This window comes from Beta vulgaris, chromosome 5 (genome assembly GCF_026745355.1).
Source record: "Beta vulgaris subsp. vulgaris cultivar EL10 chromosome 5, EL10.2, whole genome shotgun sequence".
Lineage (NCBI taxonomy): Eukaryota > Viridiplantae > Streptophyta > Magnoliopsida > Caryophyllales > Amaranthaceae > Beta > Beta vulgaris.
Window position 1 is genome coordinate 18,697,361 of NC_079206.1, and position 72,089 is coordinate 18,769,449.

Sequence of the window (72,089 nt, forward strand, 5' to 3'; positions counted from 1 at the left end):
AGCTCAGTTCTGTTTGGTTTAGTTCAGTTCAGCTGTTTTATGAGTATGCTCAAGAGAACATGCCCTAAGAGTAGGACAATTGTAGAGTTCTCTCAAAAAATCACGAAAGAAAATGAAAAGAGTAGCATTTTGTTTTCTTTATAACTATAAGGGCATCGTTGAGTTCTAATTCATAAGCCAAAATATGAATTTTGTTTCCAATATCACATCCAAAACATAAATAAACTTAGTAATACCATAATGCATTTCAAAGATGCCAATCTAACCAATAATTCGAATGAAATTAAAATAGTTGTTTCATGGTTTATTGTTTTATATTCTATATTATGTACGATTTTCTAAGTGTTGTTTATTTATTTAAAGTTTTAATGTGCTTTTTTTCTTGAGTTAGTTTTAATATGCTACAAATCATCCGAACTGGTAATGTTTTATTTGCTAAATTAATTCTTAAGGATAGCTAACAATTCCTATTAATACTTAATAATAGAACAGGTAACTGAAGTTTTCCATTAAAATTTGTTAAGAGTTTTCAATAAAAAAAGATAGTTAAGAGGAATTTTCTGTCAAAAGTTAAATTGTACATGTAGATGGAGATTTTCTACTTGCATGTCTCAAAATTGAGGTTAATATTTTTGAAGTAGATATTTTACAGTGACAAATTCATTTTTTCTTGTTAAACTTATGACATTGTGAGGATAGTTCATTCTTTTTTTTTTGGCAATTCAAAGTTGTTATTGATAACCAAAAAAATGGAGGTACAACCTAAAGTGAAAAGAGCAACAAACTGCCTCCAGCCACCAAACTCACAATCAACTAGATCAACAGCAGCCTAGACCTATCATTCTCATTACAATTACAGGCAACTTTGAAAATTACTTCCTTGATGACAGCATGGGGCGGGACTCAGAATAGAATCCTTAAAATGCTTACTATTTCGCTGAAGCCAAATAGCATACAAACTTTCAGTATAAAGCATCACAAACAACTTGTCTTTACTTCTCTTACTCCTGGCCTTCTGAACAACCCTCCTCAGTTCACCATCTGCAGTATTAACAGGAGATGACTCAATGTATTGTAGAACTGCATTCCAGATAGACTTACTATATTCACATTCAAAAAAATAAGTGTTGCACACTTTCTTCTTGAACACCACACAGTTTACATAGGGTGTTACAATCTCTTTTCCACTTGATGATTCTATTTGTAGTTGCCAACCTATTTAGTAGAGCCATCCATAAAATGAATTTACTTTTAGGAGTAGCTTGATTATTACAGATGAGTCTTCTCCAACTGACTCTATCAAACCCCTCTTGCAGATGATTGTAGGCTTTTTTAATACTGAATTTCTGAGTATTGCTCACTTCCTCCCAACCACCACTATCCATCGGCAATATCAATGGCACCTCTTTTAACATAGTATGCATGAACCCAACACACCCACAACTTATCTTGCTTAAAAGATAAAGCCCAAAGTTGCTTCAGTAATGCTGCTTTATTCCATAGTACCATGTTGATTATATTTAAGCCCCCTGTAGTCTTAGGCTGTTGGATAAAAGACCAAGCAACTGGAGCTTTTTTTGCTTTTAACCCCCCAATCCACAAGAATTTTCTATAGATGTTCTCCACTGCTTTAATCAGCTTCTTTGGAAGAGGAAAAATTTGCCCCCAGTAATTTTGCATGCTGCCAAGTATTGTTTCCACCAATTGAAGCCTACCAACATATGACAGTAGATGCGTCATCCAACCTTGGGCTCTAGATGTAATCTTGTCAATCAGTGGTTTACACTGAGAGAAGGAAAGTTTTTTTGCTGCCAATGGTACTCCTAAATATTTGAAAGGAAGTAGACCTATAGGCATATGGATCCCTTCAGCAAGCTGAGTAGCCACATCCTGATGTATCCCTGAGAAATAGATACAACTCTTCTCATTGCTAGCTTCAAGGCCATAGGCCCTTGAGAACTTATGAAAAGCTTCCATAATCTTCTCTAATGAACTATGATCTGCTCTAGTAAACATGAGCAGATCATCAGCAAACATTAGATGAGTTAGGCCAATCCTTTCACACTTTGGATGAAAGTTAAAGTCAGGGTTTTTACTCATATCACCCAAACATCTACTTAAGAATTCCATACTCATGGCAAAAAGAAAAGGGGACAAAGGTCGCATTGCCTTAGACCGTTCATAGCATCAAAAGGTTTGGCAGGAATCCCATTCAAAAGGATAGAATAAGATACAGACTTCACATAAGCCATAATCCAGTGGGTAAACCTTTCAGGAAACCCTAGTTCCTTAAGCATACTCTTCAAAAACACCCATTCTACTGAATCATAAGCTTTCTTGATGTCAACTTTGATAACACATCTAGGAGACATGTGACTCCTATTATACCCTCTTATGAGCTCAGTTGCCAATAAGATATTATCCACAATTTATATTCCTGGGATAAAACCTGTTTGAGAGCAACTCACAACTGTGGTAATAACCTTCTGGAGCCTATGAGTCAATATTTTAGAAATCAATTTGTAGAGATAGAGCAGCAGGCAATAGGCCTATAATCTTTTGCATACAAAGCATTATCCATCTTAGGAATCAGTGTAATATCAGTACAATTAACTGGTTTATGAAGGTAGGCTTGGTCAAAAAACTCTAGCACAACAGCATAAACATCTTCCTTAATTACATTCCAAGATTTCTTGAAAAACACTCCATTGAACCCATCCAAGCCAGGGGTCTTTGCATCATCAATGGAAGCAAGAGCTGTATCAATATCTTCAGTAGTAATTTCCTGCATTAGTAAGCAACAATCTTCAGGTTTCAGTCTAGGCCCCTCTCTCACAACCCTTAGATCAATGCCCTCCAGCTGCTCAGCTCTTGAGCCAAGAAGGTTGTTATAAAATCTTGTAATTTCCTCCTGAATCTCAGATGCATCAGTCAACCTCTCACCCTGATCATTATGAAGCACTGCAATCTTATTTCTTGCAGTTCTCACCTTAACTGCAGTGAAGAAAAACTTGGAGTTGGAGTCCCCCAAGGTAAGCCAACTAATCCTTGCTTTTTGATGCAAGATGCTCTCTTCAATTCCAGACCACTTCCTAAGCTGGTTTAGGATCAACTTTTCCTCCTGCTGTGTTTCAGCTGCATATTCCATCTCAGGCAAAGCTTGCATAGCAGCCATCTTTTTCCTTAATTCTTCCACTTTGAAGTGAGCCTTAGAAAAGCTTTTAGAGTGAAAACTTTTCAAAGTTGCCTTGACAGCTTTCAGTTTAACCCAAACACTTTTCATTTTATGAGCACTAGAAATAGAATTCTAGGCTTCTTGGACTACTTCAATAAAACCTTCTTGATCTGCTGGAAAATTCATGAATTTAAAAGGTTTACCTCTTTGGCTTTAACCACCCCCAGTATCAAATAGAAGAGGAGTGTGATTAGAAACACTAGGATCAAGGTAGTGAATCACAACATCAGAGTAGTGATTAATCCAATCACTATTAACAATTGCCCTGTCAATTCTACTAGAAACCCTCTCCAGCCCTACACCTTTATTATTCCAAGAGTAGAAATGCCCACAAGAAGGAGCTTCCATGAGCTGGTTATCCATCAGAAAATTATTGAACTCTATAGTTTCTGCTTTTGAAATATCCACTCCATTCATTCTATCCACAACATTACATACAGCATTAAAATCCCCATCATAATACAAGGCCGAGTCTGACCAACAACAAATCTTGTCATTTCAGTCCAAAGACTCTTCCTAGCAGCAAATGAGTGAAGTCCATAAACTGTAACCATATGAAACATGAACATTCCATCTCCATCTTGCACCTCAACAATAACCACCTGCTCTGAAACAGATTGAATTATAACTTTAGCTTCTCCTACTAACCACCCTAACCAGATTCTCCCTTTATTCAAGTGATCATAATTACAAATCCATTGCCACTCCTTGCCAAATTTTCTCTGAATTTTAAAGCTGTTGTGAGCTCTAACTCTAGTTTCCAGCAAGGCACAAATAGTCACTTTATGAGACCTTAGGAAATACTGAATTTCCTTCAACTTCAGGGGATCATTCATGCCCCTGACATTCCATGTAGTAACAATCATTAAGATAGATAGGGGATAGGTCCCCTAGCGCCCCCAGGTAACCCTGAGCCAAATTGCAGCTGTAACCCACTCTGCATCACAATCTTACCTTTATCTTTATGCTTTTTAGTAACCATCTTCCACACCCCCTCTTCTGGATCTTTTTCTTGTACAGTACTAGGAGTAGAAGTAGGGGTAACTACATCACCAATAACTGCATTTGCCTCCTCAATCCTTATAGGAACACTAGACCCAACTTCTTCATGAGTAGGTATACTAGGGATAACATCAGTAGTAACTGGATCTTGCACCTGTTGAGATTTTTGCTTTACCACCCATCTCTGCACAATCTTATCAGGAATTTTAACCTGGTCTTGAGTTACACAGTTATGTCCCACCTTCTGGCATTTCTTACAGAAAGGAGGAAGCCAGTCAAACATCACCTTCTGCTTAAAGACAACACCATAGGGATCCTCTACTTCAATTTTCTTATGAATATCTTGCGTCACATCTATCTCAATTAGGACTCTAGCAAAAGACACTCTCAAACACTTGCTTGTACAATCATCAGCATACAATGGAATCCCCAAGACACTTCCTATCTTACTAAGAGAATCCTCTCCCCAGCAATTGAGAGGAAGGTTAGGAAACTTCACCCATATAGGTATCACTTTCAGAATTTCTTTATGGAAATTAAAATTTGCACTCCAAGGTTTAACAATCATAGGTTTCCTAAAGAACAAATGAGACCCAGAATATGAAATATTGTCTCTCTCCTCCCCGGTGTTTAGTTTAATAAGAAAGAAACCTTCCTCATGTTTATAGATCATTGGCTCCTCCACTAGACTCCAGTTAGCAGCAACATATTGATTAATAGCTGTCAAAGTGGGGTTCTGCCCTACCACATACACCACAATTGCATTCTGCCATCATTCCCCCATTTTTTCTACTTCAACTTTATCAAGCTTTGCAACAAGACTACCATTGATAATGGAAGGGGCAACAAATTTCAATCCTATACCATTTTCAGAAATGCGAGTGGAAGCTGTAAATCCCTTCCATTTTTGCTTAGCAGCTTCCTGATGCTTCGATTGATCTTCTCATGGTCCTTCAACACCGGGTTCCAGCTCCACCGGAGTTATCTCTGCCACCTCTCTTGTTACTGTTCCATTGGACTCCTTCTCTTTCACGTTCAAAAGTTAAGATTTTTCCTGTTGCTCTTCTGTTCTAGCCTCTCCCGGAGTCGACGAGCTACTCGCCGGCCAGAAGATTTCTTTTTCCGGCCCATAACCGACACCGACGTACAATAGCCTTATCACCTTATCGTACGCCAAGGAGGTTTTAGGGGTTTAAGGTTAGGATAGTTCATTCCTAGTATATCATTTATTATAAATATAGATTATTATGAAGCCACTTTTTTTTATTTAAATATGTACTCATGCACTACATGAGTTTTAAGTATTTTGAATATGTGCAACCATCAAATATTTGAAAATAACCCTGAAAAACGAAAGAAAATAAATTTACCTATGATAATTCCTTTTGAAACTTTTTCACCCATATGGTTATAAATCTATTTGTAATAAACTTTTATCACGAGAACTCGAATGTTACCACTAATATAGTGTACAACGAAATATTTCAAAATGTGAAATCAATACTCATAATATTTATCTACTTACTGTTTCATTTATCTTCGTTGTTTTATTTTAGACTAGCATTTTTTGCATGCGATGCGTGCTTGGATTTTTTTTCAAAATAGAAACTCAATTTTTTTCGACGTATGTAAAAGTCAAAATTTGAACATTAGAGATACAAAGTATAATTGTTTTTATTTACAAAATTTAATTGGTTTGTCTCTGTACTTAAGTCTCTCACCAGTCTTTTTTTTTTTTACTTTTCAAGGTCAAAATTCTATGAACAAAATAGAAATTTTATTGAATTTATTCTGATTTCTAATATTATAATTTTTTAGTTGATTTTGAATTAAGTACACTACTTCATATATTGTGAAGAAAGTGGACACTTGGATTTCAAGTCAAATTTTTGTGAGTATGTATTGACGTTGTAGTGTATTGGTTGTAGTTTGAAAGTTAATCTTTTGGTTTTTATAAAGTTTCATCATTTGAGTGATTTGTGTAATGTAAATTTTACAAATCTATGATTTTAGTTGACTTGTGAGTGATTGTTATAATTTTATTTCTAGTATTTTTATTTGAATCTCCCTTTGGTTTGCAAGTGGATTTGTAATTTAGAAAGGAAAAGGGATAAAATATATAGTCTCTTCACTCGGGAACCATAGCTCCCCCTTCCCTTATATAATAGAGATATGTTGTACTTTAATTCTTGAATGATATTTTACATAAACCTTTTTACCTTGATAATTAATCGCTATAATATAATAAAAAGAGATAGGTCCAAATATATGTAAGAGTTTCATTATATATAGGAAACACTATGAAAAAGTAAATAATTTTTTTCCTCGTCTAACTTCTAAATTATAATTTCACTACAAATACACCTCAGTTTTTTTTTCCTTGTCTAACTTCTAAATTTTGTTTGCACACATTGGTATTTAAAAATTTCCATCATTTCAAATTTGGTCCTTTTCTAAATTTTAACACTTTTAGCTTCAATTATATTTGAAATGAAATTTTGATTTTTTCATACACAATTTGATATTGGAATTTTTTTTTAGAAAAACAAAAATCGTTACTTTTTGCAAATTAATTTAGTTTTTTTTTTCTGAAAATGGATTTTTGCAAAAAGTTTGATATTGTTTTGTTTTTCAAAATTTATTTCTGAACATGGATTTTTTGCAAAAGTTTTGGGCAAAAATTTAAATATTGGCATTTTTTTTAGAAAAAACTAAATTTGTTTTATATGAAAATGAATTAAATTTAAGTCTGATTGTATAAAAGCCCTTTTGAACTCATTATTGTTTATTTCAACTAATGTGAAATAATTTGGAAGTTTGCAAAATTATGCCGATGGATGAATGTGTGATATCACCGTCAAAATCTTATGTTTTTCTCAAATTTCTGTTTATAGGTAACTTTTGTGAGTATTTGTAAGTAAATTTTTGTAGTAAATATTTTTTTATGTATTGATGTTCTAGATTATTAGTTTTACTTTGTATGTTAATTTTAAGTTTTAATAAAGTTTTTTGATTATTTGAATGATTTGCAACATTATTTTCTTATTGTATGAGTGATTTGTAAAGTTTCTTCTTTTAAGTGATTTGTGAGTGATTTGTGAGTGAGTGTTGTAAATTAATTTTCGGTAGTTTTTTTTTGAGTCTCGAATTCTCGATTTTAATTTTGAGATTCTTTTTGTAATTTAGAAAGGGAAGAGGGGCAAAATAGTCGATTCAAAAGAGGACACCATAGCTCCCCCCTTCCCTCATATAATAGAGATGAATTGATCTTTTCTTTGATTTGATGAAAAAAAATTCTATGTTCGTGTATCAAGAGTTACAAGCAAAAATGGTTTGAAGATTTTAATATGTGATAAAGAGCGTGAGAACTCAAATATTACCACACATGTAGTGTATAAAGAAGTATTTCATAATGTGTAATAAGTATTATGAAATCTTTTAACAATTCGACTTGCGTGGACCCGGTTCACACTAAAAATAGTGTGGACCAGGCCCAGACACGTGACCCGTTAAACAGTACTAACATACACTATATCACTTTAATTTACACTATATCACTTTAACATATACTATATCACTTTAACATACACTATATCATTATAACATACACTATATCACTTTAACATACACTATATCACTGTAACATACACTATATCATTTTAATATACACTATATTATTTTAACACACACTAAATCACTTTAACATACACTATATCACTTTAACATACACTATATCACTGTAACATACACTATATCATTTTAACACACACTAAATCACTTTAACATACACTATATCACTTTAACACACACTATATCACTTTAACATACACTATATCACTGTAACATACACTATATCATTTTAACATACACTATATCATATCAATATACACTATCATAAACTCACGTGATATGGATCGGGTGCACACTAATTAGTGTGCACCGGGTTCATATTAGTTTTTTTAATCTTTTAATTTATGTGCTTAGTTTATCTTTCAATGTGTTCATATAGTCACTCACAATTGTTTTACCACCCACTTTGTTGCAATTTATATGATAACTTCGTTTTTTACAATTATGTGGGACTTAATTTGTTTTATTTATGTCACATTCATACTATTTAAACTTTTTTTTTAAATAAATGCACACAATTAATATTCCGTGTATTTTTGCACAAGTTTTAAACTAGTTACACTATATTCGAGGGTTAAACCTTATTCCATGTAATGAAACAATTCCCCATATTTGATTTTTTGATGGCTACATAGCCCTACTTTGAAACTGAAACAAGGATCATTAGTAGTAAAATTATTGCTATAGCACATTAGTACTAAACCATCTCAGTTGATAGTCTTAGTAAAGCAAATATATATTTCTATATAAAGAACCATTATCCTGAAGTTCTCCTCACTTTATTCATCTTGTTTACTTCCATTTTTAGCAATTAATCACATTGCCTATTTAACATTCACAATACTAACAACAATTATAGCCACTGTTCTTCAAGAGAGAACCAATTCAAAACGCAAAAGCAACTATCCTCTTTCCGCCTAAAATCTCTCACCTTTCCTTTTACTAACCCCCAAATCAAACCCTCGACAAATTTTTTAACCATTCTTCTTCTCTCTCCTCAAATTTAGGGTTCCAGATTTTTCCACCAGATCCGCCATTACTGTCTTCTTCATCTTCTTCGTCGTTCTCCTTTCTTCTTTTCGATAATTTATCTCTCTTCACATTGCATCTGCATGACTTTTATCCTAACTCAACCTCCATCGCCGGCGCAAAATCAAGGTCAATTTCTGGAGCACATTAAAATTGTACAATGTCTGCGAAACCGTCGCGCTCCAATTCTGTTTCTATAAGCAGATCGGAGCTTTCCAAGGTTACGCCGGTACTTTTTCTCTCTCCTTTTTTTCTGCTCATCTTCTGCTTTTTTGTTGATTTTTATTAGAATTTGAAATATTTTTCTGAAATTTTTTGTTTTTTGATGTCGTTGTTGTTCAGGTGTTAGAGCCTGCGAACATGAGCGTGGTACCGAAGGAGATTATTTCGGTTATCGATTCGTTGAAGCAGCAAGTAGAAGCTCAACGCCATGTTTATATTCAGGTGCATTTGTAGAGCATATACTAGGATTTTGAATTCTATTGTTTATCTTGTGTTTTGAAGACTGTGATTTAAGACACTCTGCCGAAGTTGTAAAAAAGGAGGAAAAAGAATTGTTTTACTATGGTTGCATTGCGTCACGTTGAAGGTTGGTTGTATTGGAATAACATTTATGAAACGGTACAATGTGATGAAGTTTTTGCTGTTTGCCATATATAATTGTCACATAGAGGTGGCACCTTTGAATAGCTATGCAGGTTGTTTTAAACATATGGGGTGGTTTGAAACCCCTTTGTTATATGTGAAGGATTATTTTGCTCACTGTTTTATGTTTGTTAATCAGAACATAATGGAAGAAAACAGGCAAAAGTTGTCTAGGGTGACTTTAGCAAAGGAAAGAAGAAATATCACGGTTACTGACACAGAAAAAAGTACTGCTTTACTGGTTAAGAGGCAGAATGATGCGATCAATATGCAAAATGGCATCGAAGGAGGTAAAAAGGGTGAAGATGGCAGTGGCTCACAAGAACACGCAGCAGTTCTTCTGGGGGCGTCTATCCCTATTAAGAATACAGTTCGAGCCATTAGACTCCCTGAAGTGAAGAGACTGCCACCTTATACTACATGGATGTTTTTGGACAGGTTTGTTAAGGTTGACATGTACTTTAAGGAATTTGTTCCTCTTATACCCTTGATTATTTTTGCATATGACGAGGGCTGGATTAAAGATTTTTTATGCTGCATCAACTTAAGTTTTCCCTCAAAGATATTGTAGCTATCACAGCATATTTCGATTTCTTTGTGGTGTTTTGTCTAGGTTTACTATCCAATGTTCTGTGGCTTGTTTCTTACTTCTATACTATATCTGGGAGAATATAGGGTTAGGGACTAGACAAGAGTGTGATGTTAGTTTGGTGAAAAAGCTAGAGTGCTTACATCAATGAGGAAGCTAAGTTATGTGACGAAGAAGCCAAAGGTGAAACTTTGAATTTTTTTTTGGGTTTTTAAAAGTAAAGGAGGAAGATACCTCGAAGAAGATGGAGATATTACACATGGTGGCTTGTTAAGCATTCAAAGGTGTATGCTATAAGGAGAAATGATATATGGAGAATCTTAAGGAATTAATTGTTGGTGAATAGGAATTAGTGCTAGAAGATGAAGGTTATGTAGGATAAAGAGGGGGATACAACTCATGTTTATATTGTTGTACCAATGTTAAGGAGTTAGAAGGTCATTACTTTACTAATGGAGCATTGTTTTAACCTTAAAAAGATTTAGATAAGTTTCAATCATGTTTATAAGTTTCAATTAGGTCTAATTGGGTTTAACAGGTTGCAATGAGGTTTAATAACTTTCAAGAAGGGGTAAAGAGTTCTTGTAAAGGATAATGATTGATATGGTAGCAATTAAAAGTTGATATATACTAAGTAATGTATAATGATAGGTGAAGCATGAAAACGACTCTGAGCCAATGTTTCGCTGTTATGAAAATGAAAAATGCCAAAAAAAGACCAAAGCGTTTCCAGATCGCGTTTATCTCAACTTATCATAATACTTCACCCAAATTCGAAGGATTAGGTCCAATGAGGTTATAAGTCGGATAAGTTCTGATAATGTTTTAGTACAAATTAGGTGAAGAAATGCATCCTTAATGAAGTTTTTTAGTCACCCTATGATGGGAGGTCTAGACTAAAATTATACTTCTCATGTGTACAGTAATTGATTGGGGTGGCTATTTAACTGGAGTTTAGGGAAGTAGTTTTTTGTGTTTAAGATGGGATTAAGTGTTAGAATCCTTTTTCCAAGGAGTTGTTCGAATGCTATGAAATAAGGAGGTATTTGAATATGGGATTTTGAGAAAAAGTATAGATTTCAATCTGATTCAGTTGGTTCGGGAAGATTGTACGAGTAGGAGAACTCTTATGTGGAGGTTCTTTGAGTGGCTGACTTTTCAGGTGCTTTTCTAGTGCTTGATCCTCTTTTGCTAATGAGGGCAACCAAGAGTTGGTTTAAGGCATGCGAGGGTGTTATGTGTGCTTGGATAGTTGTGGTCCTTGTTCTTAGTTACGAGGTTCTGAATGGGTATTGGTAGTAGACATTAGTAAGGTATACAAGTTGAAAAGGTGGTAGTTTTTCATTTGTGGTTTGGCTTGAACTCTTTATGTAATTGTCTTCTTCAAATTGATCATTGTAAATTAGATCATTGCAAATCTTAACTTGTACTATCCAAATTCAGCTAGATTCTTTAATGGGCTATGTTGTTTAGTTTTCTTATTATTTTCCTAGGTGCCTTCATATTCTACATTCCTTCTAATTTGGGATCCAATGAGAAGGTTTCTAAGAGGTTAAATGGATGAAAAGTGGAATGACGATGTGAAAAATTATTAAATTTAGAATGGAGTGTTGAATATTGGTTAGAGACAAGGTATTTTATAGTTTGTCTACATAAATCTTTTGTGTTAATTGTTATGGCAACTCTCATTAATTTTGCTGGGAGGTACAGAGTGTAGGTTAGATCCCATGTTCTAGTAATGAATATAGTTAAAGTTTGTTTTTGGCTTTCCAACAATAATTGTCGTTGGCACTGAGTGGTTTAGAACAACAATAATGCCAAAATTCTATTCCTGAAAGATGGGGCCAACCCCTATGTTACTCAGATCTTTATTTTACATTGAGCATTTTTGTGGGATTTTCAACATTTCTACACTTCATAGTGAGCCAAAATCATGGAAATGTTAATTAAATAGATGAGTTGGACACATAGACTTGTGTTCGTCATAGGCCCTTGGAGTTTGAGTAACATTGGGGCCAAGCCAGCCAACTAGCCAACCAACTGCATGAACTAAGAAATTCTTATCTTTTGAGGCCACCTTCAAATATTATCTTCCTCTATTTTATTCTTTTCAGTGCTATATGATTTTGTAAACCCCTTTTGTTCATATTCTTTTCATTCCGTATTCCGTTCTATCCGAGTCGCTTTGGTCTCCTTTGACTTCTTTGAAGATTTATCAATGCATTGTCTAGTTGAATTTGAGATAGTCGATTCTTCCTTATCTCCTTTCTGCTATAAAGATCAGTGGAAGGTACTTTAAGTACTTAAAGGTGCCTCATTACCATCTAATGCTACTACCTTCTAATTTGATCTCCTCTTAGTACTAAATTGTCACTCTGTTCACTTAATTTTGCTCCAACATAGTTCAAACCCTAGGGATTCTAACTTTGTCTCCGTAACTGATACCAGGTAACTCTAACTTGGCCTTAACCCAACTATAGTCTTGAGATCCTACATAGATTTTTTGGTTTTCAAAATTCAAGGAGTATTTGGTATGATACCAAGGTGAAAGGAAAACTAGTATACTACCCACATGTTATACATTATTTCAGATGTGAGCTGTCGTGAAAAGCATCTTTTGACATTGGAATGAAACGATAACAAAGTCTTAGACCGTGTAAAGGAGACAATATAGTCCATGAGAAATTAAGTTATGAAGTTGGATCATTGAGACTGAGGTGGATGGTTGTAACACTGCTCAGTTGAGAGGTTGCTGTAGTGAAACTGATGTTCAATGATGCTATTAAGATATTTAATGTTCAGAGGATGTTGCTTTCGTAAATCATGGTCTGCAGCTGAATGTTAGTTATCTATGCATCTAGTTATTGAAATTTTGGACTATTTGTTTTAGAAGAGCCAGAGCAATGTAGCTCTTGGAATTAGTCAGTGGAGCACTCGGGTTATTCAATTTCAGGAGGATTTTGCAATTTGCATCATATAATGTAAACAGTGCAGAAGGCGAGGGACATAGGATACTTTCTGTCTGTTGATTAGAAAGCAGGATTTTGAAGGATTCTAAAATATGAGTGCGATGCAAAGTCCCAGTGCACGTTGTTTATGCTAGACTACTTTTTCTTATTGTCTTTTGGGTTTACTATTAACCTTTCAGTATATTTCCCTGCATTGCCCCTTGCGAAGATTCATCTTATGCGTCTAGTGTGAGGCTGAAAATAACTTTATATCTATTTCATGTAACATACATCGTAAACAGATCACTGGTGTAGTGATTTTTTTTTGAATAAAGTGTTCTGTTAGATTATTAGCTGATTCATTACAGATGACAGAGTATCCATCTGGATGTTCTGCTGCTGCACCACCGTGTATTATATATTTAATGAGAGTTGAAAATTTGGAATGTTGGGGACTTGTTTTATAGTGCAAGCTTTGTTCAACTTGCAAATTTGCAACATAGATGAGCAGCAACTATCTCTTATGATTGGATTTTTGCCTATGCTCACTCTAGTAGCCTAGTAGGTCGTTTACTACACAGGAGTTTTTGAGTTGCAGGGTGTTGTATGGAATGGTCTACCCTTTTTTTTTTTGTCAGTGTTTACCTCCATTTATCATGGCGTGCGTTGGGGATTTTGATTGTGCTTTTAATTTTGGGCAGAAACCAAAGGATGACGGAAGACCAATCTGTGTTAGGTCGAAGGAGAATTTATTATGATCCAACTGGTGGGGAAGCTTTAATATGCAGTGACAGTGAAGAAGAAGTAATTGAGGAAGAAGAAGACAAGAAGGAATTTGTTCGATCAGAAGATCACATCTTGCGGTTGGTATAGGCAGCCCTTTCCAGTGCTTGATTGCTTGCAGATTTGACTCATGTGTTTCTCATATATTTCTTTGATGTGCACGTACTGCTCCTTTCTTTACACCCTTCTTTTATCTATATATTCTCATGATTATATGAGCAATTGACGTCCATTTTTTTCCCTGTTGCTGGACTTTTTCCCCTGCCCTTTTGTACCCTGTTCTACTTTCGATGTATGTTGACATATTTGTTTTGCTGTATGGCATTTTTTTAATCTCATTTGCCAATTTTGCTCTGCACGTGTTTTCGAAAAGCATCCTCCGGACCAGAAAGCATCTTCACTAGATTTTCTTCAAAAATAAGAACGCTCATATTATGATTGTGATTTCTGTTATCTCCACATGTAGCTTATGTGCATATAGCACTGTTGAAAGAAGTACGACTACGGCACTGTCAACTCCACTTTCCTATTGAACTGTGAAGAGATCTTGAGGAGGGATACTCAAAGCATATGTTCAAGCTTTTGAATGGCTGTTAAGTATCTGGGAGATCCTCAAGTAACTAGATATAGGCAACTAATGGCTAAATGTTGAGGTGTCATAACTAAGTGCTCGACATTTGTATCTAATGTCAGGACTCTGTGTAATTGAGTCCCTCCTTTTTGATTTTATGAAGCCTCATCATGGAAATATCTGATCGAATTGTCAGTTTAATCCATACCTGCACCTGCCTCCAGCTGAAGAATATAGGTTGTCTTATGTATTATATTCCGCAATTTAAGGCGAAATGTTATCACATCATGAGCATTAAAAATTTCCTATTCTTATGTAATTTTATGAATGATTATATAAGAAAGTGATATATTTTTAACATAAATGGACATAATATTAAAGTATACAATTGGTTTCACTAATATATGTGGTGATTGTTATCACTTGTGTAACTTACTAATAAAGTTTGCTGATTCACTATTGTGATCTTGCTAATACTGGTCTCAATCTTGCTACTTGTCTGTTACCAGAAATACAGTGCAGCAAGTTGGTTTATCAGATGCTGTTTTGGATTTACTGGGACAGTGCTTTTCCAAGAAACCTACTGACATCAAGGTATATATTTAAGGAAGGCACCTTTGTTTTGCTTATTCTCAAAAGATTGATCTTTGTGTATTTTGCCTTTACTGTTATTGTTACATGCTATTGGATAAACTGGTCAGAGTGTGAACTTCGGTCCAGCTGTTTCCCATTCTTTCTGTGCTTGCCTTACAGAGAAATGAAACACCGTCAAACATCTTATACAGGCAAGATATGAAGCTCTTTGTGAGGAAGAGAAGGCTAAGACAGGTCTAGGGAATGGGGATACTGTAGAGACTTCAGAGTATTCAAACCCATATATTGATAAAGATCTGGAAGGAGCTTTGGATTCATTTGACAACTTATTCTGTCGCCGGTGTTACGTAACTATTCTTCTTTAGCCTTCATGAACTTTTTATTGAGTGCTTCTCATTTTTGGTTTTTTTTTTTTTGAGAGTGGGTGCTTTGCTTCTTAATCTAACCTTTTGTTGTTGATTCTCCATATTGGCAGGTTTTTGATTGTAGATTGCATGGATGTTCACAGGACCTTATTTTTCCTGTACGTTCCTAGTGTATAGTCCAAAATCTTTTTTTATTTTTATTTTTTATGGGCTCATGCATCTGCTTTTCTTTATTTTCAATTTGGTAGACTGAAAAACAACACCCGTGGAATTCTCCGGAGGAGGCGAATGTACCTTGTGGGCCGCTTTGCCATCGATCGGTATGCTTATTTTCTGGGTGTAAAAAATTGCGGGGAATTTGGGCAAAAGTTATCATCTTTAGCAAAGTAGTCTCTAAAGCTGAATTCATGGATTGATCTATTCCTCTAGGCTCCCAAGTGTGAAGGTGATTCAGCAGCCATCTCCCAAAAATGTGATGGTTTCAAAGCAAAGCCCAGCCCTTCGTCCAATGATACTTCTATTGAGGTGTCACCAAGGAATAAATTTACTGGATCTTCTAACAAGCGGAAGGGAAAATCCACTCCAAGTGAAAGTGCCTCTTCAAATGCTAGAAATGCATCGGACAGTAGTGATTCAGATGAAAGACTTGCTCAAGATAAGAACTCTATTGACCAATCTTCTATCCAGCCAGAGACTAAGTCGATTGGGAAATCTGGAACTCGCAAAAATAAGTACAAGCGAGCTGCTGAAAGGATACTTGTTGCAATGCAGAAGAGGCATAAGATGTTGGCCCACGATGCTGATTCAGTTAATGCTGGTTCTACGTTGTCTAGCGATATGAAGCTTCGATCTCGGACACGGAAGGAGGATGAAGTGGCAAGTTCTTCTTCAAAGAAGAAAGGAACCTTAAGTACAGATGAAAGGTCAAGGACGGGAATTCCTGCTTTGGGCAGTTCCAAGTCTTTAAACGCTCCTAGTGATGTTTTGAATATAGGATCTAATGATCAATCGACAGTTAATTTGGATGACGTGTCAAGGAAAGAAGAAATTGTAGATGAAAGCCCTGGAAAAGTTGAAGTGAATATTGATAAATCTTGGAAGGCTCTTGAAAAAGCGCTTTATGAGAAGGGTTTGGAGATATTCGGTAGGAACAGGTGATTTTCATATCTATCTTGTTGAACATATATTTTGCATTGACTAATGTGCTTTGATTTTATCAATATATTGCATGGACTTGGCTACGAGTATGCAAAATGGGTACAGGTTCAGCAATCGACCCTTTTCCCGACAAACTTATATATTATTGTTTAAAAAGCATTGAGCGATTGTGAATGAGCCGTGTTTGAGGCATGAGTGTTAACATACATGCCTTTTCGTGAAATGAAGACTCCATGTGAATTTAATGTTTTTCTTTGGGGCAAGTGAACTGATGGAGATACTATTAAGTATTAACTACTTCCTCCGTTTCTTTTTACTCGCTACACTTTCCATTATGGGAAGTTTCACATTACTTGCTACACTTCTTTTTTGGGCAATAAACTCTCTCTATCTCTCTCCTCTCACATGGGCCCCTTTTCTTTTTACTCTCTACCTCTCTCCTCTCCAAAAATTGCCTAGGAGTCCGTGAAATAAGAAGTGTAGCGAGTAAAAAGAAACGGAGGAAGTAGTAAACTTGGATGTACGTTTATACATATTTCCTTTGTTTTTTTACTTGCAAGTTTCCCAATTTAGGAAGTTGCATATTACTTACAACATTGACATTTTTGGCAATATATTCTCTCTTTCTCTCTCCTAACACAAAGTGGTGCACGTGCCCGCTTGCGAATGCGTGTGTGTGTACTCTGTGTGTGTGCTTGCTTGTGTGAGTGTGTGTGACACCACACAAATATTAGTCACAATGAACTCATTTATATGTGCATATGTATGTGTTTTTGTGTAAGTGTGTAATAATCTCACATCTTTTATCTTTGTTTCGGTATGCCTTAGAAAATCAACTTTCATACTCTCTCCATCTTGCCATACTTGATCCATTTTGTTTGTCATGCAGTTTATGAAAGGATGTTGTATAACTTTTATTGGGCTAAGAAATTGATGGTGGGATGAAAGTAAGGACTTAGTTAATATTATATTTATATTGTTTTATGGGAATGAGTGGGATTTTGGTTGGAAATTATACTCCCTCCATTTCTAAATGTTAATCCTCGTTTCTTTAGTGGGATGTTTCTTAAAGTTATTCCTGTTGGGAATATAACAACTAAAAGTACGATAGAAGTATCAAAAGTAAGAGAGAAGTACCATAAATAAGATAGAAGTTCCAAAGGAGAGAAGTCAAAAGAGTAAGAAAGAGATTACAAAGCGTGTTTTCCTTTGTTTCTTTCTAAATTCCCTCTAGGTTCAAGTTAAAGAAACGGCGGGAGTATATGATTAAGCAGATCCATCTTATTCAAGGAAATGAGTAAAGTATTGTGAGACAACCTAAAAAGATGAGTACATAAGTATTGCAAAGATGGAGGGAGTATAAAAAGTATTATTTGTCAAAAGAAAAAGAAGCTGAACGAGATGAGTATATACAGTATTGCAAGATGGAGGGACTATAAAAAGTATTATTGGTCAAACGAAAAAGAAGCTGAACCGCTAAAACAGATGGAGTAGATTGTAAATATTAGGGATTTTTTTTATCCCAAAAAATATTCAAGTTTTTGTGAGAAACTACATTATAAAAAAATTGTTGTCTCAAACTACCTTAATTTCACCATTTTGTTGTTGACACCAACATTATGTCAGTTTTCGGCGTTGAATCTTTATTTTTTTTATAGTTTTTTTAATGTTACGTAATATCACTTGACCTCTTCAACCCTTTTTTCATTTTCCCACCCTATTTTCTCCATTTCTCTGTGTCTGTCTCTAATATATATGTTGAGACTTTGTACCACCAATCCACCATCACATTCCTCTTATACTACTTAAACGAAAATTGAAACAATCACCCTTTGAGTCTCCTTGAATCTCAAGCAATTTTCACAAAGGTAATTTTGCTTTCTTCCACAATTCTGAACTGAAAAAAAGTCGACGCCGAAAACTGGCATTAGGTAGCTGTCAACAACAAAATGGTAAAAGTAAGGTAGTTTGAGACAACAAATTTTTTATAAAGTAGTTTCTCGCAAAAACTTGAAAGTTAAAGGTAGTTTGGGACAAAAAATCCTAATTACTAATTAGCTTTTCCAGTCATTTTTCTGTTGTAAAGAATAAAGTTCTGATTTGTGAATGGAATTGTATTGATGACCTGTTTTGAGCCTAGAAATATGATAGGGCTTTAATTATTGCTCTTAGATTAGATTTATCAAGAGTTGCTACGCTGTTGGTGATTTCAACATACGGGCTGCTTATCTAGTTTACCGTAGTATTTTATTCCACGGTATTGGGCATTAGTTCCATAAGAATGCTATTTACGAGTTTATATCTATTATGATGACAACACAAGGAGCCGTGCCATGTTGTGTATATTGATGTGCATTGTTCAAGTCTCTACGTGTTGCATGGAATTAAAACTCGGCTGTTTCATTACGTAAAGGCGGTTCTATAATGGATTTGGAAGTTACCGTTTCGAGAAATTCCGTTATCGAACACAACGACGAAATTTACGTCGTCCATTACGTAACGGTGACTCGCCGCGTTAGAGCTTTCTTTTTTCTGCTATGTCCATTCTTTTGACATATATTGATGAAAGAAGACGCAAAAAATAGTAAGAGAAGCAACATGTACGCACTCAAGAAGGGAGAATATTAGTGGGGTTACTTAAGTTTGGATGTATATGAGTTGTTTCATATATTATGATGATAAAATACTACTTAAATTATGAATTGCAAGGTCCCTAGTATGTGAATTTTTCGAAAAATTCAAGCTGTGTTAGCTGCGATCCGTTCCATACATCCGATATAAGCCGCTTCCGCGATAACGCAATCGTTACTGCGATGGCGACTGCATCCGTGATTCTTTTCTATGACATGTTGCTCCCCTTGCAGTTGCTTGATTGCTCGAAACCTTTTGAATGGATTGAAGACTTGCTCAGAGGTCTATAACTACATGACTCACTTGAATAGTAAGCTATCAATTGAAGGTCGTGATGATGGGACAAACCTTGAATGCAATGACCCTATGGTTAGTCAACGATTTTTGGTCTTGATGATGTTGAATGTAATTTTCTGCGACTTATATTTTCTATTGTTTGGTGCATACAATGCAATTCAGGGTAATGAAGTCAGGAGAAGATCAAGATATGTTAGGAGGAGAGGCAGAGTTCGTCGTTTGAAGTATACTTGGAAGTCCACTGGTTATCATTCCATCAGGAAGCGAATTTCAGAGAGGAAAGATCAACCTTGTCGACAGTATAATCCTTGTGGGTGTGAATCTGCTTGTGGAAAGCAGTGTTCATGTCTTTTAAATGGCACATGCTGTGAAAAATATTGCGGGTGAGTTTTCTAATTGGTGTAGTGCAAAATTTTGCAACTAACAGAGTGATCAATCCTCTGCCTAGCTTTTATAATTGAACTTCTGAATATTGTGGCATAACATCATATTGATGTCATTGCTCACCAACTGCTACTAATCTTTCTTCTTATAGGTGTCCTAAGAGCTGCAAAAACAGATTCCGGGGCTGCCACTGTGCTAAAAGTCAATGCAGAAGCCGTCAATGTCCATGTTTCGCAGCAGATAGGGAATGTGATCCAGATGTCTGTCGTAATTGTTGGGTGAGGTGAGCTCATGTATTTTAGTGCCCTGCACTTTATTTTAGTGCCCTGCACTTTATCATATGAAGTAATATTGTAAATGCAGCATAGCTATTGTGTTTAAGAGTCCCTTAGAGTAGTCAAGAGTAGCAAAAATATAAGAGCATCTTGTACAAATTCGATGGTTGGCCGTAGAAGTTGTTGAAATGAGACAAAAAAGACTTGTGTTAAAAGAACGCTGAGGGGTGCTAATTCTGTGAAAGCAGGGCTTAGGGTATAAAAATAATCAACCCCCTAATAATTTACAAGTCTCCCAAATAAAAACTTTGCCTCCGTCCACTGAATCAAGCATTTAATCGGTAGAAGTTGATAGGACTTGAAGAATGCAGAATTCATAACTAGTTTGACTCTTTAGCACTAGTAGAATGATGTGTAACCGGACCTTCTTGGGGCCTTGCCTTTTCAAATACAGCTGGTAAAGAAAAGGATATCTAGAGACTTAGCCTTTGCTCTCTTTACCTGACATAAGGTGACCTGATTTGGTCTAGTCTTAATTTTTTTGGTCTCACTAACCTTTCACCATGCTTTGATGCTAATTTGTGTGAAAATAATTGTCATAGGGGATCTTTTTAGATACTCCCTCCGTTTCATTTGAATCTGCACACTTACACTTTTCACGCATGCCAATGTAAAATTTTGAGGATATATATCTTTAGTTTTGTATTTGTAAAAATTATAAAAAGTACATATTAATAAAATAAATGTTATGATGAGTCTAACAAGATCCCACATGACTATATATGAATCACAAATGATGGTCAAAGTGAAATTTGTGAATAGTGTAAAATATCAAAGTGTAACAATTAAAATGAAACGGAGGGAGTACATTTTAGTGTGTATTTTATAAAAAATCTAATTTTCATAAATTTAACTAGTACTTTTCAATAGTTTTGGTAATAAGTAAATGCAATTAAGAATGTTTGGTGCAGTGTTGTTTGATGTGATCTGATTCTAAAAAGAACAAGTAATAAGTTTTTGAAACAAGGTGAAGAGAACATAGCTTTAGCAATTGAGTATAGAAAACCCAAACGTGACAAGGAAGACATGCAACTTCACAACAAAAGAAACTAGCTGAAGAATGCATATGCAGAACTTTTCTGACTAGGATTAGCAGATTTCTTTATGTTCGGACCTATATTGATGGGTAATGAAACCGAAGTCTCTGCTATTTGATCAAGAGGGATCTGAAGTGTTATCGGTATCAAAGATGGCAAATGATAAGTTGTTTAGGGTCCAATTTTGCTGAGTTTTAGCTGGACAATGGAAATTTTATTTGAACTTAAAAAAGTAAAAGAACAAAGCCATTTTAGGTCTAAAGATTTCCAAAATCTGCTTTCATTTTAATTATTATAGAATAAGATCATATAATGACTAGTAATTGTAGAGCTGTGTATTAACGAACAATAATGTAGCATTAGCTCATTTATATAAACCCTATAAGTATTAATTGTGTGTGCTTGACAAAAGTTCTCTGAAGTCATTGATTGATGATGTTAGCTTGACAATAGGGCAAAATAAACTCTGAAAGTTGTGGGTTGAGTCATAGTTCCATGCTATTTACTTTTAGAAAAGTATTTGCTGTTCATAAATGTGCCACCCTTAGTTTTGAAAAGCGTGCCTAGGCGCTAGGCGAGTACGTGCGCAAGCCAAAACGCTTCCGACAAGCCATGCGAAGTGCGACACAACAGGCACGCCTTGCCTCAGGCCGCCTTTGCTAAGGCGCAAGGCGCACCGCCTGGGTCGCTTGGTTAAGAAGCGAGAGAAATAGGAATATGAGTTCAAAACATGAAAAAAAAACCACAATTTTCAAATTTACCTCTTTTCGTAAGACATGCATTCGAGCAAAAACCCTTACTTAAAGTGGTACAATTAATACGAGACTTCTAGATAAGGCATTGCAATTAAAAGTGAAAGGGGGAAGTAAGACAAAAAGGATTATTGTTTCGGGTTGATATTTTGTCACATATACAAGTCGTAGCTTAATGGTCTGATAATGACTTATAAAGTGAAGGTTAACTTTTTACAATCATTTTTCTTCATTTTATGAGCAACAATAAATTATTGTAAGACATGCCATGTCACCTTTGACATGTTAGCATTAGAGAGGAAGAAGGGCATGGCATGCTATGAGATTGAAGTTTATTGTACAAGGCATTTGTTAGGCTAATAAATGGAGTTAAGAACTCGTGACTTCCATGGTGAAAGACACAAATTTTGAAACTCTGAGGCGGAGTAAAAATAAGGACCTATCAAAATTTGTAGTTGAATTTATATTTTGCTAACTCATTTTGAAGATATTCAAATAAAGTGCTGCCTGAGGTTAGTCTGAAGAAACAAGTGAAAGAATGATACCTACGTAGATGATAAGCTTGAGAAGGGGATGTTAGTGTTGCTTGACTTAATGACATATCTTTGTTAGGATAAATTGCTTTACAAGTCCTTGTTAACAATTTTCCGACTCTTTGTTTTTTCTTTGCAGTTGTGGTGATGGTACACTTGGTGTCCCAAATCAAAGAGGGGACAATTATGGATGTAGAAATATGAAGCTTTTGCTCAAGCAACAACAGCGGGTAAATAGAAATTTGAATTCTTATTTTATTTTGTTTTCTTAATGTTGAAGGTTGCGGTTTTAGTCAGTAAAATTAGCTTAGTAGATAGTTTAAAGCAGGAAAAATACTTGGAAAATGAAGAACCTAGTCTAAAGTTTAACTATTGAATAATGATAGTTAAAAACAATGTTACTCCGACACCTTCATTTACCTCAAAAACGGAGTGTCCGGCACGACACTTTACTTTTATACTTCATTTTAAACTAAAAAGCTTTTTCTACAAAATAGTCGAGTTGGACACTTGGATACTCGTATCCGAGTAGACACTCAATCTGTGTATGAGTAACATAGGTTAAAAATAAGAGCACAAAGGTTTTAATACAAGTCAAATAAATGTGAAGTGTTCAAAAAATATGTGGTTAAACTTGTCGAAGTGTATATTGAAGTTAAATTCCTTGTTTGTATGAATAAGTAGATAGTGACATTTGACCTTACACGAATGATTGCGGTGAATTTGAAACAAAGACCATGTTTGACTAACTAATTGTATTAGCTTTTTGTATACTAGTGTTTAGTAAATAGTTGATAGCTGATCTTATATCACCAAAAAGATCCTCCCACTAGCTTTTCAAAAAAATTAATGTTTGGAGCCTACATAGCTAGGAATGGGCATGGACTGCTATGAATTTACATAGCTTGGTGGCCAAAACAGTGAGATTAAGGGATGAAGAACAAGGTTTAAGAAGAAAACAATAAGATACGACTTCTATAATGCTAATCTAGGTGATTAATCACCAATTACAGCCTTGCTAATCTTTCGAGAGGAATGACACTCTCCCAAGCTAAAACCACTAATCACTCTCCACAAAATTCAACATCCTTTTCTCTCTCGAATTATCCCTATATATAAAGTAATTTCCTTAGCACAATTACCTAGCTTATTCCCCAAGCTAACTAATGAAGATTATATCTACATCACCTTTCTCCCTAATATAGATTCATAGCATGGACCGAGGACCTACCCGACCCATTTTTGAGGGTGTGGGTATACAATTTTAAGACCCATTGGGTCTGGGTCGGATCTGGATCTGGTAGATTCAAACCCAGATCCGCCCCACAAACCCATTTTCTTTTACATATATATATATATATATATATAATTTGGGTCGGATCTGGATCTGGTGATTCAAACCCAGATCCGCCCCACAAACCCATTTTCTTTTACATATATATATATATATATATATATATATATATATATATATATATATATATATATATATATAATTTGGGTTTGGGTTTGGACCCTCTCCAGATCCAACCCATGCCCATCCCTATACATAGCTCTTCCAAACACCAATTTAGTCCAAATTTTCTATTTTATCAAATAGGGCCAGGCCCACAATCATGAGAAGGAAGTTTGAATATTTTGAGTACGCTGTAAGTTTGCTGGCTAGTGTTCAGAAATTACCCGGTGAGATATTCTAAAATATAAGCTGGCTTCTAATTTCAGCCAGTTGAAATGCCTTTCCTCTAGAGTCTTTGGAATTTGTTGCTTTGTCTTTTAAGTAAATCTGCTAACCCGACCCGAGATTCAATTTACTTGTAAATGACCCAAAGTTGAACTAAATAATGAGTTCTAAATTATTTGTCTTTCAGACTACAATTGGTGTTCCATTAAAGATTTCCTTATTGTTGTCTTATGCATAAGTGCATAACAGATGAGTTGCCCACGACTCCATTTTCAGTTGCTTATAATTTTATAAATGCATCTGGTAACAATTGTTGAATTTTAATTGGCTGATCCAGAAGCTATAACCTGCTGAGTTTCTTGTATTGCTTTTCTGAACTATGATAATGACATTGCATGACTGGCTATCCGTTTATGCTGATGTTAACAAAATTTCTTGATTCATAACTTGGCCTCCCTCTGCCACGAGAAAGAGAAGTTCCATGCAACTGACCCAGTGATTTTGCTGCTGCTTTTTTATTATCTCATGATTTGCTTTATGACAGTATGATGTTTTATTTTTCTTTGTACAGGTTTTACTTGGTAGGTCTGACGTGTCTGGTTGGGGAGCATTTCTTAAGGTAACAATTCTTATTGTCACTAATGCTTGCCTTTTCTGATTCCTGCATAAGGTTTATATTTTATTTTTGTTTTCAGAATAGTGTTGGAAAACATGAATACCTAGGGGAGTACACTGGGGAGTTAATCTCACATCGGGAAGCTGATAAGCGCGGAAAGATATATGATCGTGAAAATTCTTCATTTCTGTTCAATCTAAATGATCAGGTCTGATGATTGAATATTAGTTCATTGCAGATATAGACATATATATTGGCATGTGATATCTTTATGACATTTGTGCTTTGTATATGTGTAGTTTGTCCTTGATGCTTATCGGAAAGGGGATAAGCTGAAATTTGCAAATCATTCTCCTGATCCGAATTGCTATGCCAAGGTAATTTTATGGTGTCAAAGAGTAATAAGATTTTAACTGTTTTGTTGCTTGAGATAGCTGAACGTTGCCTCTGTCGTGTTGCAATGTCCACTAGTAGGGGTGTAATCTAGATGGACTGGAACCAAATACAACCTTAATTTCATCTGGATTCGAGAATTTGAGTCAATATCCAGTCCAAACTTTAGAAAATCACATTTGAAGCGGATTTTTACGAATCTGAATGGAATTCAATCCAATCCAAGTGCAATCAAAATGGGGTTCTTAGAAATATAGCTCTAAAATCTGGCAGTACATTTATTTTGGTAAGAAAAATTGCAGCATGTAGTAGCAAAATGAAAGTTCAGCTGTATACAACCTCCTATGTTACCTGGACTCGGCTAGGAGTGTCGGGTATGGGTACGGATCCGAGTGTTTGATACGACACTTCCAAAAAATAGGACACGGGGACTCTATCTGGATTCTGGACACGGGTACGGGTATGGCGAAATTAATATTTTATAATTTACAATTTAATAATTAATCCGGTAATTTAGATTTTATAATTGTATGTTTGTAATATACTAATATAATTAAGGTTTTTGATTAAAAAGAATAGCAACCTAGCCATAGGCTATGAAGAACAAAAATGATTTTTAAAAAAAAGAACACAAGAAGGAAAAATAAAAAAGAAAAAGAGTCACGTGAAAACATAATAGAAGGAGAAGGAAAAAGAAAAGAAAAAAGCAAAGGAAAAGAAAAAAGAAAAGGAAAAGAAAAAGTGTCATGTGGACTCATAAAGGAAAAAAAAGAAAAGAAAAAAAAAGATGAGGAGGTTACTAGACGAGAAGATCGAAGAGAGAGAAGAAGAGGAGAAGTGAAGAAAGATGAAACATACTGGTGAGTTCGAAGCTCCGGTCGATGAGTCGAGGTGAGTTATCCTCTTTTCCTCGTTTTCTCTTCTCTTCTCTTCTTTTTCTCTTCACATTCGAATTCTGGGGTTTGAACATCTAGGGTTTTGCGCCGCTGTGTCCGACTAAAAGTTGCCGGATCTGACACATATTTCGTTTGACAAATTTTGCCGACTCCGAGTAACAACAACCTCCATCCTAAAGTAGCTGGTTGACTTTGTGTCCCGCATTCAGCCACCCACTTTTTTCTCTATATTTTTTTCACTTCCCTTCAATTTTTGTGCCAAAAGTGAATGTATAAACTAAGTGGGACGGTGGGAGTAACTCTATTACAATATAGAGCATATCATATATGGTTTTTTCACCAAATTCCCCTTGGTGATTTTTTTACAACAAATACCCTTCACTTTTCAAAGTTCACCATATACCTCCGAGTTTATACATATACATCATAATACTCTTATGACTAACAAAAGTCCTAACTATGTTAGTCGTTAATCCTTCAGTGTGTTCTTTAACCATAAATGACCCTGATTCTTCCCCCCCTTTCCCTTCTCCTTCCCTTTGTTCTCTTTCGTGGCAGCAACCTTCTCTTCCCTTAAGGTATGTTCCCTTATCAAATGTTTCACTTGAATCAAATTAGCCCCTCAACCCCCCGGCATATCCTCCCCCTCTTACCCTCATTGGAATCATCTTCATCAGTTTATATCAATTGAAAAAAATTCAATTTCAACAAGATTGGAAAAGCTGGTTTCTCTTTCTTCTCCGAAGTGACCCATTCTCCATTTTACTTTCCAAGTTAGATTTCTTAATGAAACTCCAATTTCTGTAGATCTGGACTTTGGGAGTCGATTTTAACCAAACTCCAATTTCTTCCCCTCGTGTTCGGGTCTCTCGTGACCACCACCAAAGAACCGCCCAAATTCGCCGGAAAAAACAAGTAGCCACTGCCTAAAATTTACACAAAACCTACATTAGAGGATCATGAACATCTTCATTTGATACCTTCTTTTGTTGATGTAATCATTGAAAACCCAATGTTATTTTCTCTCTCCTCTATTGGTTCCCCATATTTTCTCTCTCCTCTGCATTTTGCTCTAGGGCCCAGCTGACCGTCGCTTCTGCTGCGGCACCTTGGCCACCATCAACCACCTTGGTTACTGGTGCTGCTGCCTCACGCAAATAAGGGTTAATACCTAACAGAGTTAGTCTTCTGTTAGTCATCTCCGTTAGTCATAAGGGTATTATGATGTATATGTATAAAACTTAGAGGTATATGGTGAATTCTGAAAACTGTTTAGGGTATTTGGTGGAAAAACCGTATTGTATATATATGTATATCTATATATATATATATATGTATCCAAACGTTAGTCATAAGGGTATTATGAATTTATGATGTGTATATGTATGATTTCGGACTCTTTGCACAGATGATGCAACTAGATTCATCATTAACCCCCTATAGACTATCGAGTACAAGTTAGCAGATATTCTTAATCTTCCAAGTGTGGCAACCAACAAATAAAGGCATGCTTAGAAATATTCCACCTATTCTAAGATCACCTGCGCCAAGGTACTTTGGGATAAGTATCAACTATTTATAGCTACTATCTACATACTAAGGCTCTTTAAGATTGGCCATCTTAAGAGTGAGCTCGATACCTGGCTACCAGGGGTTTTTATAGCACAAATAGACCATTGATACCAGCTAGTAGAAAGAGGTGGAGCTTCTTATACGGCAATGAGGTTGTGAAATCCTGATCCACATTAAATTTCTCATAGATGACAGAATCAATCTCGTGGAGCCATCCTATTCACTTTGGAGGTACAACTTTGGAGGGACTAGGGAGTGTCTCCTGTTTTCCCTTATTGTACCTGATGTATTGGACACTTTCCCAGCTTGGAACTTTAATTCTGTCAACATCTGTTCTATATGTACCCATGTTTCTTTTCTTCTTCATTCAGCTGAATGTAGGCCACATTTAATTGATAGTTTGATGCGGTAACAGGTTATTATGGTAGCTGGAGATCATCGGGTGGGGATATTTGCCAAGGAACGAATGAATGCAGGGGAAGAGCTGTTCTATGATTACCGTTATGAGCCTGATCGAGCTCCAGCTTGGGCTCGGAAACCTGAGGAATCTGGATCCAAGAAAGATGCTGCAGGCCCTTCCAGCGGTCGTGCAAAGAAGCTTGCTTAATTATATTATAAATCTGGCTGTAATCAAGAATTGATATTTTGTCATTCTTTACAGGTTGAGCATCATTCATATCAGCGGTGAAATCCTAACCACTGACGACCCAATGAAGGGATTTTTTGGATTCATTTCACACTCTAACTCAACTGTATCTACATACATTGAAATAGGATACTGATTTCTCCTGCCCTGATATTAATTCAACATCAATATTTATTGGACATCTGATTCTTATTGAATCGATGCAAGGCAAAAAAGTCAATTCTTGTATAGTTTGTAACTTTGTATTACAGGCAATATATAGTAATCCTATTTCCATTTTTCTTGTCACATAGCCTGTTGTTTCTTTATAATCAAAGCGTTGAAATAGCTAACTTTCTCCTATTTAAAGCGTAATAGTAGTGTTACTCTGATCATTATTAATTTTTGCCATTGCTGAGTGCAAAGTAAAATAACACAAGCAAAGGAGAAACCGAGAATTTACCAAGTTTGCTTGAAAATTATTTGGGTTTGCCCTTGTGTTATTTAAAATTCTATGTAGTATCTTTACTATTTTTTTTCTCTCTGTTGTACCCTCATACTTTTTAAAGTTATCTCTATGGTACCCTCCCGTTAAGTCAACGTTAAGTTGACTGTTAGTTTTGTTAAACCCTAACAAATGGTGGGAATTTTTCCCACCAAAACACGCTGCAACAGTTTCGTCTTCTTTAAATCACTCGCATCTCTTTTCTCTTTCCGTCCTCTCTCTTTCAAATTAGCATCTCTTCTTCCCCTCTTCCATTACTGAAAATGTCAAGTTCTTATTCTTCTAAGTCCTATAATGGTTGCGAATTGGAATTCATAAGTCCTAGATGCAACTGTTGTCCTGCAAAAAACTACAAAGCTACATATATCTGGGTCCCAAGAGAATCTGCGAAAGGCCTATTTCAAATGTGAATACTGTCAATTCTTCTTGTGGCTGACCAACAACAATGTTGTTGTGAGAGGAGAGACACTTGAGAAGCTGTTGATGTGTGGTGGTGATGAACATAGTGTAATGCTTGAAGAGGAAGGTTTGTTGGAGATGAAGCACAAAATTAATGATTTGAAGGAGAAGGTTGAAGGACTTCTCAAATATTTGAAGGAGATGGTTAAAATAGGGTTGTTTGTGTATGTTTTTCTGCTTGTTATTGTGAAATTAGGGTGAAATTGTTAGTAAAAATGTAATGAGATAGGAATATCATACTGTGTAGTTGTTGGACAAAGGATGAAACTTAGTGTTTTTGTAATTGCACTTTTGTTGTAATGTTGAACTTTTGGTGAATTAATAAAAATTGATTTTGCATAATCTGAATTTGCTCTCCTTAACAATCTAGAACCATATCTGAAGTAAACTACAAAAGTTAGGTGCATAATTCATGTAATTCAAAGAGTTTTACAATGAGTGCAAATCGAACAAGCACCAATATACCCTATAAATAGTGCAATTTTCCAGAGTACCCAAAAAACTGAACAAAAGTTAGAGTCAATTGTATCTTAGGCTCAATTGTTCACAAAGAAAACACCAACTTCTGTTCATTATCTTCAATGAAGGGCCATTATGTTCATAATCTTCTGCCTTTTAGCACTAATTCTTCCAGTACCTCTTGTGAAGGTTGGCTAGAAGATGACTGATGTTGCTGAGGAGGGTTGGCAGTTGTGGTAGGTTGGCTAGATGATGCAAAGTCAACTTATCTTCTTGTTGGTTGCTCTAAGTCTGTGCGTGACTGATTGATCATCAAATCAATGAGTTTACAGTCAACTTCTACTTGGTTGCTCTAACTTTGTCTTCTTTTTGAGGGCTGGCTGCTGCCATCAGGTCTAGGTTGCACCCCACCTCCTTGCTGCTCCCTTAGCTCCCTTAGTTCCCTAGCTGTAGCTCCACCTTTGCAAGTCTTCAAGTTATGGCCAAAGTCCTTGCATTTCTTGCATTGTACAGTGGTGCTTCTCTTCCCTTTCTTCTGTTCTCCCTCCTTTCTTCTCCTCTTCCTAGATGGTCTACCAATTCCTCTTTTCATGATTGGTGCAATAAGTGTTGGTTGACCCAAATCTGGCCACTGCTCATAATCAGGGATTGGTGAAATGTTGCCATTATAAGCTGCTTTATACCTAAATACACTTAATCAATCTGAGACATAGTCTAGTGGGTCTTTAGCAGCATCCAATATGGCTTAAATTTCATGCTTACATGGAATACCCCTGACTTGCCACCTTCCACAAGCACACTCTCTCCTATTTAGTGACCTCCCATCATGCACCTCATACTCCCCCCTCCCAGATGGATAGGCTTGACAAGTCCTTGACTCTTTTGTCAAATATCTCACCCTCTCTATGATGTTAGGACATATACCTGATTCTGCCCATTATTGAGATATGTGTTGTCTAGTGGCATGCCTTACCATTGCAATCCTTCTCACACTTGTCACAATGAAAACCTAAGTAGTTTAGTGTTTAGATAATAAGGCATCGTACATTAGTCAAGATAGTCTAAATGCATATTAAGGAGGGTAGTTTTGTGTTTACCCTCTAATAATGTGAGGATAGGATTATACCTATCTGCACCTATTGTGGAGTTAAAACTCTCCACAAAATTATTTTTCACTTCATCATTGCATAAAGTAGGATCAAACTTCCATTTGGTCCATCTGCCAAGTGGACCCACATCTTTACACCACTTAACTGCTCCTAGTCCAGCCACTTTTTGAATTTTTTGCAAAGCTTTCTTGATTGAGTATTGAGAACATGACTTGACAACTGACAAAAGAGCTTATGCATCAAGATCCCTGGATAATCAGTCTTGAAATTTTTGCACAAGTGTCTTGCACAATATCTTCTAGGGACCTTTGGCCATACTTGATCTAAGCTAGGATCAATGCCCTACATACACATTAATGTAACATAAAGTTAAAAAAATTGGAATACATAATAAGTATAAAAACATTGTACAATGGAGGGAGCAGGGTTACCTTTTGTATATCTGACATAATGGTCTAGTTTGACCTTCCACTTGCAGTCAAGGTTGCCTTCAAATGATGGAAGAACCAACTCCATGATGTCTTGTTCTCAGAATCTACCATAACAACAGCTACAGGAAATATCTCATTGTTTCCATCCAATGAGACAACAAACAACAAGATCCCTCCAAAATTCCCTTTAAGATGGGTGCCATCAATCAACCAAACCCCTACAACCATTTATAAGGCCTTTAAACTGAGCATGAAAGCTAATGAAAATGCACCTGAACTGTAGAGGCTTTTCTGGCCTCTGTAATGCTGCCCAAGTACAAAAGGCAACTGAGTTTGGGTTGTTCATCTTAAGCAACTCACAGTAGGTTGGTAGATTTGTGTAGGAATCATTATGACCCCCTTGGATGATTCTTATTGCCTTATCTTTCATTTTGTAAAGTGTGGAAGTTGCAATTCTCACACCATATCTATCCCAAACAAACTCATTCATAGTTTCCCTCTAATGTCCATATTTGCTCTAATATCCTCCAATAATTTTCTAGCAGCTCATTCACAGTTCACCATAGGATTAATTACTAAATTTAAATCACCATTATGCTTTTGCTTCATGGTTTTGATTGCTCAAGTATATCCATTTGCTAGCCTAGCAGTATGGATTCTCCACCCACACCTTTCATTAGCATAAATTGCTGTATACCTAAGCTCCTTTGACCTAATAACAACTAAGGCAAAACCTTCTTGTACACAACAGTCTCTCAAGGTGTCTTTGAAGTGCTCCTTATCCACAAAAAGCATCCATGGTTTTAGAAAAATCTTCCCCATCTCAACATCCTCATATATAACACCATTTTTGTACATCTTACCGAAATATCCTCCTTCTTCAGCATTCCAATCTGAGTTCCTAAATGCTGCCTCCCACCCACCATCAACAAAATTCTGGTGCAATAGCTCATTAACATCCTCTTCCACTAAAAAATCATCACCATCAACTTCTTGATCAGTCCCACCCTCTTCATCATTCACACCTGGCACCCACTCTTCTTCACTCTCACTACCACCCTCACCACTAACATTTGGTCCCTCCAAAGCAACAAGTGTGCTCCTACATCCCCTAGTCCTAGCTACTTTAACATTAACATCAACATTGGCACTAGTGGAGGCAGATTTAGGAACCCAAATACCCTTTTTCTTAGCCGTGGTCCTAGTCATCTTTTTCCCATGAGGAAAGGCTCTAATAGTCTTGAGTTGTGTGCTTTCCTCTACAATGTTGGAAGGTGGTAGGTTGGGCTCATTTCAGTCCTGGGTCAATGGGGAATTAGGTTCATTTTGGTCCTGGGTCCGTGGGAATTAGGTTCATTTTGGTACTAGGTCAGTGGGGGGTTCAGGTTCATTTGGGGCTGGGATGATGGTGGGAAATTTACAGTAATTTGGGCCTGGGAGGATGGTGGACTGAGGTAAATTTGGGGCTAGGAGGATGGGTGCGAGTTTAGGTGAATTTGTGGCTGGGAGAATGGTTGGGAGTTTAGGTGAATTTGGGTCTGTGAGGATGGTGAACTATATAATATTATTTCAGGGAATATTGGGCTTCTCCTTAATGTAGGACTTGTAATTAGGGGGAGTTGGATTTGTTGGACAAAATCAGGTTGGGTCAATTGAGGTGAGTTTGGGCTTGACTAATCATTAATAGTAAAGGCTAGGTCTGGGTTAAGTGTAGTTGTCTTAGGTTCAGTTATGTTGCTTGTGCCTTTTTTTTTCCTTCCAAGTCTCAAGTTTGGGCCAAAAGGTCTTTGATAGGCCACCTAATGGCTTGCCTAGGATTTGGACTATTTAGGTTTGGGTTGGCTCTCAGACTTAACCCTATGTGCTAACTTTCATATGAAATTGGGTTCATCTAAACTATCAACCCATACATCAATTTTTTTGCTGCCTAACACCCCAAACATTGTCATCATGCTGCCATCATCAACAAGTTCAACAAGTGTACCCATTTTTATACTTAAGCATAAGGTATGAGGAAAGCTCAAAATCGTTCTTCTCAAACAATTCATACACATCATTCAAAATATCTATTAACAAACATAAATCCAGATCATCAATCCCTAATTCTACTACATTTCCTATGTAATGAATTCTCAAAATTCTCTCAGCTATTTTCTACAACATTACACAACAACACACATGCAAAGCTCATTTTCAGTTTCTAAGATAAACAAACAAACCCTAAACACAACACTATAGCAAATGATCACATATAAAAGAGAAAGATGAAAGTTTAAGCTTCAAAATTACCTAATAGTTGAGAATTACACTAGCGCAACAATTGATTATCCTTCTCCCTTCTTTTCCTTTCTTCAGTTAGGCACAACAATTTCTTCTTCAGTAGATGAAATCTTTCCTTGCTTTATCCAAGTCTGTAATTTTTTATTCACTTAAATGCACAAATTCTGTGGAAAAAAATTGGTTTTGGAATCAAAGGATGGATTTTGGTTTTTGATGCGTGTTTAGGAAGATGAATAGACTGATAAGTAGGAGTAGTTAGGAGATATGTTAATAAGGTTTAAACTAGAAACGAAATGTTGGTGGCCCTAACGTATTTCATAATGCCGTTTTTAAAACATTAAAACAAAGGGTACCATAGAGATAACTTACAAAATTATGAGGGTACAACAGAGAGAAAAAAAGAAGTGAGAGTATATCGTAGAATTTTAAATAACATAAGGGTACACCATAGAAAAACCCAAATTATATTCACATTTTGTCTGAATTTTGAAACATAGAGTTGCGCATTCTTTGGGTTATAGCAAACTAGCAATGGTTTTAGAATGTAGCAATCACATAAAAATTGTTTATGAAATAAAGGCCAATTAAGTGTACTTACCAATCAAGTAAGCTTGACTTAGTGGTAAAGGTTTGGTCTCATGACTTTTAAGGTCGTTTATATTACCTAATGGTGAAAAAAAAATTTACTTATGGTAGACCTTTTCAATTTACCTTGTATTTTCAGTCAATGTAATTGGAGCTTTTAACTTTATAAGAAGCTCATTACCCATGAGGTTTAAACTTTATAATGCTCTTATCGTCAGGCCTTACTGTTTACACTTCAAATAATATTTTGTTCTTCATTGCATCCTTGAGATCAGGAAGACATATATGTATCTTACGATGTTCGCCCCACCACTATGGTTTTCTGTCATACATTCCACAGACATGAATTGCAAGCAATAAATATTGTTTTCAAGAATCAAGATTGACCTAATTGGTTCCCTCATTTTCTATGTAACATACTCGTATTCATACTTCCAGGTCACGTATTCATACTCGCACTCGATAAGATACATATCATATAAGGGTACTCGTATCCATCCCTAAAATTTCAATATCTTACCATTTTCCTTCCCGTTACACAAATACGAACCTGTGTACCGTCTCTGTGCAACCTAGCTGCTTCCGTTGTGATAAGGATTTGATTCTTGCTCTTGTAAAGTGGGATCCCAATTCCTGCTCCCCAACTTGTGTATGTGATTTTATCTTACCTTTTAAAAAACCAAGCATTGATTTTGGCCGATAATCGCAACCTTTCTGGGCCAAGATTCAAATTTATTATTTGTAAAAATGTTCTTTCCCAAGTTGCTAGCCTCTTGAGGTGTTCAAACAACCATATAGAAGTAGACACATACGTTGCATGACTTGGTCAAAATTAATATTAATATATAAACTAGTTACTAGCGTCTAGATAAGATAAAGTTAAAAGGTGTAGAAGTTCTATAGTGCTAGTTGGAAATTTGAAGCGAGTGAATCAAGAGAAAAAGAGGGAGCATCAAAGTTGGTGCAAGAGATAGCCCATAATGAAGAAGAAGTCCTTAAAAGATATATCCTTAAAAATGAAATAATTCCTCCAGCAATTGATGCCTCCTCCAATATGTGGGAGGATACTTTGTTGATTGATTTTTCTCTTCTTTCCAACAATTCTTGAGCAGCTCAAAGTGAACTTGCCAATCTTCATTCTGATCTCAAGCATTGGGGTTGCTTTTAGTTTCTTATTCTTGAATCTTTTCCATCAAGTTTAATCTCAGTGTGCACATATGACTTCATGAATCAATGAAAAAACTATAAACACATTTATTTTGTTAATTGATTAAAAAGCATCAGTAAGGAGGTAACCAATCAATATTTTCAGTACTGCCACTAGACCACGGGACCCGCCACCTGATTACGCCATAAGCTACCACCGTTCGCGCTCGGATACATGCCCACTCGATCCCCACAAGTTACAGGGCCAACCACCTGGCCACGAACCATCTACCAGACCATGCTCTACTGGACAACATGCCCACTCGCTCTGACCACGAGTTACAGGGCAACCACTACCAGTCTCAGGTCAACCTTCGTTCAATACAGCTGAACACCATCAGGAGGAATTTCGATACAAGGGCCCACCAGATCACCAAATTTGAGGACACACGAGGGACTCCCACACATACTCTACGACAGCCTCCCGCCCCGTACCGAAAGGCCCGACTTTGATACCATTTGTTGGGCCACCGACGCATGCTCATACACACACTAGTACAATATTGTCCGCTTTGGGCCCAACCTGCACGAATTTGTTTTTGGGCAACTTTCAAAAGGCGCCTTGTACTAGTGTATTGAGCACCACTATATGAATAGCTCCTACATTTGCTATTCTTTCCATGTGGGACTTTGGGATGAACATTCCTAACAGAAGATTTCTTAATGGATATGGCGATGCTGCAATTATAGCTGGGGACAAGTCTCTTAATTGGAATGATAGACTGTTTCTTACAGTTTACCCTGAAGATCAACGCAAGCTCCAAGTTTGGCCTAAAAAGCTGTAAAAATTCAGGTACATTTTCTCAACCAACCATATTATGGATGTAATTATGTTTACTGATTGTTATTGAAGTTTTTTGATTAGAATTGATTGGCATAAATATACTTCATTTCATCAATGAATATGGAGTGCTAATATTTTGTTATTCATGACCAAATTAAAATTAGAGAGATTTTACATGAATACTCTTTGAGTTTGAGAATTATGTTAAAAGTGATTCTTAAAGCCATGGCACGATCTCTAGAATTGAAGGAAGATAGTTTCTTGAATGAGCATGGTGAACGAGGATCCATAGACACAAGATTCAGAATCTATCCACGTTGTTTGCATCCTGATCAAGTTTATGGTGTTCATCCACATTCGGATAGATCAACTATCACACTGCTATTACCGGACAAAATGTGCTAGAGTGCTTACATATCCAGAAAGATGATCAGTTGTTCAAGGTTCTGGTCATTCCTGGAGCTTTATTTATTAATCTTGGTGATTTTACGGAGGTAAATCAACTTATTAACTGAGTAAGACAACATCGATGCGCATTAGCCAAAACAACAAAATAATGCACCTTTAATCAAGCATCCAACGTTGTGGATTTAACACTTCAACATCCCTGGAAATTTAGAACAAACTTATAGGCCTCTTGTATCAATTAGTCTATCTTCTGCTCAACCTTTTTTCACTTATTTCAAGAAAAAAATTTGTTCAGAATTAAGCTAATTAGATCAAGACTAGTAAATTCAGATAAGTTAAGTTTAGAGCATATAAGTTCACATAAGTTAACCGAGGCCAAATAAATGGATACCCAAATGCAATAAGCTTATACAAGTTCAAACATGTCATTATGATATGATAATGATGCAATTCCCTTAATTATCTGGTTACCAATGTTCACATAACCTGATGCAATTCTACTGAAGATATGAGAATCAGGAATTGATAAAGCAGAGAAAATCCAATTGGAAGAAAGAAAGGAATTCTTAAGGATTATATCAATTATAAATGATGAGTTATTAATTGTTAGAGAGAGAAAGTAGAGCAACATAATAGGAGATTTGTTTTAATATTGCTGAATACCCTTTCCTTACAATGTTTCTGTCTATATATGGAACTTTCCTGCTGACAACACTGCTGTCATAGCTTAATTAAAAAAAAGGAAATTATACTAATTGACAAAATGTAAATAATAGAATGTAACTGGATGTCAGAGAATATGCAGAGCACGTGATGATTGCATGATGCTTAGCCCACATTTTTCCTCTATTTACTTTGCAGCAGCCAACTCACCCTCTTCCAGTATTAGATTATAATTCATGAATGTTATCCTTGCCTTCAATATGTTGATGCTTGCATCATTGCCTCCTTCTTGAGTTGATCCTTGACCCCAAGGATAAAAAGTAGGATAGTTCTACTCTATTAGAGTGACATCTACCCACGTAGCATCTTCTGGAGAGGAGTTAGACCAGTGAACCAACCATTGAACTATGGCATGGTTACCCTTTCTGATGCTTCTTTTATCAATGACTACTGTAGGGTGCCTGGTAAGATTCATGGTAGGGATATGGAGAGAAGAGGGATCAACATAGGTAGGTGGAGGTCCATGATGTTTCTTTAACTGTGAGACATGGAAAGTGGGGTGTATTTTTGAGAAGCTAGGGAGTTGTAATGTGTAGGCTACCTCACCAATTCTCCTAATTATCATATAGGGCCCATAGTAATTTGCTCTCAGCTTCTGGTTGAGTCTGTGTACCAAGGAGTGTTGATGGTAAGGTTGTAATTTGAGGTAGACCCAGTCTCCCACTTGGAAAACCCTTTCACTTCTATGTTTGTCTGTTTGTTGCTTCATTATATTTATTGCCTTAGCAAGGTGTTCTTTCAGGAGAGTAATGGTAGCTTCCCTCTTCTGTAGACTTCTGTCAACACTCTCTACTGTAGTAGATCCAGGTAAGTATGGGATATGGTGAGGATGTGGTTGGCCATAGAGTACTTCATAATAAGGAGTAGTATGAGAGGCTGAATGATAGGTAGTGTTATACCAGAATTCTGCTCCATCGGGCCCATTCATATGGTGTATCACAACACATACAGCTTAGGTAGGATTCAAGGCATGCACCTATTTAAAACTTTAGACTGCCCATATGTTTGAGGATAATAGGCAGTTGATAGTTTATGCTGCACTCCTTGCAGTTTCATCAACTCCATCCAAAAGTGGCTAATAAAGACTTTGTCACGATTTAAAACGATGGATTTTGGGAACCCATGAAGCTTATAGATGAAGTCCATATAGTCCTAAGCTACTTTAATGGCAGTGAAAGGATGCGAGAGAGGAATAAAATGGGACTATTTACTTAGTCTATCAATGACCACCAGTATGACAATCTTGCCCATAGCATTAGGGAGGCCTTCTATAAAATCCATAGTAACTTCTTTCCACACCCTCTCAGGAATTGGAAGGGGTTTATCTTTGACAAGTCAAACAACGCCTAATATGATGTATAACATTCTGTTTCATTCCCGACGAGTCGAATAAACTTTTTATTCTTCTTAAAGTTGCTTCAATCCCAGAATGCCCTCCCACTTGGAGTTGTGCAACCACTCCATTATCTTCACCTTTAAGGCGATGTTATTCCCAATCACCAGCTTCCCTTTCTTCCTTAGTCGCTCTCCTTCCCAAGTATAGTGAGGGTGCAAATCAGAGTCAGGGTGTAGTTTTGAGATAAGCTTCTGTAGGTTGGGGTCTTCCTTCCAAACTTCTTGAATCTCTTCTAAGAATGATGAGTGGAGTGTAGATACCATCATAGCCATCACCTCAGCTCCAGAGATTCTAGATAAGGCGTCAACAACTTTATTCTCACTCCCACAATTGTATTCAATAGTGTAATCCATACCTGCCAACTTTGCCATCCATTTCTGTTGGAATGGAGTAACAATCTTGTGCTCTAGCAAGTATTTCAAGCTTTGCTGATCAGTTCTTATAATGAACGATAGTAACATGAGATAATGCTGCCACTTCTTCAATGCATATACTACAACCAGTAGTTCCCTTTCATAGGCTGGTTGGTGAAGATTTCTGTCTGAAAGTGCCTTATCAATGCAATAGGATGGCCTTCTTGCATCAATACAACTCCAATTCCTGTCCCAGAAGCATCAGTCTCAATGATAAAAGGCTTAAGGAAGTTAGGAAGAGCCAAAACAGGAGGGGAATACATGATTTGCTTGAGTTTTTCAAAGGCTCTAGTAGCTTCTTCACTCCATGAAAAAGCATCTTTTCTCAGCAAGTTAGTGAGGGGTCTGCATTTCTTCCCATAGTCTTTCACAAACCTCCTGTAATATCCAGTCAAGCCTAGAAAACCCCTTAGTTGCTTCAGATTTTTTAGTTGAGGCCATGACAAAACAACTTGAATCTTATCTTCTTCCGTTCTCACACCTTCTTTAGAGATGACATGCCCAATATAGTTGATTCTAGTAGAACCAAATGAGTATTTCTTGGCATTAGCATGTAAAGCAGGCCCTCACAACCTCTAGAGTCATCTGCATATGGTTAATATGTTCTGATACCAATGTTCACATAACTTGATACAATCCCACTAAAGAGATGAGAATCAGGAATTGATAAACCAGAGAAAATCCAACTGGAAGAAATAAAGGAATTCTCAAGGATTATATCAATTATAAATGATGAGCTATCAATTATTAGAGAGAGAAAGTAGAGCAACAAAATAGGAGATCTATTTTGATATTTCTGAATACCCTTTCTTTACAATGTATTTATATAGACCTTTCCTGGTGACAACAATGCTGTCACAACTTATTTAATAAAGAAGGAAAATATACTAATTGACAGAATGTAAATAATATAAGGTAACTGAATGTTAGAGAATATCTAGAGCACGTGATGATTGCGTGATGATTAGCCCACATTCTTCCTTTGTTGACTTTTTCATTTCCAGCTCCTTACATCCCCCCTTGACTTCTTGTGCAAGCTCAGAAGCCAGCTCACCCTCTTCCAGTATCAGCTTATAATTCATGAATATTCTCCTTGCCTTCAATATGTTAATGCTTGCATCAGATAAGTTATGTGAAAATCAACTGAATAGTTCGCATTCTTAGTTGGTATTACATCTAATGTAAAATCATTAAGTATGTAATAATAAAAAAAAAAGACGCTGATAAGTCATATTTATGTATAGTTTTTAGGTACATTTAGGTTGCATTTTAGAGCATTTAGTTTCATATTTAGGTTCATTATTGCATTATATTCTTAAGTTATGTTTTTCTACTCCTATTCGGTATGTTTTCTTGTTTTTGATGAATTTCAGGATTGAGAACGTATTTGGAGTATGATTAGCTAAGCTTAGGATTAGAGCACTTGGAAAAAGCTACAATGAATAAGGATCGTATGGATATGTCATAGTACGAGTTTGAGCAAAACGAAGCGGAAAATCATTAGAAGAAATGTGAAAAAGAGTCACGTCTCTACTCTTCTGATCATAATTTTGATGTGCTTCTTTAAATCGAGTAATTCCAGCATATTTGGAAACTAGACTTGAAGAGTTTCCAACGATAGGTGGCACGCCCGAGGAGACTTTAGTCAAGGAGTTATGCCTTTCGGAAGATTGCACTGTTTTGCTGGAATTGCCACGCGTACGCGCGGATCACTAATCCGCCTATTAATGATTTATTTAAGACTTTCCTTATCTTGTAAATTACTTTCCTAGTCATATTAGGTTGAATATTATTTAGATAGGTTTTCATTCTTTTTCTCTCTCTCCTCCCTTTCACATGATTTTATTATTTTTCTAGGTTTTAGTTTTTCTCTCCTCTTTTTCTCTCTAGTTTTTGGTTGTAAACCCTAGTTTTTATTCTTCTTCATTGATTCATGATTTCTTTTAGTTTCTTTCATTGATTTCTTTGATTATGCTTTTGCTTGTAGATTTATATTTCGTTATTTATTTCATGATAGAGTAGTTTTTATTTCTAGGGTTTGGGAATTCATGTTATATATATGATTATTGATTGATATTTATTCTGGTTTGATTAGTTATTGATTTCTCTAATTGATTAGTGTTTTATTGTTAATCTTGCAACTGATCAATTGTTTGATTAAATATTGCTAATATGAGTCATAGATCGAGAGATAGTACTCTTTAGAGGCTTACCTACAATTAGCAAATCTGATTATGTTGAGCGACGTACTAGCATATGTTGATTGAAGCGTTAATGCCTGACCAAGGATTAACCTGTGCTCTAGTATCTGATTGATTGAACTATTGATGATATTTTGATAGATTATAGTTATAAACATGGTGAACCATTACCCTAGATCCTTTTTAGTTTGATTTTCTAGTTTATTAGTTTGAACTTTAATTCAATATTTCTGATCTTGTTTAGTTTCTCCATAATTAGAACTAGATTAAAACGACCATCTCTCTGTGGATTCGACCCTACTTACCCTACTACATTGTTAGAAGGTTTTGCAGGAATTATTTTTGACGGGTGTACGACAACCTATCAAATTTTGGCGCCGTTGCCGGGGAGACGGTATAGTTTTATTTAGTTTTTATTGTTGGTGAATTAAACTGTTATATATATTTTTCTTTCTTTCTTTTTGTGAATTTTTTTCTTTTGTTGTTTTCCTCTTTTTTTTTAGTGTGTTGTTATGGAGTCGTATAATTATAGTTCAGATGGGGATGTTTTTTCTAATTATCAAGGGCAATATGATTATTCTGGGTATTATAATGCGAATGATTATGTTTATGATGCATCATATGATTGTCAAAATTTACAAAATCTGTGCATGAATTCTTATGAATATTCTCATTACCCTAATGAGTCTTATGTGCCTGATTATACCCAATGTTATCAACCTGAAGAGAATAATTATTTTCAACCTGAAACATCAGAGCGTCAGGAACTTTTTATATGATGAAAGAGTATATTGCTAAACAACATGAAGATTTAAATGAATTAGCTCATGATTACCAAAACATAGCGAAATCTATTGAATTTCTTGTTGTGCAGCAATCTACTAACCAACAGGTGATACTTGATGATACTGATATTAGTGTTGAGAATTATAATTCAGAAGAGAAAGGCATTGATTTGACTCACGATAATTTGGTAGAAGGTAAGGGTGTAATTGGTGGAGTTGGTAGTTTGTGTCTCTATGTTGAACGAATCCATAGTTAGAGTGAAGTGTCTGACACTTTTTCGATAAACTTTTCATCTGCATATGAGTCTAAAGTTGAGAGTGAAATAGTGCATGAGTCTTTGTCGGTTCCATCTGATACTGTTTTTGAGTCTCATGTTCCATTCTCTCAAAAACTTGACATTATTCCTTCATCTCCCATATTATATCCTCCATCGTTCCTTCTTTCTCCCCTTTTGAATGATATATTTAGTTTCTTTTTCTTCTTTTGAGTCATGTAAACAGACTAACAATTTTTCTTTTACTTTTTCTTGTAAATATAATTTTCCTTTGATTTTTTCTTTTTGTAGTTTTAATTTTTTTAGTACTAATTTTTTTCATTTTTCCTTTTCACTCTTATATAATATGCTCTGAGATGTCTGCATGAACATATGATAAGCTTCTTAGAGCATTGAACTATTATGAGTGATCTGCTAGTCTTCAACGGTCATGCAAGACCTTAAATTTGCGTTTCTCGGGAGCCAACCCGAGCATTAACTTATTTTCTCTCTTCTTTTCTTTACTTTTTATTATGATTTTTGTCTTTGTTTCTTTCTTTTTGAGTGTGTTTACTCACTTTGGTGTTTTTTTTATGTGTTTATTGTAGGTGTACAGAGATTAAGCAAAAGAAATCAGAAAAAATTGGAAAAAAAAAAAATTCAGAAAAACAAAACATCTGCCCAGCCTGCTGGTTGGTCGGCGTTCGCTGGCTAGCTGGTTACTATTGGGTTATTCAAAAAAAAAAAAAAAAATAAAGAACGAACGAAGAAGAAAGCGACTGGAATTCGCCCACGCCGTTCTTGTTTCTCAGGCACCATCTCCCAATCCCTTCCTCCCGCGCCACCCACCGGTGACCTGCTTTGGAGCCCAACACCGTCACCTTTCTTTTAACGGACCATAACCATCAAGCACCGGCACCATCACCACCCCCCACGCACTCCTTGATTTTCGCACGCAACAGCAGGCCGCCCCACCAAGTCCATCCTTGCACCAATTTTCTGCTGCGTTACCTTTCCTGTTCACCGGCGCCGCCAACCATCACCATAGGCACCGAAATTCTTTGCAGGCGCCTGTACACGCACCACCCTCCGCTCTCTGTTTTTTTTTCCGCCTCGTGCCATACCGCCGCACCACCACCATACCTTCCCTGCGCCGCATCACCAGCAACCCACTGGCACCCCACATTCGTCTTCTCTTCACGTATACCACCCCCTCGCGTCTCCCGCGCGTACAACAACACCCTATCTCCGCGCAGCATCGCCGGCAATCTCCCCCGTCCTCTTTAACTCCCACATACAACAACCTCAAACCCTCCTCACAACCACTCACCGCCACGCCTAGTCCCACTGCGCATCCCACCCCCCTTTACCTCCAGCCTTCTCTCTCTTCTCGTTTTCTTTCTTTTCTTGTTTCTTTTCTTTTTATTTTATTTTACTTTTTATTATTATTCTTTCCCCTAAACCCCTAATTCTAATTTTTCTTTTTATCCTTTTGATTAACTATTGTTCTCGAATTTTGTCAAGTAGGCACCAAATTGGTTTCAAGTTCTGCTTCGTGAAGCATGATGATACGATTTTTGAGCATATTTGACTCTTCTCCCCAATTAATTGGGTAGTAAGCATCTATTCTCACTTGACATGTTATTAATGTATTTCGACTTTTTGCTTGGATTTTTATTTTGTTGCCATCTTATTGAGATTCTTTTGTACCCATTGATTGGGACGATTGGATTGCTATGACTTTTGTGGTTTTTGTGGTGTTGTGGCTTTTGGTGGGCGACTTTGGTGATACCGGGGTTGCTTCTGGTTCCTTCTCTAATTTGGTTTTCGCAGTGAGGACACTGCAGATTCTAGCTTGGGGGAGGAATATTCTATCCTTTATTTGCTTCTTAGTGTAGATTTTATTGCTTTCGTAGGATGTTGCACGGTTTGTACTACTTATTAGGAGTGGGAGTTTATGTGTAACCAAAAAAATTGTACTGTTTTCTTAGTTGCATTAGCATATTTCATCTCATATTAGCTTTCACATCATTTTAGTTGCATCTATGGGACTACTGCTAAACTTTTTGAGAGCCTTGTTGATATTTTACTACATTTGTTAAGTGTCACTCATCTTGTTCATGATACTTAATAGCATGATTGTTTCGCAACTGTTTTTTGTGGTAAGATGATTGATCTCTCTCTGACTCGATTTAACATTACTATGCAGACACCCTAGCCTAAGTGAGCTTTTGTGCCTATAAACTGACGTATCTGTATCAGTTCTGTTCTTTCATGTGTGATTAGTTATCCTCGTTGTTGCATTGATCTTGACTTTGACTTGGTACTCCTTGATATTTGATAGTGCATACATTTTGATATGATTGAGGCATTTCATTTGATGATCTTAGCTCCAAAGTTATTCTTGTTTTCATATTATCCTTCCTTTAGCCCCGCTGAGCCTTTTCTGACTTTGTTCGATTGTTACCTACATTACAAGCCTTGGCCTCATTTGATTCTTGTCCCAAGCCTAGCTTGGGGGAGAGAGTATTAGTTTTAGTTTAGTTTGTATTGAATTGAAGTGCTCGATTTGTGGTTTAGAAGGATGGAAAAGTATGTTTAGTGAGCTTTGAAATTGAATTGAAAGTGTGAAAAAGAAAGAAAAAAAAAGTGAAAAATGAAATGAAAAAGAAGTGAAAAGGAGTTTTGAATAAAGTGAAATAAAAAGGGTTATGATTGAATTTCTTAAGTGTAAAAGGTTGTTGATTATATTTGGAGATTGTTGGTTGTTGCATGGAGTTGTTGTGATCTTTCTTGGTCATGTTTTCAGTTGTATGATGCTCCCCCTTCTCGGTTTTTCCACCACAATTCCCAAATTATTTCCATACCTTTAACCTCAGCCCCATTACAACCCTTAAAAGTCTTGATCATTATGTATTGTATTGTTGAGTATTAAGTGAGTCAAAAAGTCAAAGTTAAAGAGTATTTGCTTCATCTGAGTCGACTTATTTAGGTTGAGAGTCATTATTTATCCCTTAAACACATGAGAGATTTGAGTGCACATAACTATAGTGAGGTATGTCATGTTTGGTTAAATCCAGTTTGGGAGAGATGGTTTGCGGTATGATTGGAGAGTCGATTGCGATACATGATATGCTATGTAGCTTTGTCCGAGATTGTTTCGATGCTTGGTTTATGTAGTGATTATATCTCTCGTTTCTCAATTGAGTGTTTAGCCCTGTTGTAGTCTATATTGTAGGTTGTCTAACTTTTCTGATGTCTATGTCTAATTGATTGAGGACAAGCAATGGTTTAGCTTGGGGGAGTTTGATAAGTCATATTTATATATAGTTTTTAGGTACATTTAGGTTGCATTTTAGAGCATTTAGTTTCATATTTAGGTTCATTATTGCATTATATTCTTAAGTTATGTATTTCTACTCCTATTCGGTATGTTTTCTTGTTTCTGATGAATTTCAGGTAATGAGAACGTATTTGGAGTATGATTAGCTAAGCTTAAGGATTATGAGCACTTGGAAAGAATCTACAATGAATAAGGATCGTATGGATATGTAATAGTACACGAGTTTGAGCAAAACGAAGCGGAAAATCATTTGAAGAAATGTGAAAAAGAGTCACGTCTACTCTTCTGATCATAACTTTTGATTTGCTTCTTGTAATTGAGTAATTCCAGCAGATTTGGAAACTAGACTTGAAGAGCTTTCCAACCATAGGTGGCACGTCCCGAGGAGACGTTTAGTCAAGGAGTTATGCCTTTCGGAAGATTGCATCGTTTCTGCTGGAATCTCCCACGCGTACGCGCGGATCACTAATCCGCCTATTAATGATTTATTTAAGACTTTCCTTATCTTGTAAATTACTTTCCTAGTCATATGAGGTGAATATTATTTAGATAGGTTTTCATTCTTTTTCTCTCTCCTCCTCCCCCTTTCACATGATTTTATTATTTTTCTAGGTTTTAGTTTTTCTCTCTAGTTTTTGGTTGTAAACCCTAGTTTTTATTCTTCTTCATTAATTCATGATTTCTTTTAGTTTCTTTCATTGATTTCTTTGATTATGCTTTTCCTTGTAGATTTATATTTCGTTATTTATTTCATGATAGAGTAGTTTTTATTTTTAGGGTTTGGGAATCCATGTTTATATGATATGATTATTGATTGATATTTATTCGTGGTTTGATTAGTTATTGATTTCTCTAATTGATTAGTGTTTTATTGTTAATCTTGCAACCTGATCAATTTTTTGATTAAATATTGCTAATATTGAGTCATAGATCGAGACATAGTATTTTTTAGAGGCCTACCTACAATTAGCAAATCTGATTATGTTGAGCGGTCGTACTAGCATATGTTGATTTGAGAGCGTTAATGCCTGACCAAGGATTAACCTGTGCTCTAGGTATCTGATTGATTGAACTATTGATGATATTTTGATAGATTATAGTTATAAACATGGTGGACCACTACCCTAGATTCTTTTTAGTTTGATTTTCCTAGTTAAATTAGTTTAGACTTTAATTCAATTATTCCTGATCTTGTTTAGTTTCTCCATATATTAGAAGCTAGATTAAAACGACCATCTCTCTGTGGATTCGACCCTACTTACCCTACTACATTGTTAGAAGGTTTTGCAGGAATTATTTTTGACGGGTGTACGACAGCCTATCACACGCCAGTTTTAGTTAGTTTTTACACCATATTATATAGTTATTATTTTGAGCTTAAAATTTGAAGAAAATGCTCCGAAGATCTGGAGATTACCTATAATCATTTGTTAGCATCCCACCAGTAGCTTTGGAGTCAACTATATACCGTTTGTTTCTCCAATTGACTGGCTTCAATATGGTTTAAAACGAGCTAATTAAATCAAAATGACTCGCCGAACTCTTTGTGCTATTTCTTATCATTGAACTGTCTATGTCCCTCAATAAACTTCTAATTTGTTTTCAACATTCTTTCTCACTGAAGTATAGTTTGATGGCCTTTAAAATTACAGCTAATGAGTAATGGTATATTCAAGAGACAGTACACAGGTTGCTGACTAATTCAGAGAAGGAGAGGTTCTTTGTGGCAGCATTTTGTACTCCAGAACTAGAAAATGAAGTGCGACTCATCAATGAATTGATTAGCTCTAATCGACCAAAATTTGATAAGAAAGTGAACACTCTAACCTGCTAGATCTTCTCCTATTACACATTTCTAAACTGCCATGCCCGCTACCTCAAACGCTAGTGTCAAACAATGCCATTGTGGTTAAGAATATAAAACATGAAATTTGTGGTAGACAACAAGTTGAAAGGTTATTTTGCTAATTAAGTATATGGGCCAAAGTACTTGAAATGAAGTCTCAACATCTAAATCTAACGCCAAACTTGACATTAGACAACTCACTAGTACAGAAACAACAATTTGCGTCGGATGTCAGACCCTCATTTGGCGTTGGACTTGAGTCCGGCGCTAGAGGCCTCGACGCAAATTTCAGAGAGATCATCTCCATCGAATTAGGACATGACACAAATTTTGAGCTATTTACGTCGGACTTTAAGCTATGTGCGAAGCACATGACACCTTTAGCCCAGCACCAGCAGGACATACATGACACCATTTGCGTCAGATGTGCAACATGATCCGACGTAAATGCCTGTTGACCTAGGTACCACCCCTCATTTTTACATAGGACAACATACATAATCCGACGCAAATGACAATTATCTTATTTAAAAAAATAAAGTTCAAAATTTGTAGAGAATTTATTCGAGGCAATAATGTAAATAACATGCATTTATGTGTTGATAATGTAAAAAATGTAATACATACCCCTCTAACTGATTTAGAATGAGAGAAAAAAAATATGTAAAAGAGATAAAAACAAATTACATTGCAAATATGTAAAAAAATGTAAAATTAAAACGGAATCTTGAGCAATTGAGGAAGAAAGTGAGCAGCCGATGATTCTGCCGACATTTTTAGATGAGCTAGAGGAAGAAGACTTCGAGAAGAACCAACCCATATCTGAAAATGAAAAAAAGAATTTCAGAACCGAAAGGGAAAAAGAAAATCCTAGATCTGAAAAATAAACCCTAGACTAGGATAAATGCCAAAAAAAACAAATATAAAAAAACGAAAGGCCATTATTTTCAGTTGCATGAAAATGAAAAAACACTAGGGGAAAAAAAAGGAAGGGTTGCGCAGGAAGGGCTGCGCTTTTTCTATAAACGCATCCCTACTAGTGAAGGGTTGTGCTTTTCTTCAAAAGTGCAACCCTACATAACAGAAGGGCTGCGCTTTTGACAAAAAGCGCAACCCTTCACTTAGTAGGGTTGCGCTTATAGAAAAAGCGCAGCCATTCTGACTTAGTAGGGTTGCGCTTGTAAAAGAAGCGCAACCCTTCTGTCATGTAGGGCTGCCGCTTTTTGTTACAAGCGCATCCCTTCGTTAAATTATTTTTTTGAGTGAAATTTAGTGCGCACCATGTACAGTATCCAGAGCAATTTCCCTCTTTCCTTCACTTAGAGTAATTATGAGCGAGAAAATTTTGAGTGCACCACCATTTTTTGCGACCTAATTCCAATGCACCACCACCACTGCACATTGGCGAATCTATTCGAGTGCACCACTACGACAAGCACCACATTGTGCGACGTAATTCGAGTGCACCACCACTGCTGCCCACCACTGCCGCCCACCACAATTTCGAGTACAGTGGGTTTGCGCGACCTAACTCGACTGGTCCGCCACCACCTTGCGCAACCACCCACCACGTGCAACCCTTCTCTTCTGTTCTCATCTCTTCTCCACCATCACCACTACCCTTCTCTTCTCTTCTCTTCTCTTCTCTTCTCTTCTCCACCATTAGAGTGGTTAATTAGGTATGAATTAGTTTTGTTTTTAAGTTACTTTTGTTTTTCTTAATTGAATTAAATGATTAATGTGCAATGTGGGTTTTGTCAATTGTAAGAAGAAGAGGCTAAGGAAGGCAAATAAAGTTCCAAGTATCTCTTTTCTCTTCATTGCTCGTCGTTGGTGTTAAGAGGTAACTAGTTTAATTTTGTTGTCTTTTTTGTTTGATTTAATTTGATTATGAGACAAAGTTGTCATGTGCTTCAAATTGATTTAAGTTATTATAATTTATTGATATGAGATTGTATGAAAACGCAATGTGATTTAGCTATATATAAAATCTACAAGTTGTTTGAATCATCCTCATATACCTAGATACCCGTTCAAGACTTACTCATTAGGAGTAAGTATTGAATAGTCCCCGGTTTGGGACTGTTCTAGGACGTTTGATCTCACTTAGGTGGTGAATGTGTGTCGTCTTTTCAATTATGAGGAAATTCTTGGCTTATCGTTTCTCTACATTGTTATCTGGGTACATATGTACATAACAAGCGCAATCCTTCTTGTTTAGAAGGGCTGTGATTTTTGAAAAAGCGCAGCCCTTCATAAATGAAGGACTCATGAAAGCTGCAGCCCTTCAAGCTTAGAAGGGCTGCGCTTTTTAGGTAAAAGCGCAACCCTTTGTTGTGAAGGGCTGCGCTTGAAAAACGCAGCTCTACTTAAAAAGTGAAGGGCTGCTATTGAAAGGGCTGCTGTCAAAAAGCGCAGCCCTAAGGGCCTTTTTAGCGCAACCCTTCTTCATTTTTCCACTAGTGAAACAAAATTTCAGATTTGAAAATTGAAACTTACGGAATGTCAAACAAATCAAATCTAAAAAATTAAAAAAAAACCTCTTAGAGATTCATGTGTAAAAAATTGAAGAAGTTAAGTAGGTGTTTCTCTCTCTAGAATTCTCCCGCCATGGCAAGAACTTCTAAAAGACATAAGACAAAAAATTCTAACTCAAATAATCCGAAAGGACGTAGCACTGATGCTCAGGCTAAGAAGACGAAATCGATGGATGAGATCCTTGGCGTGGCTGCGATGGAAATCGAGCAGCGAACTGAAGCAGAGGAGATACGTGAAATTGAACAGAGTCAGAGAACTCATCGATTTTTCTCGGAATGGTTGTCATCAATCCATTCATCAATTGTGAATTGAGAATCTAATGAGATTTCTGGTGGTACCATTGCTCGAGGATGGCGAAATGTGGAGCCGATTCCAATTCTCCAGTTCTCTGAGGAAGAGGTAAACTCTGAAAATCCAATGAATGATCAGATTAGCTGTAATGATCCTGTTGTGATTAAAATTGATGATGTGGATGTGCAATCGGAGATTGAATTTTGGAATTCTTCTTTAATTTGTTATGTGATTGGGGTAAATCCACCACAACAAGAAGTGTGTGTATATTGTGAGATACTTCTCAATGGAGAAGCAAGACAGTGTATTAGCAGGTGGTTGTCCTTTTTTGATAGTAAGCCAATGATAATGAAGGCCTGGGATGCTAATATGGATATTGAGAAGGAGAGCTTTGATGTCTTACCAACTTGGATTCAAATGAAGGTGGAATTCAAATATTGGGGAGAACAATGTTTGAGGAAACTGGTTAGTAAAATAGGGAAGTATGTCAGGGTGGATAAGGCAACGGAGAAGCGTGAGAAATTGCAATATGCTAGAGTGTAGATAGAGGTTAAAGTGAATCAATAATTCCCTGAGCAACTTACCTTTGTGAATGAATGTGGAATTGAAAAGTTGTTTGAGATATTCTATGAATGGAAACCAACTGTATGCAATGTGTGCCATACATTGGCTCATGCTACTGTTGACTGTCATAAGGCTGTTGTGAAGAAGGAATGGAGGCCTAAAGCAGCAGAGGTGGTTACCCAGAATAAGGTTGATGAGGATCTTATTGTTGTTGGCATTACACAGGGGCAACAAATGTCAAGAAGATCTAGTTCTCCAGGGAAGGAGGTAAAAGTTGGAAACTCTTTTGCTACCTTGTCTGTTGATGATGAAGAGATAGTTATTGGAGATGTGGTTTGTGAAAGGAGGATAATGGATGGGGGGGATCCCCCTGATGGACATGGATAGTATATTATGCTGGAATGTTAGAGGGGTCAATAGAATAAATAAACAGAGCGATGTTAAGCATCTCCTGAACGAAAGACTTCTTGGCATTGTAAGTCTCATTGAGACTAAAGTAAAGGCTAGTAAAATGGGGAATCTCTACTTGAACTTGTTTCCTGGATGGTGTTTTTGTTCCAATTCTTCCTTCCATCCAGGAGGGAGAATTATAGTGGCTTGGAATCCTTTAAGCTTCATTGTTAACATTGAGCTGATATCTGACCAGATGATTCATTGCAAGGTCAGCACTGTAGGTAGTTAGAAGCTTTTTGGTTGTTCATTTGTGTATGGCTTTAATAGCATGATGCATATAAGGAGCTTATGGGTGGATCTGGTGTCAGTAGCAGAGAAGATGAAGATGCCATGGATAGTTATGGGTGATTTTTATTGCATCTTGAATAGAGAGGAGAGAATTAAGGCTGCTGTCAGGGATGCTGAAATGGAGGACTTTAGAAGGTGTGTTGTAAGGTGTAATCTGGAGGATATCAAATCTACAGGTAGTTATTATACATGAAATAATAAGCAGACTGAAATGGAGAGGGTGCTTAGTAAACTGGACAGTGTGATGGGGAACAATGAGTGGATGGAGGCATACCCATCAGCAGAGGCTCACTTTATGCCTAAAGGTCTATCTGACCACTCACCAATGCTGGTCAAGGTTTATCCAGAGATCAGTATAGGAAGATGTCCATTTCGTTACTTTAAGATGTGGAGTAAGGATCCTAGATTCTTGGAGGGTGTGAAGGCTTGTTGGAAGGAAGAGGTGAATGGTACTAAGATGTATAGAGTGATGAGAAGGTTGAAGGGAGTTAAAAGGTTTCTGAAACAGCTTAATAGAGATGGTTTCTCGAATATCCATATAGCTGAAATTAAAGCAAAAGAGAAACTAAAGGTGTGTCAGCAAAGAATGCATGATGGAATTATAGGAGCAACAAATGAAGAGAAGAGTGCTACTGATGAATATAGGAGAATCCATGATAATTATCAATCATTTTTGCAACAGAAGGCAAAATTGAACTGGATAAGAGGGGGTGATGACAACACTAAGATATTTCATGGTGCAATAAGAGAGTGGAAATTAAGGAATACTGTGTATCGAATTAATGATGTGAATGGCAGGTGGGTTGACAATGCAGAGAGTGTGCAAGAGGCTTTCTTAAGCTATTATATATGTCTACTGGGTGCTTCAAGAAGTGATAGAAGTCCTTTCTATGAAGAAGTGATTGCTAGAGAAGCTGTGTTAACTGAGGAACAACAGGGGGAGATGTTGAGGCCTTTTACAAAGAATGATGTGAAGATGGCCCTGCTTTCAATCCCTGATGACAGATCTCCAAGCCCTGATGGATTCGGGGCAGGTTTTTACAAGGATAGCTGGTCTGTAGTAGGTGATGATATCTCAAGGGTTGTGCTGGATTTCTTTGAATCTGGGAGATTGCTGAAAAAAGTTAATGCAACTGCCCTTACATTGATTACTAAGGTTAAATGTTCCGGGAGCGTTACCGAGTTTAGATCAATTGCCTGTTGTAATGTCATTTACAATTGCATTACAAAGTTGTTGTGTCGAGGAATAAAAGAAGTGCTTCCTGAGATAATTGTAGAAAATCTGGGTGCCTTTTTTCAAGGTAGATTCATCTCTCATAATATAATGATATGTCAAGATATTGTGAGAGACTATGGGAGGAAAAAGTCAAGGTCTAGAGTTATAATTAAAATGGATATGAAGAAGGCATATGACTCAATAGAGTGGTCCTTTCTGAAGATGATGCTTAAGGCTTTAAAGTTCCCTGAAAAGTTTATTGAGCTGATAATGGTTTGTGTGGAAACACCAAAATATTCCCTCCTGATTAATGGTAATCTCCATGGATTCTTTGAAGGAAAGAGATGGTTGAGACAGGGAGATCCTATGTCTCCTTTATTCTTTGTAATTTGCATGGAGTATCTCACAAGATGTCTGAAGATTGTAGGGGAGAGCTCAAACTTTCAGTTTCACCCAAGGTGTGGGGGTGTGAAATTGAATCATTACTGCTTTGCAGATGATGTGATTATGTGTTATAGAGGGGATTATGCATCTGTGTATACTATGTTGCAGGGCTTCCAACATTTTTCTGAAGCTACTGGTCTTGAAGTTAATAAGCACAAAACTGAAGTGTATACAACTGGAATGAAGTGAAAGGAAGTGCAGCGTATACTGGATGTCTCTGGGTTCAGCATTGGTCAATTGCCATTCAAGTATCTGGGGGTGCCCATCTGTTTCAAGAGAATATCATCAAAGGAATGTAACATAGTGCTAGAGAAGATGATGGCGAGGATCAAAACATGGAGGAGTAGGAATCTATCTTATCAAGGTAGATTGATGTTGATCAACTTTGTGCTCCTAAATATACATGTATACTGGGGACAGGTTTTGGTATTGCCTAGGAAAGTCCTAAATGATATTGATCATATGTGTAAAGCTTACCTGTGGAGTGGGGAAGTTTATAGTGGTAAAGCCGGGTATGTAGCTTGGCCTAAGGTTTGTATGCCTAAACAAGCAGGTGGGCTGGGCTTGAGGAACATCAATGTGTGGAATATAGCTGCAATGGGGAAATATGTATGGGCTATTGCAAAGAAGAAAGATAGTTTATGGCTAAAATGGGTGAATGAAGTTTATGTGCATGATAGTGAATGGTGGGAGTATAAAACCCCTGCTAGTAGTAGCTGGTACTGGAGGAAAGTATGTGATATTAAAGATCAGCTGAAGATGGTTCTGAGAGAGGAGCAGTTGAGAAGCATGGAAAGGTACTCAAGAAAAGAAGTATATAAGATGTTGTGTGGGAATGTAGAGAGAGTGGACTAGGACAAAGTGGTCTGGAATAGAATGTCCCTTCCTAAGCATAGATTTTTTATGTGGCTAACTATGAAGCAAAGAATGCAGATAACAGAGAAAATGTATAGAATTGGTGTTAGCCATGATCCTCTTTGCTTGATCTGTGGCTTGGAGAATGAATCACAGGAGCATTTATTCTTTTCATGCAGGTATAGTATGAAGGTGATGGAAAAAATTAAAAAATGGCTACATATGGGTGTTGATGGCATGACAGTACCAGAGATGCTAAGCTTGATCAGAAGCAGTAGGAGTTCTCAGCTGTAGAAGAAGATTAAGTTTGTTGTGATTGCAACAACTATATACCAGTTATGGCATGTGAGAAATGAGGCTCTTTGGGACCAGAAGATCGTTAATGTAGATAGTTCAGTAAATTTGATACAGAAGGTTGTAATTGACAGAGTTTATTGTAGTTGCCTAGGAAAGTATCTAGTAGAGATCAAGAGTGGGTGAGACAGAGATGTCTGGAAATTTGTAAATAGATACTGAGGTGTTCTAGTCTGTAATTGGTGGGGTATGAGTTGGAACTTACTTATTGACTAAAAAAAAAAGATTCATATGTCGCTGAAGGTTTATATATTTCGTAGAAGAAAGCCAAAGTCTTGAGGATTTACTACTACTCTTCTTCTTTGATAATATGCATTTACCATGAAACACACATAAAAATTTCCGCAATTTTCGCAATTCAAACACATAAAAATTTCACGATTTGGAGGAAAAAGATGGAATTCTTGATGTCTAGAAAGCGGATATTGAAATAAGAATGTAATTTAGTTTATCAAAAAGAAATTTGATGAAGAATTTGGAGAGAGAAGAGAGGAAAATTGTGTATTTGAGTTGGAAGAAGGTTGATTGAATTAGAAATTAGGGAATTTCAAGTTGAAAGAGTATAGTAGTAGTATGTAATTGATTTAAAGGGAGTATTGAATTTGAGGGTGTGTAGTGTGTTGTGAAGTTGAATTCTAAAGTGTAAGAGTGAGAGAGAAAACGACTAGAGGAAGTTAGAGAAAAGGTTTGAGAATAAACCCTAAAGTTGCACCTTAAATATGAAAAACCCATGATTTGCGTCGTGTCTCGTGGCCCATACACCGTAAATCATGGCCGAAAACTGATTTAATGCTATCTGCGTCACACACTCGGGACAATCCGATGCACAATATCTGATCCAATAATCTAGGGCTTTCATCATCTACGTCGAACGTTCATCAACGTCCGACGTAGATGGTTTTTGCATCGCACACTTCCGCACGATGCACATTGTTGCAATCATTTGCGTCGCGTGCCCCAAACCGTCCCATACAAATCTTCTTTTTACCCATTTGCTATGGTTAATTATATCGGATCTTTGTTGACATCCGATGCAAAAAATGTATTCCTATACATTTGCGTCAGTCTTTTTTTTGTTCGACGCAAATAGGGAGACACAAATTATCATTGTTGTACTAGTGGTACTTAAGGGTCGTTCACCAATTATTCGTCAAATTCAACTTCCTTAGATTATATTAGATCTACAAAAAGTTGAAAGCATACTAAACATAAACCTTGAGAAAGAAAAGTCAGGAAAATTTTTTGTGGATGATTACCCAAATTAAATTCATCAATGATAGAGTATACAACTATTCTTGCGACTTCAACCATGAATTTAAACTTTTGGTTGAGTTAAGACATGACACCAGAGCCAACGTGGCATAAAGGTCAGGGGTTCATCAAGTATGAGGGAGGCATCATGCATCTACATTACAAGCACAAAGAGCTCTGATCTCATGTGAGAGGGCGTGATAGAGTATGAAACTATTCTTGGAACTTCAACTATCAACCTAAGCTTTTGGTTGAGTTGGTTATCTAACAATCTAAATCATGAAGCTACAATTCTCACTTGCAACATTTCATACGAAAATATGGTTAGAGAATCGTTCAAGCAATAGTACTAATTTATTAGTATGTAACTATGTAAGTTAAAACAGAAATAATACTACCTCCGTTTCTTAATACATGCAACTTATTATTTTTTTGAGATGTTTTATAATACTTGAACATTTCTTTTATTGGCAAATTATTATACAAAGAAAGCTTTACATTATTATTTAAGCACATGTTGTAGGTTTAATCTAGTATGTGTCAATTATCAACGTTGCATGTATTGAGAAACGAAAGAAATATGAAAGTGGAGAATTGGAGTAGTAGAGCAAAGTAATCTGTTCATCATTGAGCTCTATTAGCTAGGTGGTACTTATACATAAAAGATACTAGGGAAAGAAGGGGATGAAGCCGGCAAGCTTCAACTCTCTTAATTAGCTAGGTGGTACTTATTACTTCCCCTTCTCTGCCTGAAGATTCTAAGGGGAGGGTGTGTTGCTGGCCAGCTTCCGCTCGCTTGACTGATGGCGGGAATATGTAACTGCAACCTTAGTATACAAGACGAGGCTAATGAATCCAAACGCTCCCATAAGCGCATAATAATAGTGAAGATGACTACTATCTAAGTCATAACCGAACCAACTTGGATGATCACCCTTTTCGGTGGTCTTATGTGTGATGGAGAACATAGAAAGGCTTAGTATATGCCCAACACCAGTGATACCTTCTGCCATAAAAGACCCATATGATGGTCTGATGAGTGAGTCAGACATTTCGTGGCTAAAGAAATCACCGATGCCATCTAAGGCTAACCCATCCATGGCACCCATCAGCAAGAGCTGGGGCAGAAGCCAGAACGCGGATATTGTCTCGTAGTTGTTTGAGGCTTTCCGTCTTTTAGCCTCAACAAAAAATGCTACTGTAAAACAAGGAAGAAACAGCAGCATCCCGAGTCCTACTCGTAGTGCACCATAAAATCTTGTGCCAGTTCTCTTAACTCGTTTAGCCAATACCCACCTGCTCAATCCACTGACAAGCTTTCTTGTTGCGTCTGAGCTCAATAAGAAGATCTGGATGGGTATCTCTACTGAATTGAGATGTGTATCCATGTAGGCTGCTTGCTCCACAAAGAATGTATTGCTCACAGATGTCATTATACCATACATGAAGAATATCGAGGACAGTAGAGTTAATCGTATGGATCTCTTGGTTTCCTCCACTTCCTTGACTGTACAAAGTCTCCCATTCTTTAATTCGGTTGTAGGATTCTCAGTATTTGGGTCATATAATGTAGCTCTGTTGAGTAACCTGTATTTGGCCACAACAAGCTAGTTTAAAAACATACAAGGACAAGAGAATATTAATTAGCTATAGATATACTTGAACATTAGAAAATATATTACCGAAATCTATCTGTAGGACCATTATGTATCTCAATAATTTGGCTGTGATTGCCATGGTTGTCTTCAACTCTATGACCTTCTGTTTGCTCGTACTCGTGATCATCACCAACACGACCACAATCTTTCAATGATTTTGAATAATTGGTATGTGCCTCAGATACTTGATTATTGTCATCACCAGCATCACCACTATCGACATGATCAATGCCAAAGTACTCTTGAGTTCGAGAGATAGCATCATTGTGTTTCTTGATTGCAATTTTAACAACATGTAAAATTGGTGAAAGTGGGCTTCCCTCTGCTTTTTCAGCCGGGTAGTACCACCGGCCTAACAAAAATATGATAGAGCCTTGTCCTAAGCCACAAGCAATTACTAAAAATTCAGTACGAAGGGTTATTTGAGAAACAGGGAACACGAAAACCGCAATACTTAGCCCGGTTATAACAATGGCAATCCTCTTCTTCTTTTCCATGATTTTGAGCCAACACATACTCAATTCTCTAGTTATCGATCCTGTACAAGAGGTACTTGATCGTGTTTTACCATCAAGATTAATTGTTTGACTTGTTTTGCTCTCTTGCATGTCTTCATTAATATGCTTTTGATCTTTTTCTTGTATATTCAGCTTGTTCCTCTCTTCATCCTCTTCGACAGAAACTGAATAGTATGTGGTACCACATTGTCCCAACGTTACCAAAACCAAAGCCAAGTAAAACAAGAACCCATGATGAGGGAATGAAGCGCGCAACATCAATAACCCCTGAATTCATCACAAACCCTCCATGGTTAGAACTTAGAAGTCTTAATACTCAAGCCAATCTTCTTTTATTTTTCCTTTTTAGCTTGTGAATGCATATTGCTATGGATTCTATGATGCTTATCTTTAGCTTTGCAGTATTCGCGAAAGGTTGATTTCGTTATCTTTATGTTGATGAAAATGATACCATTGTGAAATTAAGTTAGAGGCGGATAATATTAGCTAAATTGATGAAAATGATAGCATTGTGAAAGACAATGTGTTATCCCCTTAGTAAAAAAGCACATTACTTTGACAATCAAAAGGATCAATCTTCTGGGCAGGCTTATAAGTTGTGGCACACTTAATATACGTGAGCAATATCACCAGTACTTCGATTATTCTAACTAAAGTGTTCTAAAAGTACATTAAGCAAACCATGTTAAGGCAAAAAAAGGGGTTTATTTGATCTTGTGTTTTGTGTTGAGCATTGATGATCTTAGATTGTTGTATGTGAGCTCACTTTCATGTGGATTTTGAGATTTAACTCTGTTCTTTTTGTGTTGAATCTCATTGATCACCACATGTCAGTATTCAACATTGGAGAAAGACGAGAGACTAAACCACTACTTTATAAGATTAGGAGTTACTCCTATCATTAATTGATTTTATGATGGAATCTCCTTGGGCTTATAAGTGGGCTAAGACTCTCCTCTCCTTATTAGCTCTACATTCTAAAAACAGTTTATTGCCAAACTATTGCGTTAATAGTGGCTTACCACGAGGTATGAAAAAGATGAGTGAACCAACGTCCAGGATTTGCCTAGGAAGGTGTCGGCAATATAGGCAGTGGGAAGCAGTAACATGTCTCTAACACCGCTTTGGATATTTGTTAATATAACCGCATGAAATAATGTGAGCTCCCATACTCCAGTTAGTAGTGTGATCAATACCATAAACTCGTAATCCGCCAAGTAGATGCTCAACTGCAGGCCTAGCAATATAATAGCAAAAAGGCTTGGTCACTTCAGTTAAAAAATAATATGGACATTAACTTGAAAACAAATCTTTTTTTTTTCATCTTTCTCATTTTTAAGAATTCCTCCACCTTTTATTAGGTTATGTTCAGTTCACCTTATTTTTACTTATTTCAGATGTAATCAGATCAGATCAGATCAGAAAAAATAAGTTCAGATCAAATCAGAAAAAATAAGTTCAGATCAGATCAAAAAAGATAAGTTCAGATCAGATCAGTTCAGATCATGCTTATATTTAAAAATCATTATTACTATTAAATATCTTTCATTACATATTAGTAAAAATTATAATAACTGAATATTCATAAAGTACTCATTGAGACGAATCAAACAAGACCACACATGACTATATTTTTTCTTATATATTATAATGAAAAATCTAAAAGATAAGATCTTGTAATCAGACCAGATCAGATCAGTTCAGATCAGATTAGTTCAGATCAGATCATATCAGATCAGAAAAAATAAGTTCAGATCTGATCAGATAAATTCAGGTGAACTAAACATAGCCTTAGTTTACCTGCTTTTTTTTAGTTGTCTTTTATTAATTTATTCACTTTTTTTTCTTTTTTTTTAAATGGACCCATTAGTCTTATAAAAACTTTTGTATGTGGCTACCACATCATTAGTTGATGGCGTGACCACTTCATATATAAGATAATTAATCAATTATTAGGGTTATGACGATGATCAACTGGGTTACCGTGATATATGGGGTTTACTACAAAATAATATTACTTAAAAGAACAAATGAGGTCTTTTTTTAATTGGTTGATTTTACATATATGTAGTAATTGAGGTTACTTTTATGGACACAATAAAGTTTTACATATATGTAGTAATCGAAGTTACTTTTATGGACATAATAAAGTTATCTTGTGACTATATGAGATTAAATGTATGAATAAATAAATATTACTCTAATACACAAATGTAGCCACGCCATATATTTTTGTGTGGCTAGCCACACACAAAACTTGCTACTAGTCTTATATAATATCTTGAGTTTTTCTAACCTCTACTACAAAGGTATAGGTTAAAATCATCAAAATTTCTATATAAAATATCATTATATAAGCATTTTCCATTTCAAAATTTAATCTAACGAAAAAATCTTATATGATTTTCTTTATCTTCAATATGTATCCTTATTTATTATCCCCAAATAAAATCTTGATGTGTCATATATTTTTGGGTAATGTTATATGTAGCCCTTAGGGCTACATATAAGCATTAAATACATTTCTTTAAATGGAAACAATTTAAGAATTCAAGACACATTTTCACATCAATTGAGGTAATAAATGCTTGATTTAATATTTTATTTCCATTTTAAGCACCTTATACATAGCCCTAAGGGCTACGTATATCATTTTCCTATATTTTTTAATGAAGTGTGGAAATTCTTAAGCTATACCTTGCTTATGGCATAGGTTAGAAAAGTCCTATCGTTCTCTTTCTTGGCGCACAATAAATTAATACTTTCACTTTCTCTTTGAATCCTACATACTATTTCTCTTAAAACTCTGTACCCAAAGAAGTGAGCAAACTAATAAGAGACAGAGGGAGTAATCATCATTTGAGGTGAATAGGGCAGTGATCGACTCTTTTTCTCCCTCCCTTATCTCCCTAAAAAAACTCTAGTATTTCTTTAGCGAATTCGAGGGTGTCACCATCCTTTTTGACAGTGATAAGCCGCAATTTTTAATTTTATGTACTGATTATTCTAGTTTTGCTTAATAATAATATTCCTTTCACTCACTTTTAACGAAAATTTTTACCTTACTATTGGGCCTTTATTTGGTGCAAAGAAGTATCTATTAATATAAAGCATTAAATAGTTCATTACAACCCAATAATTTGCGTAAATCCATACAATAATGGAGGAGAAATGTCCTTTTTTACCCATAGACAAAATGGATCTCATTTTTTCTTCGATTTTTCACCATATACCTTTGATAATTTTTTTTTACACCATATACCCTTTCGACTTTTGAAATTCACCATATATCCTTCACTTTTCAAAAAATACATCAAACTACCCTTTTGACTAACGGTGTCAGACTTCCGTTAGTCATTAACCCCTAATCTCCCCTAAACCTAATTAACTATCCTAAACCCAAAACCCAAATTAAGTAACCCTAAACCCTAAACCTAACGAATCCTAAAAACGTAACCTTAAAATCCCACCAGCGCCCACCCCCAAGCGACCCCAACCCACCAACCCCACAACTCCATCCCCACCAGCCCCCTCCCCACCACCCCCAGCTTGCATCCCCCCTCCCCTTCGAAAAACAGAGGAAAGAGGGAGAGCGTCGGGGTGCGTTTTTCCAGCGAAAACAGAGGAGAGAGAGCGTTCTAGCAAAAAAACAGAGGAGAGAGGGAGCGTTCTAACGAAAAACAGAGGAGAGAGAGCGTGGGGGTGTGCGTTTTTCTAGCGAGGGTGTTGCTGTGCATAGGGGCTGCGGGAGAGGGGATGAGGAGGCGGGTCTATGGGGGAGGGGTGCTGGTGGGGGTTAGGTGGTGGCGCTGGGGAGGGCTGGTGGCCCTGGTGGTGAGACTGGGGAGGGCTGGTGGTGGGTTAGGAAGAGAGAGAGTTAGGTTTTACTTAGGGTTAGGGTTAGAGTTAGGGTGAAGGAGGGGTGTTTAGGGTTATAGTATTAGATTAGAGGTCAGGGTTAGTATTAGGCTTAGATTTAAGTTAGTTAATTAGGATTAAATGGGAGTTTAGGGGTTAATGACTAACAACGTTTAACGCCCTCAGTCATTAAAGGTAAGTGAACGTAGTTTTTGAAAAGTGAAGCGTATATGATAAACTTCAAAAGTCGAAAGGGTATATGGTGCAAAAAAAAATTGTTAGGGATATTTGGTGAAAAAACGTTTTTTTTTCTTTCACGTTATGTGCAAAAAATGAACGTGATAGGAATTGATTTTTGAACTCGTCTATTAATAGAATTGTTCATTACAAAGACTATACTTCATATTCTAAGTTTCTAGATTTAGGAGAAGTGCCATTATGTGCTTCCCTATATTTGTTAAGTCCAAGTACCGAAGGAATTGAAGAAGCTAAGAAACTGAAGTATTTTCTTTTTTGGAAAATTTTGAGAGTAAATATGATTGTGACTTGTGAGAGGATATAAAATCAAGTGAAACCAAATAACAATCAATACGTTCTTTTCTTTCTAGTTATAATAGGTAGAATTTGCATTGTCTACAAGCTCCACATTGATCATGTAGATTGGCTTCATTATGTATTGAAAATGTATTATTTATTAACAAGTATAGGAGTCATAAGGTAACAATAGATCAAATAATCGCGACGCAAAAACAAACTTCTGGAAGCAAGTCTGGAAGTCAAACATATTCCCGAAGTGGAAGCACTTCTTATGGAAAATATTGAACAACGCAATACCAACAGCAGACAACCTAATCAAGCGTAAGATTAAGGAGGTTTGCTGTTGGTATTACGTTGTAATCTGACAATCCCTGAAGAGATGGGCTTGTGCAATAATCAGAGAGAATCTGCAGCCCATCTCTTCAGGAATTGTCAGATTACACAAAGAACTTGGTGTTCCTCAATGGGGATAGTAGCAGCCAACGGATCACAGATAAGGATTCAAGAATGGATATAGAATTTTTTAAATCTATTCAAAAAACGAAAACAGGAGGAAGGCGCAGATTTTGAATTGGACTTCATATCTACCCTCTGGGGTATTTGGATACACCGAAATGAGATTATTTTCATAAATGACAAACCAAACCCAAGAAGAATATTGCAAATAATCAAGGACAACAAACTCAGAGCCAGGGAAAATATTGCAAAAATGACAAATCAAGCAGGGGGTAGAATAACAGCAGCCAGGAGGAAGGAAACACAGCTAGAATGGTCTGTTGGAAATAGAGAAACAAGAAACGTTCACACTCTGGTTGTGGATGGGGCTTGGAAGAAGAATGTTCGAACAAATCAGTGGCAAGCAGCGATAGCATGGAAGAATCTAAATGGAGATCCAAAAGAGGAATCAGCAGGGAAAATCTTCGCAAATTCTGCAGAACAAACGGAGGCTTACGCAATCTTGAAAGCTCTAACAGATATGGAATGGAGATACACGGGGATAATTGTTAAGACAGACAATCAAGAGGTCATCCAAGCTCTTAGAAGCCAGAAAGATACAAATAAGAACATAGATAACATAATAAAGGATATCAAAATACTAGCGAGGAGTTTCCTTTATGTTAGTTGTATTAAGGTAAGAAGAGAGGAGGTAAACTTAGCTCACATCCTAGCCGTTAAGGCAAGGAAAAGCTAAATTTATGCTACTCTTATTATAGCTTGTTTTACCCATTGTCAAAAAAAAAAAAAAAAAAAGTGTTACAACTACAAAAGACCATAAATCATTGCTCATAAAAATCAATGTGAAACCAAATTACAACAAATACTTCCTTTTCTTCTTCAATTATAAGAGTCCGAATTTGCATTATCTACATACTCCACTATAATCACGTATATTCACCGCATTATATATACATTGAAAGGTATTGTACATTGACACTTATAAGAGTCCCAGACTCCGAAAATAAAAGCATATAAAGCATTGTTCAATAGTTTAACTTAAACTTCTTTTAAATTTAATTTACCATAAAAGGTTGGAAATTTAGTACCAACCTGCAGTAAAGATGATCTCTCTCTCAGGAACAGCGAAAAATCTCTTTAGGCGACGCTGGATGATGAAACATCTTGTTGTCTTCTGCTCCTCCTGTTGTGTCTCATTTTTTGTGACCATCATGCCACTCGCTCTCCCAATACAACAGAAGTGAAGTGTATGGATCCACTATTTAAGTATGTTTGATAAATCTCAGACAGTATACCACAAGATTTCGTATAACATGTATATATCAAATATTATTTATGTATGTAAAAATGTTATTTGTTTTTCGTATAATAAATAATATAAGAGAAAATCAACAAAAACAATATATATTTACGCACACAAACAATACTTATTATATACAAAAATAATATTTGTTATATGTATACTTGTATTTAATACATCTGGTGTCTATCTATTATCCCTTATTTAAGTACTACTACTTCATAAAAAAAATACGTAGAAATTAAGCTCTAGGCCACAGAAACATGTCAGCGGAGGAGTTAGTCAGCGGAATAGGGGACGACTAGTAATTAGAAAATTACTCATCACTTCCCCAAGGATATTATCTAATACAGTAAAAGGAAAGACTTTAGGTAATGCCCGTAAAAATAATATTATAGCAAGTTGAGTGATGAAATTTACAGTAATCCAATCAGATCTATACTCTTAATTTATTTATAATGATGTAAGTCCACATCATTTGCTTATGATTTTGATGACCTTAGCGAGCTTAAGCACATGCAGTTTATTCGTCGTGCTAGTTTACGACTTTACGTCAAGTTCTTGATATAACTATTTACCCCTCATTGGTCCGGTTGTTATTCTAATCCACATGATGACGAGCTACTAGTTGTTAATTAACCCTATAGGGGACAGACAAAAATAATGGATATGCTATTCCTAAAATTGAACCCTTTATTAACACTTCTAAAGAAAACTAATTATTTCCAAAAACATATTAAGCACAGGCTGAAAGTTATTCGAATAAAATCCAAAATCCAATCTAACTAAATCCGAATTAGTAATTCGGATCAGATTCGAACTTGTTCGGATTAGATTCACATTAAGATTTTTTGAAAAATGGATTTTAGGATCGGATTGGATTGAGAGTAATTGAATCCACAAATTCAATATAACTGAATAGCAATATGTCCTGTATTATTTATCTGGATTGGACTTAAGTACTAAACTAGATTTTTTTTAGAAAAGTCTAGTCCATAGCCCAGTAGGCGTATAATTTCAACACTTTTCCTAAAACCCTAACAACACTTGATTATTCAATTCCTAAACCTATAAGCAGGTTGCTGTTGTGCTTAATTTATTTCATCAAAAAACTAGAGTTTTGAAAAATCGAATTTTCGAATCGGATCCAATCTAGAGTATGAAAATTCGGATTGGATTGGACCGGATTCAAACTCTAATCGATTTGGATTCAGCTTGAAAACTTGAAATCCAAATTTTGTTTGGATCGGATTAGATTAAGCCCTAATCCAAACTGTACACCGAACTTTCACCCTAAAGCACAATGTTCAAAACTAGTCAAACATTGTAATGAATGAAAATGTGAATAAAGAGCACTGAAAAAGGATTTCAACCCCCTCAAAGTAAAGATATTGTTTCGGTCTTGCCAAAAACAAAAAGTTATTGTTCCGATACTAAAAAAGGTGGCGATCATTAAGCAAGTCTGCAAAGAGTGTAGTTATAACACCTCTAAATTACTCATTTTGGAATAAATAATTTCATTTATAATATGAATAGTTAAGGAGAATTATCGTCATGTGACCTTCACACTTTTGACAACTAACTACTAAATAGTAAAATAGATTGCAATCAATCCAACTTTCACGCCTTGAGAAACTTTTCTCTCAAGATTCTCTTTGTGCATCGTCGCCATGGCGAGGAAGGCGAGTGAGAAATCTCAAGGTAGTGATTCTGGTAAGAAAAAAAGGCAAGATTTGATGTCCAACATCTGACTCTCAAGCGTTGCGTACAAAATCAATGGAGGAGATATTGGCAACCGAAGCATTGGATTTTGGTTTAGTCATTAGTGCTTAGACCTAAATCATCGGTTCAGTAGCTGCCACAACAATCAAAGGTACACCTTCAATGATTGGTTACATTCTATTCATAAGAGTGTGGAATTGCGGAATAATACTTCAGTTAGAGGTATATCCCCTGTTCCCATACCTCAGAAATTTAATAGAATTGATTTTGAGGAGAAATTGGATGAACTGGATTGCAATGATTTCAATATAGAAACAGAATGATGTGAATAATACTAGAATGAAACACAATTTGAATGAAAACTAGTGAAAATCACTTTTGAGGATATTGAGGAAGAGATAAACTACTGGAATTCTTCGATAATTTGCTATATAGTGGGGGATAATCCTCCATTACAAGTTATGGAAGAATTTCTTTGGAGGATATGGAGGAATTGTAATGTAGATAAGATTGCGATGGTTAAGAAGGGTATGTTTTGGTGCGTTTTAAGGCGATGGATGCTAGAGATAGTGTTCTAAATAGACATAATTTTTTTGATAACAAACCCTTGATTCTGAAACCTTGGACTCCAGATATGGATTTTGATATTAAAACACTGCCAATTTGGGTCCACTTAATGCTACATATCAATATCCTTCATACTATGCATGTTTCTTGACTTTAGGAACAGTAAGGGGAGTATTATGTGACATTTGTGAGCTGTTTAGTTTCTTTGACTTCATGGTTATGTTTTACAACATTCCAATTTGCAATGGTCTTAGGCAATTAAACACAATTATTTTTAGCACACAAAGTCACTCAATTTGATTCAAACATGGGGGGAATTGACATAGGAACAATCACTTAATTTTTATTAAGCCTAGCTCAAGCCTTAATTTTTCATATCTATCTCTTTGCAAAGGCTTAGTTAGGATATCAACAATCTTATAATCAGTTTGACAAAACTCAAGTTTGATCAAACCTTTTTCAACATTTTCTCTTAAAAAGTGATGTCTATTATGTATATGCTTTACTCTAGAGTGATGCACTGGATCTTTAGATATACTGATAGCACTTGTATTGTCACAATAAATAGGAACACATTCAAAGTTTATTCCATAGTCACTAAGTTGTTGTTTTATCCAAAGCATTTGAGAGCAACATGCAGCAGCAGCTACATATTCTGCTTCAGCAGTGGATAAAGCAACTGTGTTTTGTTTCTTGGTACTCCAAGAAACTAAACTATGACCAAGGAATTGTGCCATACCTGAGGTGCTTTTCCTATTAACAAGATCTCCAGCATAATCTGCATCTGCATATCCTTTTAGTTCGAATGTATCACTTCTTGGATAGTAGAGTCCAAGATCATCTGTTCCTTTAAGTATCTAAGAATTCTCTTCACAGCAGTGAGGTGAGACTCCTTTGGATTTGCTTGAAATCTAGCACACAAACCAACACTGAAAGCTATGTCTGGACGACTAGCAGTTAGATACAAAAGTGAACCAATCATTCCTCTATATTTTGTTTGATCAACACTTGTTCCTATGGAGTCTTCATCTAATCTAGTTGAAGTTCCCATAGGAGTGTGATTTATCTTTGAATTTTCGAGGCCATATTTCTTTAATAGTTCCTTTATGTATTTTGTTGGTGAACAATTATACCTTTTTCAGTTTGTTTGATTTGTAGTCCAAGAAAGAAATTTAACTCACCCATCATACTCATTTCAAATTCATTGCTCATGAGACTTGAGAATTCTTTGCACAATGTTTCATTAGTAGCTCCGAATATGATGTCATCAACATATATTTGAACAAGCAAAATATCAGTTCCTTTAGATTTTAGGAACAAGGTTTTATCAACCTTTCCTCTTTTAAAATTGTTTTCTAAAAGGAACTTTGATAATCTCTCATACCATGATCTAGGTGCTTGTTTTAACCCATAAAGAGCTTTATCAAGCTTGTAGACATGATTTGGGAGATTTTATTTTCAAACCAGGGGGTTGTTCAACATATACATCTTCGTTTAGATAGCCATTTAAAAATGCACACTTAACATCCATTTGATATAATTTGAAATCCCATGTAAGCAGCAAATGCAATTAAAGATTCTAATGGCTTCTAATCTAGCTACAGGAGCAAAGGTTTCTTCATAATCAATTCCTTCTTGTTTGTTATAACCTTTTACTACAAGTCTAGCTTTGTTTCTTACAATGGTTCCATATTCATCTAGTTTGTTTCTAAACACCCATTTTAAGCCAATTACTTTTTGTTGTTTAGATGAAGGAACTAGATGCCATACCTTGTTTCTTTCAAACTCATTTAATTCAGCTTGCATTGCAATAATCCAATCAGAGTCAGTTAAGGCTTCTTCATGATTTCTTGGTTCCATCATTGATAGGAACGCATGAAATGCACAAAAGTTCCTTAACTGAGATCTAGTTTGCGTACCTTTGGATATGTCGCTGATTATGAGTTCCAAGGATGTGATTTTGTAATCTCCAAGGTTTTGGTTGAAACTCTCTTATAGGAACATGTTGTTCCTCATGAGTTCCTTGATATGAGGAACTCTGCTCAGTTGTTCCTCTGTTAGCCTCGGTGGACTCAGTTCCTTCATTTAGAGGAACAGGAACATCTTCTCCTCCTTGAGGAACAGGAATATCATTGATTCATTATTTTCAATTCCTCGTTCCTTTCCTCTTTCACTTCTTCTTCTTCTTGTGAATCTGTGTTCCTTGCTAGGTTGCCTAACCCTATCTCATAGTCATCAACCTGTATGCTTGGATTATGTTTGTCAGATTCATCAAAGATTACATGAATGCTTTCTTCAACACACATAGTTCTCTTGTTATATACTCTATAAGCTTTACTATGTGAGGAGTATCCTAAAAATGTTGCTTCATCACTCCTTGCATCAAATTTTCCAAGATTATCTTTTCCATTATTATGCACATAACATTTGCATCCAAATGTTCTAAAATAGGTGAGTTTGGTTTCTTTCCAAAGTAAAGTTCATAAGGAGTTTTATTAATGATAGGTCTCATCATGGCACGATTAATTATGTGACAAGCAGTATTAACAGCTTCAGCCCAAAAGTTCCTTGGAAGTTCACTAGCAATTAACATGGTTCTAGACATTTCCTCCAAAGTTCTATTTTTCCTTTCTACAACACCATTTTGTTGTGGTGTTCTAGGGGCAGAAAAATTATGATCTAGGCCATTATCTCTGCTTAGGTCATCAAATTTATAATTTTCGAATTCCTTGCCATGATCTGATCTAATGTGCATTATTTTATGTCCACTTAGGTTTTGAACTCTTTTAGCAAAGACAAGGAACTCATCATAAGTTTCATCTTTACTAGAAGAAAAATAACCCAAGTGTACCTAGAGTAGTCATCTACAATCACAAGTACATACCTCTTTCCACTTCTGCTTTGAATTCTCATGGGTCCACATAAGTCCATATGAATTAACTCTAATGGTTTAGTGGTACTTACAATCGTTTTAGATTTGAAAGAGGATCTTACTTGTTTACCTCGTGCACATGCATCACAAACTTGATCAATATGAAATTTTATGGATGGTAATCCTAAAACAAGTCTTTTGATCTAAGTTTCTCAAGTAATGAAAAGCTAGCATGTCCTAGACGCTTGTGCCATAGAAGTGAATCATCTTCAATAACACTAAGACAAGTTAAATTGATTTGAGGAACAAGGTCTAGATCCACAATGTATGTGTTCCCTTTCCTTGTTCCTTCCAGCATAACCTTCTTAGTTTTAATGTTGATGATTAAGCATTTTTCTTATCAAATTTTACAGTATTTCCTTTGTCACAGAATTGAGAAATGCTTAATAGATTATGTTTTAGACCTTCAACTAAAAATACATTTTCAATGGAGTGTAATGGTGACTTACCGACCTTACCCATAGCAACATGTTACCTTTCTTATTATCACCAAATGTTACACTGCCACCTTCATAGGTTGTGAGTGAGAGAAACTTCGTTTTGTCTCCTGTCATGTGCTTGGAACAACCACTATCGAGATACCAAGTGTTGTTCCCCCTCACTCCAACCTGCAAAAATCAACTAGTTGTTAGTTGAGGAACCCCATCTTTCGTGGGTTCCTGTTCTTGACTAGGATTTGTTTTGACAACCCATTTTTTTTTTTTTTTTTTTTCTTACTTATTGTCACATTTTCCCAATCATCTCAGATTTTAGTTGACATTGATTTATGTAATGACCTACCTTGCCACAATACATACAGAACTTATCACTAGGTAGATCAACATATTTCTTTGTCTTGTTCCTTTTCTTGTAGTTTTCAAAACCAAGACCTTCCTTCCTTTTGGTCTGTGGTTTCTCAATCCACTTAGGAACTTTCATGATTTTGCCTCTGTTCCTTGCGACAACCAGTTCCTTTTTAAGATTACAGATCTGTTCCTTTAAAATATTTTTCTCTTTATTTATTTTTTCAATCTCAGATCTGTATCCTTTCAAAGGGGTTGATCTTATATCAAAGGAACTCAGAACAGGGACAAATTCCTTCAAGTGTGAAATCTCTAAATTAATTAGATAATTTTCATTTTTAAACTCTCATAACATTCTTTGATTTTTAAGTTTTTATCAAACAAATCAAAAAATCTAGTTTCGACATCAGTTCTCATTTTCTTAAGCCATTCTATGTGTTCCTTGCAAACCTTTAAGGCTTGTTCCGTTTGTTCACGTTTTTCACGTTCATCTCTACATTCAAGAATTGCATCATAAAGAAGATCATATATTTCAGTCCTAGTTTTACCATCTAGTTCTGACTCTCAAGTCCATGTTGACTTACCTCAATTTTTTCTTCATCTTCTTTTTCGTCAGTGTTTGCCATGAGGCAAAGGTTTGCTGTTTCTTCAGTTGGTTGTTCCTCTTCTTCTTCCGTCTCTGAATCTCCCCAAGCAGCTATCATAGCTTTGCGACATTTGCCTTAGAGAAAGGTGCTTTTGATTCTTTGTTCCTTTCAGCAAAGCGTTCCTTGTTCCTTTCTTTGGTTTTGTCGTTTTCCCAAAGAGGACATTCTTGATGAAGTGATCTGTACTTCCACATTTATGACAAGCAGCTTTGTTAGAAAATTTCTTAGTTTTACCTTTGAAGTTTCCATTCTTCATGTTCCTGTACATCTTTCGAAATTTTCGAACCATGAGGGCTGCTTCTTCTTCTTCAGAGTCCGAATCATCTTCATCATCTGCTTTGAGAGCAATTGATTTTGATTTGGAGCTTTCACCATATTCAGTATCAAGGTGAAGCTCATGAGTCATAAGTGACCCTGCCAGCTGTTCTAAGTTGAACTTAGTGAAGTCTTTTGTTTCTTGAAGAGCCGTGACTTTAGCCATCCATCTGTCCTTAGGAAGACTCCTAAGAACCTTTCGAACCTGTTCCTCAGATGAAATAAACTTTCCAAGAGAAGCCAACTCATTTATAATGTTAGTAAAACGAGTAAACATGTCTCGGATGCTTTCTTTGGATTTCATGCAGAACAGTTCATATTGATTCATAAGTAAATCAATTTTCGATCTTTTAACTTCATTAGTTCCTTCGTGGGTTACTTCTAGTAAATCCCATATTTGCTTTGCGGATTTGCATCCCATGATCCTATTATGTTCATGGGGTCCAAGTCCACAATGCAATATTTAATAGCCATGGCATTTACTTCCATTTTTTCAAAATCAGATTTGTCATAATCAGAGAGGGGTTTAAGAGTTACCTCATTTTTGTCATTTGTAGTTGTGACTTCGAAATCACCAACTTCAATGACTCTCCATACCTGATAGTTTTCAGCCTTGATGAATATCTCCATGCGGTTCTTCCAATAGTTGTAGTACTTCCCATTGAACATAGGAGGCCTTTGAGTGGAATAACCTTCTTCAAGTTTCTCGGTGGTATTCATTGTTCCTTGGATCTTTTCTCAATAGGGTTTCCTATCTTACGTGAGTTCTAGCTCTGATACCAATTGTTATTTCCCTAGGAACACTACAAGAGGGGGGTGAATTGTAGGTGTAGAAATAAACGTAACTTTTTGCGGAAATTAAAACTTAAACGAATAAACAAGCTAAAGGAACACAAGGGATTTTTACGAGGAAAAACTTCTTGGGCCCAACAAGAAGAAAACAACCTCGACCACTAGGGATTTTAAACTCAACTAACTCTATCACTAATTACGCCAAACAACTTTGTTACAACCTAATTCTAACTCGAGCCTACCTTGAGTTCCTAAACTCAAGT

At 36.2% G+C, this 72,089-nt stretch overlaps 4 protein-coding genes across 7 annotated transcripts; 1 reads left to right on the forward strand and 3 right to left on the reverse strand.

The window, feature by feature from the left end:
- Nucleotides 1-1,377: 1,377 nt before the first annotated feature.
- On the reverse strand, nucleotides 1,378-2,372 carry LOC125497854 (uncharacterized). The gene is made up of 2 exons (XM_048645555.1): nucleotides 2,170-2,372; nucleotides 1,378-2,005 (listed from the first exon to the last, which is right to left on the reverse strand). The coding sequence occupies exons 1-2, from the start codon at nucleotides 2,370-2,372 to the stop codon at nucleotides 1,378-1,380; spliced, it is 831 nt and encodes a 276-aa protein (XP_048501512.1).
- A 6,301-nt stretch (nucleotides 2,373-8,673) lies between these two features.
- LOC104893011 (histone-lysine N-methyltransferase CLF) lies at nucleotides 8,674-28,610 on the forward strand. 4 transcript variants are annotated; one of them, XM_010679046.4, is made up of 17 exons: nucleotides 8,677-9,125; nucleotides 9,239-9,340; nucleotides 9,681-9,979; nucleotides 13,780-13,941; nucleotides 14,942-15,026; nucleotides 15,218-15,373; nucleotides 15,502-15,549; nucleotides 15,640-15,711; nucleotides 15,821-16,545; nucleotides 19,414-19,549; nucleotides 19,640-19,860; nucleotides 20,013-20,144; nucleotides 22,658-22,748; nucleotides 24,771-24,818; nucleotides 24,895-25,023; nucleotides 25,115-25,192; nucleotides 28,092-28,610. In XM_010679046.4, exons 1-17 carry the CDS (start codon nucleotides 9,057-9,059, stop codon nucleotides 28,281-28,283), a joined length of 2,745 nt encoding a protein of 914 aa, XP_010677348.2. In that variant the 5' UTR covers nucleotides 8,677-9,056; the 3' UTR covers nucleotides 28,284-28,610. The 4 variants fall into 4 exon arrangements, with proteins under 4 accessions (XP_057251017.1, XP_057251016.1, XP_010677348.2 ...); XM_057395034.1 differs by having other exon boundaries at nucleotides 8,674-9,116; nucleotides 19,414-19,860; XM_057395033.1 differs by having other exon boundaries at nucleotides 8,675-9,125; nucleotides 19,414-19,860.
- Nucleotides 28,611-39,139: 10,529 nt separating this feature from the next.
- LOC125497853 (uncharacterized mitochondrial protein AtMg00860-like) lies at nucleotides 39,140-40,141 on the reverse strand. The gene is made up of 3 exons (XM_048645553.1): nucleotides 40,033-40,141; nucleotides 39,694-39,745; nucleotides 39,140-39,575 (listed from the first exon to the last, which is right to left on the reverse strand). The coding sequence occupies exons 1-3, from the start codon at nucleotides 40,139-40,141 to the stop codon at nucleotides 39,140-39,142; spliced, it is 597 nt and encodes a 198-aa protein (XP_048501510.1).
- A 16,126-nt stretch (nucleotides 40,142-56,267) lies between these two features.
- Nucleotides 56,268-64,030, reverse strand: LOC125497332 (protein NRT1/ PTR FAMILY 5.4-like). The gene is made up of 4 exons (XM_048643900.1): nucleotides 63,862-64,030; nucleotides 58,941-59,155; nucleotides 57,425-58,185; nucleotides 56,268-57,329 (listed from the first exon to the last, which is right to left on the reverse strand). The coding sequence occupies exons 1-4, from the start codon at nucleotides 63,980-63,982 to the stop codon at nucleotides 56,501-56,503; spliced, it is 1,926 nt and encodes a 641-aa protein (XP_048499857.1). The 5' UTR covers nucleotides 63,983-64,030; the 3' UTR covers nucleotides 56,268-56,500.
- Between the last annotated feature and the right edge of the window lie 8,059 nt (nucleotides 64,031-72,089).

Excerpts from the sequence above, each read along its gene's own strand:
- LOC104893011 (XM_057395033.1), top strand. The coding sequence starts at position 9,057 with ATGTCTGCGAAACCGTCGCGCTCCAATTCTGTTTCTATAAGCAGATCG. Across the intron at positions 9,341-9,680 it reads AACGCCATGTTTATATTCAG|AACATAATGGAAGAAAACAG; the intron begins GTGCATTTGTAG and ends TTTGTTAATCAG. Across the intron at positions 15,374-15,501 it reads TATTCTGTCGCCGGTGTTAC|GTTTTTGATTGTAGATTGCA; the intron begins GTAACTATTCTT and ends CCATATTGGCAG.
- LOC125497332 (XM_048643900.1), bottom strand. The coding sequence starts at position 63,982 with ATGATGGTCACAAAAAATGAGACACAACAGGAGGAGCAGAAGACAACA. Across the intron at positions 58,186-58,940 it reads CATCTTTTTCATACCTCGTG|GGGTTATTGATGTTGCGCGC; the intron begins GTAAGCCACTAT and ends TGATGAATTCAG. Across the intron at positions 57,330-57,424 it reads GGTCCTACAGATAGATTTCG|GTTACTCAACAGAGCTACAT; the intron begins GTAATATATTTT and ends GGCCAAATACAG.
- LOC125497853 (XM_048645553.1), bottom strand. The coding sequence starts at position 40,141 with ATGAATTATAAGCTGATACTGGAAGAGGGTGAGCTGGCTTCTGAGCTT. Across the intron at positions 39,746-40,032 it reads AAAGTCAACAAAGGAAGAAT|TTGGATTTTCTCTGGTTTAT; the intron begins GTGGGCTAATCA and ends TATTTCTTCCAG. Across the intron at positions 39,576-39,693 it reads CTCATCTCTTTAGTGGGATT|AATCAACTATATTGGGCATG; the intron begins GTATCAAGTTAT and ends TGGTTCTACTAG.
- LOC125497854 (XM_048645555.1), bottom strand. The coding sequence starts at position 2,372 with ATGTCTCCTAGATGTGTTATCAAAGTTGACATCAAGAAAGCTTATGAT. Across the intron at positions 2,006-2,169 it reads GATGCTATGAACGGTCTAAG|AGCAGATCATAGTTCATTAG; the intron begins GCAATGCGACCT and ends CATGTTTACTAG.